The sequence below is a fragment of the Podarcis melisellensis genome, assembly GCF_964234715.1.
Source record: "Podarcis melisellensis genome assembly, chromosome: 14".
Taxonomy (NCBI): domain Eukaryota; kingdom Metazoa; phylum Chordata; class Lepidosauria; order Squamata; family Lacertidae; genus Podarcis; species Podarcis melisellensis.
The window spans coordinates 51,666,216-51,738,304 of record NC_138546.1 but is presented as its reverse complement, the minus strand read 5'-3'; the positions used below and the strand labels follow the sequence as shown (position 1 = coordinate 51,738,304).

General features: G+C 44.3%; 1 long non-coding RNA gene across 1 annotated transcript; it reads left to right on the top strand.

Moving 5' to 3' along the window:
• Positions 1-37,718: 37,718 nt before the first annotated feature.
• Positions 37,719-42,898, top strand: LOC309356396. Its single transcript, XR_014162759.1, has 3 exons — positions 37,719-38,626; positions 41,789-41,979; positions 42,432-42,898. It is a non-coding gene; the product is annotated as an uncharacterized lncRNA (long non-coding RNA).
• The last annotated feature ends 29,191 nt before the right edge of the window (positions 42,899-72,089 follow it).

The following is a 72,089-nucleotide window of genomic DNA, read 5'->3' as shown; positions in this document are numbered from 1 at the left end:
CCCACACAATTCTAGAGAGCCTGGATAGCTCAATTGGTTGAGCATAGTGCTGATAATGCCAAGGTCCCTGTGTGGGACCCCTGCATATCGAATGAGATATTATAATATGAAGTAGGAAGCATCATATATATATATATAAATAACACACGCACACACATACTAATTGGATAAACAATTGAACATTTAACCAAATACTTGGAAAATTTTTTATTTATTATAAGTAAATCAATCGTTAATTAATACATTTGTTTCAGAATCTATAACATGTGCCTGTACAACCGCTTGTAAACAGTCGCATGTGTTTGTGGCAGTAACTTTAGCGCGTTATCCATGGCTCCTAAGAGGAAGTGCTCTGCGGCGGAATCAGCTCACACCTCAGGCTGCATGGGTGCCACATGGACGGGATAATAACCCCAAACCTAGTTCACACTACCTAAATGCCTTTAGATCATTCATTGATGATTATGAGCAGCATTTTTTCGAGCAATCCCTAACCCCATGCCCTCCGCTGCTACCCCTGATATGATACTAGATTCCCAGGTGGTTCCGGAGAGCCCGCCTTTCACCCAGGTTGATGACCTCCCAGGCACCTCTGCCGCCCTCTTCAACGATTCTCAGTTCTCAGGCGCAGGCCCAAGCTCTCAGGCAGTAACTGCGGCAGTGCAAACTAGGCCTCTGGCCCTCAGAATCTGCACTGGGTCGCCTGTGCGGAGGCTGCCGGCCTGTGTCAATAACCCTGTTGCGTCCAGTTCTTCCAGTTCTTTGCAGAATAAGCAGCCCAGCAGCTGGAGGGGGAGCTTCAGACAGTTGAGGGGGGACAAACTGTCAGGTAAAAGACGCACCAAGAAGAAGCACGTGTGTAAGAAGAGCAAGTCAAAAACGGGCGACATGGATGAAGAGTCAGAACAGCCTGTGCGCTTTCTGGGGTGGCCGCCACCATTAGCTATGATAAAAGTCCGAAGGAAGGCTTCCAGGATCCCTCTAGCATGCTGGGATCAAATTGAAAATGGCACCTGGTCTGTGGCGGTCGTCCCATACGTTGAGAAGAAGCCATTAGATTCTTATCGCACAGGTAAGCCGGACCTGAGAAGGGAGCCAAAGCGCAAGGTATGTTGGGAATTCAATAAGGGGTCATGCCAAAGGCAGTCTTGTAAGTATCTGCATGAGTGCGAGAGGTGTGCAGGGGTACTCCCAGCTGTAGCGTGTTACAAAGGGAAGTAGCCCTTTCGGGAAGGCGGGGTTCCAGTTCCAGAGAAGCCCCCGCAGAAGGGAACAGACGATAGGGACCCTCTGGGTCTAGCAGGGTGGTGTCCCCTGGACGCCCCTTCTGTGCCCGCCTGGCCAGGCTGTCAGTTGGCCTTAGACTCCCGCACCACAGGGTCCGCCTCCCCAGATCGGTCAAGGCAGATCTGGAGGTGTGGACGACTTTTTTGGAATACTACAATGGGGCATCTCTATGGTAGGATGTCTTGAATTTGTCATCAGACTTCCAGGTCCAATCGGACGCGGCTGGGTCCTTAGGCTTTGGCTTGTACTTCAAGGGGCGCTGGTGTGCACAACGATGGCCGACGGCATGCAAGGTCAGGCCATCACGCGGGATCTCACCTTTCTTGAGTTCTTTCCAATAGTGGTGGCCGTTCACATCTGGACGGAAGATTTTCGTGATCACCGCGTGTGCTTCAGGACCGACAACCTGGTGGTGGTGAACATTCTAGCCAGGCAGTCATCTCGGTCTGAGAGGGTCTCCTCCCTTCTGCGGGCGTTCATCCTCCGGTGCCTTGAGTACAACATAATATTTTCAGCCAAATTCGTACCTGGAGCCAACGACATAGCCGATGCCTTGTCTCGATTTCAGATACCTCGCTTCCGGTCGCTTGCACCTGGAGCACAACTGTTGCCCGAACCCTTTCTGGAGTGCCTGTGGAACGTTGGAGACGCAAAGTGATACAGGGAGTATTAGCATCCGTGGCACCTTCCACTCTCAGGTCCTACAAGAAGGCCTGGTGTGATTTCCTTGGTTTCAGGTCTGGGTTATCTGGGCTCTCTCATAACATACCTCCTACCACTGACGATGTCTTGCAGTACCTTTCCCATCTCGATGATCTGGGACGTGCTCCTAAAACCTTAAAGATTCACGTAGCCGCCATCAGCTTCTTTTCAAAAGCTAGATTTGCTCATGACCCGTGTAGCGACTTCTTGATCCGTAGAGCCATTGAGGGTTGGGGCAGGTTACAACCTCCCAGGGCCGAGGGCCGTAAGCCGATTTCTTATGGGTTGTTATCTCAGATACGCATAAAACTCAGGTCAATTTGCTGGTCCAGGTTCGAGGCATGTCTCTTTTCCGCAGCATACGCTATCGCCTTTTTTGGTGCGCTTAGAGTTGGTGAGGTGGTGTTTGAAGTTAGTGCATGAGGTTCAACACGTGGCCTCCTGTGCGAGGACATGCAGTTGTCCAAAACTACCGTGACAGTGCGTATACGTCAGTCTAAGACTGATCATGCTGGTAAGGGTGTCCTAGTTAAGCTCACAGCGTCGGCACAGCAGGGCCCATGCCCGGTAAAGGACACTAGGCAGTACCTCTACCTCAGACCGCCCGGCCCGGGTCCGTTTCTGGTCCATGAGGATGGGTCACCCTTGTTGAGGCACCAGTTCACCAGAGTACTTCGCAAGGCTATTGAGGCTTGTGGTTTATCCTCCCAGGAGTACGCTGTGCACTCATTTAGGATTGGCGCCGCAACCACGGCCGCGCACCTGGGGCTACCGGCGGACAGGATCAAAGAAATGGGCCAGTGGAAATCCAATGCTTATAAGGCTTATATTCGCTAGTCTGTGACCTGCTGCTTTACCCTACTTACCTGCCTTTCTTTTCTGTCTTTTACCCCCAGCGATGCTCAGGAGAAGCGTGTGGATTTGCGGCCACAGTATAGTTCATTGGGCCCGCGTACGAGCGGTGAGCTGCGGCCTTGCACCCAATCTTGGCCTTCCACATGGTGTTCGAGTTTCCTGGTTTTCGAGAAGAGGCATGCGTTGGGAGGAGCTTATGCCATTGCTGCGGGAGGAAGTAGCCAAGTTCGGCCCTCCCGACATCCTTGTGATTCATTTGGGGGAGAATGACCTCACTAACAGAAGGAGTGTGGACTTGTTGTGGAGCATAAAAAGAGACTTGAATGCATTTGCAGCCTTGTGTCCCAGAACAATGGTGTTCTGGTCATCCTTCCTGAAAAGAACTGTTTGGCGCGGTGCACAAAGCTGTATGGCCATTGAAAGAAGCAGGAAACTCGTAAATCGGGCGGTAGCCCATTGGGTGCGCTTTATGTATGGCTGAGTCATTTATCATGACCGTATCCGGATCGGCGACGAAGCTTTATACCGGAATGACGGCGTCCACTTATCGGATCTGGGGAACGACATTTGGTTAGCTAGTGTCAGCAAAAGCATCTGGGATTGGTTGCAGCTTTGAAGGTATTGGCGGCGAGCCTTTGGCTCGGGTGGCGGTTAGGCATTGGAATAATGTGTTGTGGTGTGTCGAAGTGCTAGGTGTGGCCATCGCCTATGCATTCAATTTTTAGGGGTATTCCGTTAAAGGAATCTGGCGGTCGTGTATTCTGTCCGATGCCTGCTTGGCGGGAGGCCATGGCACGACCCGCGGTGACAGCAGGGGTGAACCTATAGTTGGATTAGCATCAACAGGTGATGAACCCCTGGTGAATAAACCCACTTGTTTTGATCCAATGCCTAAGCCAATACCTTTTCATTGCTGTAATCAATAAAGTTGTGGCCTTTTCTAGCCCATTAACCTTATATCACGTGTCCTTGTGTCTTCATTTCACTTCGCGGGGGTCGGGCCCTCGAACCACAAAGACTCTCCTCCCTGAAAGAGAGGGGAGTGGTTGTGGGCGGGAGCCCGAGCACCGCCCAGCAGGGGGCGTTGCCCCCTGCCTCCAGCTCACCTGGCTGGCACTCATGCCCCCCAGGTGGCCACCCAACCAGGTGCCGCAGTGGGGGCGTGTTCAGCAGCCTTTTGCTGCAGTGCCAGCCTTTTCCCTGGCCTCATTCCTCATCGTCATCCCGTCACGAGTCACCCACCCTCCACTCCCTTTTAGTTAGGGCTTAGGTCATTGGCCTTGCTATGGACCTTAGGTTGGTTGCCCTGGTTGCCCGGGGGCCCTGGTAGGAGTTTTTCCATTTGGCAATAGGCTTTTTGGTTTTTTCGCCTACCTCGTAGCAATCGTCACAACTTTTCGTGGTATTGGTGGGTAGGTTAGGCATTGGAATAATGTGTTGTGGTGTGTCGAAGTGCTAGGTGTGGCCATCACCTATGCCTTCAATTTTTAGGGGTATTCCGTTAAAGGAATCTGGCGGTCGTGTATTCTGTCCGATGCCTGCTTGGCGGGAGGCCATGGCACGACCCGCGGTGACAGCAGGGGTGAACCTATAGTTGGATTAGCATCAACAGGTGATGAACCCCTGGTGAATAAACCCACTTGTTTCGATCCAATGCCTAAGCCAATACCTTTTCATTGCTGTAATCAATAAAGTTGTGGCCTTTTCTAGCCCATTAACCTTATATCACGTGTCCTTGTGTCTTCATTTCACTTCGCGGGGGTCGGGCCCTCGAACCACAAACTCCATATTGGTTGTCGCCATTGGAGGCGATAAGTGTGAAGAAAGTCAATATGACAGGGGGTTGGGTGACATATGAGAAGTTAATGTGTAAAAGTGTAGGAAAATGGAAAGTGAGATCATTTGAAGAAGTTAAGGACTATGTGAATGACTGGCTGCATTATTTCCAAATTAATGAGATGTTTAGAAAAGATTTAAATCAGAGGGGTTTTGCTGACAAAGAATCAAAATTTCAGACAGAAATATTGAACAATGATTATAAGAATTTAGCAAAAATGTATACGATATTACTGGAATGGTGTACGAAGGATGAGGAGGTAATATCAGTTATGATCGACTGGGCCAAAGATATAGGGCATAATATTCAAATGGAGGATTGGGAAAGACTTTGGAAAGATGGTCTAAGATTCACTGCATGCACAGTTATAAAAGAAAATGTTATGAAAATGATGTACCGATGGTATGTAACACCTGTGAAGTTAACAAAAATGTATAAGATAAATGTTGGAAATGTATAAGACAAATGTTGGAAATGTAAAGAAAAAAACCTTTTTCATATGTGGTGGGAATGTAAGAAGGTAAAATGCTTTTGGGAAATGATTTATAATGAATTGAAGAAAATGTTGAAATATACATTTGTTAAGAAACCAGAAACATTTTTACTAGGCATTACAGGTAATGAGATAAATAAGAAAGAAAAGAAGTTATTTTTATATGCAGTGACAGCAGCAAGAATATTGATGGCCCAGAAATGGAAACAAGAGGAATTACCTACGATAGAAGAATGGAGAACTAAAATGATGGATTATGCAGAACTGGACAGAATGACAGGAAGGATCCGGAATCGGCGAGATCAAAGATTTACAGAAGATTGGGAAAAGTTTACCCAATATATGCAAAAACTGAGTGATAATAAAATTACGTTTGTAAGCTTTAAGGAAGCTCTGTGAGGGGAAAGGGTTAAAAGGGCAGAAATGTGTAAAAAGTAACAATAGGAAGGAATGGCAGACAAATTGAGGGAAGTCAAAAAAGAGAAGTAAGATGTAATTAAGATGTATGGAATGTATAAATTTGTTTTTGTATTTGAAAACTAATAAAAATATAATATAAAAAAAGAAAGAAATTCTCTCAATAAATTTATGTAATATTATCTTCCACCTTTATTCCCCACCCCCTTATGAGACTTTTGTGGTAGACTATCTCCTGCCAACTAGTCATTTTGTGAAGAAGAAGCCAAGCAGAACAGGTAAGGAAGTTGGTCAGCACAAAATGACTGTTGGCCATGCTGGTTAGGGCAGATGAGAGTTGGAGTGCAGAATGTGTGGATGACACCAGGCTGATGAAAGCTGCCACAACAGGACCAGAAACAGAGAACCAGCCAGGACAACTAGAAGCCCCATGGAGACATTTAGGAATCCCCAGGAATGGACCAACTGAATGGGTCCCCTGCCCATCACACGAAACACTTGGTTGTCTTTGCACAACAAACTAACATCACTTTCCAAAGTGTTCCTTTCTTGATATTCAAAGTGCTGCTGCTGATATATATTTTTAGAAAAGTAAGTTTGTTAAGTTCCTGCAATGATATCTTAGCCAATTTATTCTCTTCTATTGGCAAACCATTCAGGTTAATGATGTTTATTCTTTCCTTGCTTCTAGATAAGCCAAACTAACTGACTAAAGGTAAAGGTAAAGGTACCCCTGCCCGTACGGGCCAGTCTTGACAGACTCTGGGGTTGTGCGCTAACTGACTAAACAGCCTTTATTAGGTGAAGTAACAGAACTCTTCTTTGAGGTAAAATATCTATTGATTTCAAAATTAAGTGCAAAAGAAAGGTGATCCCACAAAAGCAAATTAATATAAAAGTTGCTAATAGCTATCTGACACTTGAGAAGTTGCACCATCCCTGACCCCCAGAAAAGGCAATGAGCAAACTCCCTCCCACATTTGAGCAAATGCGAAGGGGCTGTGCACCAGACTAATGGAGCCTCTGTGGAGGGTCAGGCTGAGACAGCCCCCACTTGCTAGGGTGAAGAATGAGGGCCCAAGGCCATCTGCAGCTGTCACAGGATGAAGCATCAAGCAGGAAGGAGAGGCAGGCATGACTGAAGATAAAAAAAACCATGAAAAGGAAAGCCCTGCCCACGGTTGCATCTTCACAGAACGTAAGGAAGGTGTATTTCCTGCCTCTTTCTTCCTGCCGGATGGAGAGACCTGAGAGTCTTCAGCCTTGCACTAGGAGATAATAGGGGGAAGCATTGCTTTTTGAAAGAGGAACCTTGCTAAAAAAGAGTGAGAGAAATATTGAAAGAGTGAATACCAGTAAACCAAATCACAATGAATATATGCTTGGAGGTGCTGAGGCAGCTTCCTTTAAGTGCAGGCTGTGGTGGAAAATGCATCACCTTTGGAAAACATCAGAAAATAGTCATCTAAAAACTCCCAACATGCTGCAAAAGGTAGGCCAACTAACCTGAAAGGGAATGAGCAGGAAGAGTCCCTTACAGCTGCAGTTTTTCTGGCTAATCAGATGATGGTGGCGACAAAAAGATGTGCCCTTACTGGCTCTGGGTGGTGTACGTGTCTCATCAAATGTGAGCAGGAGGACTTACACAGGCTCTTTTCAACCTAGCTAGCAAGGAGAAATGAGGCCTGCCAGCATTTGGTGCCGGAGGGGAGGGGCAAATGCCGCTTTCCAAGTCTCTCTGACTGGCCCTTCCCCAGCCCCCCCCCACTTTCCAGCCCCCCCCCCGGGGCTTTCCCCAAGTTCTTTTGCCTGGCAACATTGCTCACAAAATGGTACAAAATGCATATCTTAGGGGGAAGTCTGCATAAAAATCCACATGGTAGTGGAAGTAACATGCAAAAACGTGTATATTAGGTATATAGTGCAGGGATGTCAGAGAATGCTGACAAAAACAGATATGGAAATTGCTGGTGTTTGCTTATTCATCCTGTGCCCATAATGGAAATCAATCCAGCAAATATGATTGGTTTTCGCTTGTTGTTGCTCCTTTCTATTTACTTACCCCCCCACACACACACATTTCAGGAGGGCCAAGCAGGACACACTGACACCCGCACCATCCCAAGCTCCATGCTGCTTCACACCCCACCCCCACTGGATTTTGGGCTCCTTTTCCCTCCCCCCACCACCACCACTCCACACTCCTTAAGCACCCGGGAACAGTGAGTTTCAACCAAAAGAGAAACTGAGAGAAGATGGAATTGACAGACCCCTCCATTAAGGGGTATCTTAAGTGTATCCTAATCTTACATCCCAGTGTTCTGACCAATTGATATTGTGGTGGACTAGGACCTGGGAGACCAAGGATTGAATCCCTACTTCTCCATGAAACTCACTGGGTGACCTTGGCCCAGTCATTGCCTGTCAGCACAACCTACTTCACAGGGGTGTTGTGGGGATTTAATGAGGAGGCGGAGAACCATGAGCTCTTGGTGGAGGGGGATAAAGGTGGCATATAGATGCAATAAAGAAATAAAAATAAACAAGACCTGCAACATCCCCCCTTGCACACACATTCTGACCTGAGAGGTCAGGAGCAGCTTCTAAGAGGGGTCTCTGTGTGAGAACCCAATTCATAGCCAAAGGCTGTGGCGGATGCAGTTGAACAAAGACTTCATCTGGTGACTTAAAACTATTTCCAGAGCTGGCACTGACAAAACCTCCTTCATTTGAAGAAAAGCCTTCCAGGCATTGATTTGCTTCAAGCTTAAATTCAAATCGTTACCGATGAATAACTTGCCCTAATTAAAGCCATTCTGTCTGGAACTTGTTTCTTGTGCTCCCTCCCAAAGTGCTGCTTCAAAACAAACTATCTGGTGGGGGGGGGGGTTGATTTTGTTACAATGTGGTAAAAATACACCACCTGAGAGTCACAGAGCATCTCTTCAGCACCAGCAGATACTTCCGTGTTGAGTTCCAGTTTGAAATGGCAGCATCAAATCTCCTTCCTGCTTTGAAGCATCACCAAAGCTCGAGCTCGTCTTGCATGGAAATACAGTGCCATCTCAGAGGACTCACTGCTGACATCCATAAAAGGGAAGGGGGTCATTTTCAATAACTATCCACTTTCCAATATACTGAGTAAACTCTACTTGAGTCTTCTTTTAATTCTGTTGAAGCAGCTTAAGGAGCTTACTCTGTATGTCCCAAGCTGATCATCTGGGGGAGCCCTATTGGTGTCCCCATAAACCATAAGTAATACTCATTTCAATATGGAGCCAGTGTGCCCAACGCTATGGAAGTCCCTGCAGCTAGAAATCCGGCAGGCACTGTCCCTGATCACTGGCATCTGCTTTGAGACATATAGCAGGACCGGAACCATGAGAGAGAGGGAAATACCGGATATTGCGAACCTATCGTTTGGATTGACCCCGGCACCGACTGACGAAGAACAAGAACTTGGAGCAGTTGGTGGGAAAAATACCCAATAATAAAAATGTCCCTGCAACTTCTGAGCTGGAACTGCAATGGTCTAAACCATCCCCGAAAAAGAGATCAAGTTTTTCATGTATTAAAGAAAGAACAATTAGACATAATTTGTTTGCAAGAAACCCATATTGCCAGGATACATAGGAAACTCTTGATAAATAAGAGATTAGGACTGGAATTTGTTTCCTCAGACAAAGTTAAGAAAAGAGGGGTGGTGATTTATGCCAAGGAAAAATGGGAACCAAAAATGATCTTTAAAGATGATGAAGGAAGATACCTGGCAGTAGAAATCCAAATTCAAGGAGAAAAGATTTTAATTGTTGGAGTTTATGCACCTAATGAGGGGAAGGCAGAGTTTTTCAAGAAGTTGCATGAGACCTTAATGGACTTTATGGACTTTAAAATCATAATGATGGGAGATTTCAACGGAGTTGTCTCCACAAATATGGATAAGGCACAAAGACAAGTAATATCTAAGGATGGGAGACTACCAAAGACCTTTTTTGAACTGACTGACACCATGGACTTGATCGATATCTGGAGAACTAGGAACCCTCTGGAAAGAGAGGGAACCTTTTTCTCTGAAGCAAAAAAGACCTGGTCTAGAATTGATCAAATTTGGATTTCTAGCAACCTGGCACCAAAAGTTAAAAAAACAGAAATCTGCACAAAAACCTGTTCCGACCATAATCCAGTCAAGATGGAAATGAAATTAACAACGGCTGGAACCTTCAGATGGAGAATGAATGACGCCCTATTCAGAGATGAAGAAATTTATCAAAAGGCCCAAAAAATATTGAAGGATTATTTTGAGATAAATTTGAGAACGGAGGTGGAAAAAAGAATAGTATGGGACGCAAGTAAGGCCGTGATGCGCGGATTTCTAATTCAGCAAAATTCCATAAAGAGGAAGAAACAAAATGAGAGGAAGGAAAAGATCTTGAACCAGATAAAAGAAGGAGAAAAGAAATTGAGATCCAAACCGAAGTCTCATGAGATTCTAAGAGAAATAAAATATTACCAGACGCAATACATGGAATTGATGAATCAAGAAATAGAATGGAAGATAAAGCAAATGAGGCAAAAGACATTCGAATCGGCAGATAAATGTGGGAAACTGCTGTCATGGCAACTGAAAAAGAGACAAAAGTTAAATACTGTGACATCCCTGGAAATAGATGGGAAAACTATTAATAAACCAAATGAAATAAGTAACTGTTTTCAAAGCTTTTTCAAAAAACTGTATGCACAAGGGCCTACAAACGAACAAGAAATAGAGGAATTTGTTAAAAAATATGGACTATCAAAGATTTCAGAACAAAATAAAAGAATTTTGAATGAAAAAATTACAGAACAAGAAATAGAGGGTGCCATCCAGAACATGAAACTGGGGAAATCACCAGGACCAGACGGTTTGACTGCGAAATATTACAAAGCTCTTAAAGAATGGTTAATACAGCCATTGAAGGAAGTATGCAATCAGATACTAGAGGGGAAAAAGGCTCCCGAATCGTGGAGAGAAGCATTCATTTCACTTATACCGAAGACAGAGACTGAGAAACATCAAGTTAAAAACTATCGCCCTATATCACTCTTGAACGTGGATTATAAAATCTTTGCAGACGTTTTGGCAAAAAGATTTAAGAGAGTTTTGGTGGAGGAGATTCATAAGAACCAAACAGGCTTTCTCCCAGGGAGACACATGTCAGATAACGTAAGGAACATTATAGACATTTTGGAGTTGTTGGAGGTGGATATTAATAGGAAGGTAGTTTTGATTTTTGTGGATGCGGAGAAGGCCTTTGACAACATTTCTTGGAAATTTATGAAGAAGAATCTCCATGGGATGGGGGTAGGCCAAGGCTTTGAAAATGGTATAGGGGCAATATACTCTGAACAAAGAGCTAAGTTAATTGTGAACAATGTGGTAATGGATGAAATACCAATAGAGAAAGGTACACGACAGGGATGCCCTATATCCCCCCATCTTTTTATATCTGTCCTGGAGGTTTTATTAAATATGATTAGAAAGGACCAGCTGGTAAAAGGAATACAGGTCGGAACTAAACAATATAAGTTAAGGGCATTTGCAGATGATTTAGTGTTAACTTTGCAACAGCCAGAGGCTAGCACCAAAAGAGTTCTAGAACTAATGGAGATATTCGGCCAGGTCGCAGGATTTAAATTAAACAAACAGAAAACAAAGGTGCTGGGAAAAAATCTAACAAAAGAGGAGAAGGATAGGTTTCAAAGTGAAACTGGGTTGGAAATAGCAAAAAAGGTTAAGTACCTGGGGGTAAATTTAACATCTAAAAATGTGAATCTATTTAAAGATAACTATGAAAAATGCTGGACAGAAGTAAAAAAAGATCTAGACATATGGTCTAGGCTGAAACTTTCCTTGTTAGGCCGAATTGCTGTTATCAAGATGAATGTATTGCCAAGAATGTTGTTTTTATTTCAGACGTTGCAGATTCTAGACAAAATGGACTGCTTCAAGAAGTGGCAGAAAGATATATCTAAATTTGTCTGGCAGGGCAAAAAGCCCAGAATAAAATTTAAGATTTTAACTGATGCAAAAGATAGAGGGGGCTTCGCCCTGCCAGACTTAAGACTTTATTATGAATCAGCAGCATTTTGCTGGTTGAAGCAATGGCTACTTCTTGAAGATACAGACATTCTTGATCTGGAAGGATACGATAACAGTTTTGGTTGGCATGCATATCTGTGGTATGACAAGGTAAAGGTCTATAAAAGTTTTAAGAACCATATTGTCAGGAAAGCATTGTATAATGTTTGGAATAGATATAAGGATTTACTGGAAAGTAAGACCCCTAGGTGGTTGTCACCAATGGAAGCGAAAGCAGTGAAAAAACTTAATATGGACTCTAATTGGCCTAAATATTGCGAAATTTTAGAATATGATGGTGAAAAACTGAAGCTACAAAGTTTTGAGAAGCTAAAGGATAAAGTTCGAGATTGGTTACACTACCGTCAGATAAATGAGACATTTAAGCAGGACAGGAAACTTGGTTTTCAGAAGGAGAGGTCAAAGTTAGAAACAGAATTGTTAGAATCCAATACGAAGAATTTATCTAAAATGTATAATTTGCTGCTGAAATGGAATACACAGGACGAAACGGTGAAATCAGCCATGATTAAATGGGCACAGGATATTGGTCATGATATTATGTTTGATGACTGGGAACAGTTATGGACCACCGGTGTTAAATTTACGGCATGTAGTGCCTTGAAAGAGAACATAAAGAAAATGATCTATAGGTGGTACATGACCCCAGTCAAACTTGCAAAGATCTACCATTTGCCCAATAACAAATGTTGGAAATGTAATGAGGCTGAAGGTACTTTTTATCATCTTTGGTGGACCTGCCCAAAGATTAAAGCCTACTGGGAAATGATCTATAATGAAATTAAGAAAGTCCTTAAGTGGACATTTGTAAAGAAACCGGAGGCTTTTCTTTTGGGCATGGTCGGCCAATTGGTACCAAAGAAGGATAAGACATTTTTTATGTATGCAACCACAGCAGCAAGAATCTTGTTGGCAAAGTATTGGAAGATGCAAGAATTACCTACTCTGGAAGAATGGCAGTCGAAGGTGACGGAATATATGGGACTGGCAGAGATGACCGGCAGAATCCGTGACCAGAGGAAAGAGACAGTGGAAGAGGACTGGGGGAAATTTAAAACATATTTAAAAAACTATTGTAAAATTGTGGACTGATAAGATGTTAAGGGGTAAGAAACAAAGAATTACAGCTGTAAATCTTAAACTCCAAGAATATTCAAATGGGACTTGATTAAATATTGATTGATGAGTTGCTCGAAAAAATGGCAAAATAAGGATGTGGTGAAGGGAAGGCATGGGGAAGTCAATTTTTTGTTGTTTGTCTTTGATGTTTGTGTTTGTTTTGTATTGTTTTTAATATGTGTAAAAACCTAATAAAAATATTATAAAAAAAAGAGACATATAGCAGGACCTTGGGGTGAAGGGTGGGCTGGGAAGAAGGAGGAGGAGATACATCTCTTAAATAAAACCACTCATGCAGACACTGACCCCACTTCTCTCTTCCCTGGCAGCTCCACTTTCAGCCTTCCTGCCTCTAGGGGAAAGGTCTTAAGGGAGATTCCTTTCCCATTCTGCTGAACTGGCTTAGAATCCCCCACTATATGGAGCACCAGTAGCACAGTGTTCCTGATAATGGGGAGCAGAATATGTAGGTCTGGGGCTGATGTAATGCAGAAGGCAGCCTGCTGAGAGCAGGGCAGGGATATGGGCCAGAAGCTGTTCTTTCTGCAGCCGGCAGGGATCGGGTGGCTGGCTTGACAGCAGCTCTGAGTAGAGCTCCCAGCCTACATGCCTGCATGCACTAGCAATGTCATCTGAATAAGAGTCAGTGTGGTGTAGTGGTTAGAACACTGGACTAGGATTTGGGTGGTCAGGGTTCAAATTCCCACCTACTTGGGCCAGTCATTGTCTCAGTCTAATCCCCTGTTGGGGAATATTCTAGAAGAAACTTGAAAATGGCTGTGAACAAGTTGCTAGGCAATGGAAAATTTCCCCAGCAACAGGTGTCTTTATCAGGGCATGCGATCAACTCACTCTGGGTCTGTGTTGATGACTCTGTGAATGAGTCAGCATTAGGTCTCTGGCCGGATGACTAAAAAGAGGGGAAAAATGTTTCTTTGGTGTTTTTTTCCTTGATTAATGCACAGTGTGAAGTTTTGTAAATAATAAAGACTCTGAGAAACAGAACCAAATGGTGTTTATTCCTGTAATGGGAATTTCACTAAGAGAGAGCTGGAATGCTGCTGCTGTAAGGAAGTAGAAGATGCAGGAAAACTCTTCTGTAAAAGGAACTCTGCTGCAGAATGAAAAGAAAACCCAGAGTTGATGCTCCCCTCCATAGGGTGTTGTGAGGATAAAATGTATGATTTAGAAATACATATGATTTCTGTCAGTCAGTCAAGTTTATTGCTTATAGCCAAAGGCTGCTGCAATGTATACAATGTCATTCAATAAAATATATACTAGTTTGATACAAAAACTTAAAACATTTACATTGTCAAAACATGACCTAATCTGCACAAAACTATAGAAACTCCTTAATATACAAATTGAAACATTAGACAATAAAATTTATAAGCTAAAATCACTGCGGGGCCACTAATATATTAAAGGTAATATTAAATAATACAATAGACAATTATGTACAAAGTTTAGTGAGAAAGATACAGCTTGGTATAGATAGGGTAAAATAAATTCATCTCCTTTACAGTTGATGGCTATCTCGGCTATATAATTTTTTCTAATTTTCCTGGCGTCAGTTGCAAAAGGTGCTACACGCCAGGTCACATACTTATCTATGTCTGCGAGGAGATATAGACTCATGTCATAAGGATTCTGGGCAGGAGACCTTATCATTATAGGTGTCAAAAACCATTCTCTTGCTTCAATATATAAGGGACAGTGCAAGATATAATGCATGAGGTCCTCTAATTAAGGGCATCCCCTAATACAAACACGATCAATTACTGGTATGCCTCTATGTCTCCCACATCTATAAGCAGAGTTTATTGTCTGGCATAAATCAGTTGGCATCAGTTGTGTGGGCCCCCAGCCAACCCCAAGTTCCCATTCCTACCACCCCAACAGAGCAATATTGAACATGATGAGTCCTGCTGGGTCCCCAGAATTTGACCCTGGATGGCATGTTCTGATCCTAAAAGGTAGAGGTACCCCTGACTGTTAGGTTCAGTCGCAAATGACTCTGGGGTTGCGGCGCTCATCTCGCTTTACTGGCCGAGGGGGCCGGCGTACAGCTTCCAGGACACGTGGCCAGCATTACTAAGCCGCTTCTGGCAAACCAGAGCAGCGCACAGAAACACTGTTTACCTTCCCACCTATTTATCTAAAATAAAATGAAAATGAAACAGATTTCAGGAAGTTGAGTCCCAATATTGCATACAATTGTCAAATTGTTTTTTAAATAAACAAATGTGGTGGTGGCGGCTGCAGTTTTAATTTCTGATGGCATATATTGTGTGCTGTACCCTGCAAATTCATGTTTCATTAGAATATCTTATTTCTCCCATCTCCATCATCCCAGACATCATACAAATAAATAAATCCTGTTTGAGCCTTGGTTTAAAATCAGCTCTTTTCCCTTTGTTCACCTTGTTGCACTCTGCAGTATTGGATTCCTTCTTAATCAATGAGTGATGCAGCAACAAGCCTTTCATCATTAATGAGAAGCTTTTTTGTTTTGTTTTGTTTTTTTTTTTTGCTTTTTGCTTTTTCCTCTGTCTCTGTAGGTCAGCCTAGAAAAAAAGATGTTAAGGTTAGCCATCTTTGGCTCTGCTTGCCAAGGGGAAGGACTGTAGCTCCCTGGCAGAGAGAGGGTCCGCCTTGCATATGGCAAATCCTGGGTGAGACCTCTGGAGAATTGCTCTGGTCAGTGTGGACAATACAGAGCCAGATGGACCAAGGACCTGCCTCATATAGGGAAGCTTTCTATGTTCCTGCTCTCTGAGATGTCTTCTTCTGTCCTCCTAGTGGTACAGCGCTAAAACTGCTAGCACATTGGCAAAGCTAAGCAGGGTCTGGTCTGGTTTCAATTGGCTGGGGGGCATGTGTTGAACTTCCTGCATAGCAGGGGGTTGGGCTAGATGACCCTTGGGTATCTTCCAACTCCACAATTCTATGATGCTATAAAATATAACAGACACTCTGTCAGATAACTAATTGGTGGAGTTTAGGTTTAGGTTTATGGGAGAGAGGGAAATAGTGTGGTCCTTTCAGACACAGGTGGTACAGAGCCTAGGACCTGCCGATCAGAAGGTTGGTGGTTTGAATCCGCATGATGGGGTGAGCTCCCGTTGCTTGGTCCCTGCGCCTGCCAACCTAGCAGTTCGAAAGCACGTCAAAGTGCAAGTAGATAAATAGGTACAACTCCAGCGTGAAGGTAAACGGTGTTTCCGTGCGCTACTCTGATTTGCCAGAAGCAGCTTAATCATGCTGGCCACATGACCTGGAAGCTGTACACCGGCTCTCTCGGCCAATAAAGCGAGATGAGCGCCGCAACCACAGAGTCGGTCACGACTAGACCTAATGGTCAGGGGTCCCTTTACCTTTTTTTCATTTCACTGAGTTATATTCCCAATACCTTCAGATGCCTTCAGACATCTATGGAAAATCATGTTATTGTTGTTGTTGTTGTTTAGTCGTTTAGTCGTGTCCGACTCTTCGTGACCCCATGGACCAGAGAACGCCAGGCACCTCTGTCTTCCACTGCCTCCCGCAGTTTGGTCAAACTCCTGCTGGTAACCTCGAAAACACTATCCAACCATCTCGTCATCTGTCGCCCCCTTCTCCTTGTGCCCTCCATCTTTCCCAACATCAGGGTCTTTTCCAGGGAGTCTTCTCTTCTCATGAGGTGGCCAAAGTACTGGAGCCTCAGCTTCACGATCTGTCCTTCCAGTGAGCACTCAGGGCTGATTTCCTTCAGAATGGGGAGGTTTGATCTTCTTGCAGTCCATGGGATTCTCAAGAGTCTCCTCCAGCACCATAATTCAAAGGCATCAATTCTTCGGCGATCAGCCTTCTTTATAGTCCAGCTCTCATGGAAAATCATATAATTGTTTATCTCCTAGGCCCATTAATATCAGTGTTTCCACTATAAATTACTTGGGATACAACCCAAGTTGGCCCTACCCTGAGTAGAGGCATTGTCATTAATGGGCATGACTAACTTGGGCTCATTTTTCTCAATGGGTTTGCTTGAACTTAGTTCGATACAACCCATTGTCCCCAGTGAGACTTACTCGCTGGTTTCACTCATACAAAGGTTGGGCAGATCAAGCTACTTCCATTCTGGGTTACTTCTGCATGTGCTCAGTTGTAGGTCCAATTAATTTAGATAGATTTATTGGTGTGAATATTATTGTTGTTATTGTTGTTTTAATTTTTTCATCCGTTTTATTTGTTTCTTTTATGGTTCGGAACTTGAAGGCAAGTGGTGAGCTTGTGGGTGATGGGCATGGATGTAAGCCGGGTGAGGGTAGGGAACCTAGGGAGGAAGAAACCAGCATCCAGAGCGCTCTGGAGTATTCAAGGCTGAGGATAGTGAACTCAGTTGCAACCTTTTGAGCATCAGATGTTTTAGAGGTCCTGTTGTTAATGGTAACACTTCAAAAAACAACAACACAAACAATAAAAGTTTAAATTTAGAGTAAAAATAATGCAAAATATAAATATAAACATATAAATATAGTATGTATTCTACTCCTAAAATATGCGTTTTTGTATGCTTTTCAAGACCTTCTGTATGCAGAAATATATTTTTACATGCATTACAAAATTCAGAAAAATTGCGCAATCCAGTCGGTAGCTGTGTTCCAATTTGCATTTAAGTCTGGGACTGGCAGATTATGTTAGTTCCCTTCAATGTGCAGACTGAAGAGGTTTCTCCTCCGCCCCTAGTTCATCCGTACATATACAACAGCATGGGTGTAGCCAGGGGGGCAGCTGCCCCCAAATCAAATAAATCAATAAAAATAACTAATTGAGGTTCTTCCCCCCCCCCCACAGCATGAAGCTTGCCCTCCGCAACATAAATCCTGGCTATGCCCATGTACAACAGCCTTTCCGAACCTTGTACCCTCCAGGTACCACAACTCCCATCTTCCCTGAGCATTGGCCTATCGGTTGGGTCTAATGGGACCTGCAGTCCAACAGCATCTGGAGAGAACCAGGTTGGGGAGGCTCCTATAGAGCATCATTTCAGTACTTAGTGACTCTCAGCTGAATACATGAGTTCATTATAGAAAACACATGATGTTTCATCTATGGTGCTTCATGTACAATGGTGGATTCAAACATGCAAGCAAACCACTGGCTTAATGCAAATGTCATCAAACAACAATGTATGAATCAATCTGAAACCTAACTGTTCTGAAGCCCAATAATATGAAGTTCTTTACGCAAGCACGCACGCACACCCCACCCCAGAAGAACTGAATTTGCCTGCACAAAATCCAGATCTCACCATAGGTCCCATGACAAGTCAGAAGACCACTCCCCATCTTGAAATGGTTTTTAGACTCCATCCTGTGATAAAATCAGTATCACAGAAAGGTAAAGCATTCAGACAGCCATTCTGCTGAGACTGTTAAACCTGCAAGTTACGGGGAAACATCCCATTTTAATCAGACTTGCATGATTTTGCAGACCATGAAATAAGTTGGCTTATAAGTATCAAACTTCTTTATGGTGGAAATCAATTTGACATAGTCCCAGATGCAAAGACCTGTGCATGAGGGTTTTTTTATTTATTTAAAATACAGAAAAACCTTTATAGAATCATAGAATCATAGAGTTGGAAGAGACCACAAGGGCCATCGAGTCCAACCCCCTGCCAAGCAACCTTTCTCCCTCCTCTATGTGACATCCTTTTATATATTTGAACATGGCTATCATATCACCCCTTAACCTCCTCTTCTCCAGGCTAAACATGCCCAGCTCCCTTAGCCGTTCCTCATAAGGCATCGTTTCCAGGCCTTTGACCATTTTGGTTGCCCTCCTCTGGACACGTTCCAGTTTGTCAGTGTCCTTCTTGAACTGTGGTGCCCAGAACTGGACACAGTACTCCAGGTGAGGTCTGACCAGAGCAGAATACAGTGGCACTATTACTTCCCTTGATCTAGATGCTATACTCCTATTGATGCAGCCCAGAATTGCATTGGCTTTTTTAGCTGCCGCGTCACACTGTTGGCTCATGTCAAGTTTGTGGTCAACCAAGACTCCTAGATCCTTTTCACATGCACTGCTCTCAAGCCAGGTGTCACCCATCTTGTATTTGTGCCTCTCATTTTTTTTGCCCAAGTGCAATACTTTACATTTCTCCCTGTTAAAATTCATCTTGTTTGTTTTGGCCCAGTTCTCTAATCTGTCAAGGTCGTTTTGAAGTGTGATCCTGTCCTCTGGGGTGTTAGCCACCCCTCCCAGTTTGGTGTCATCTGCAAATTTGATCAGGATGCCCTTGAGTCCATCATCCAAGTCATTGATAAAGATGTTGAATAAGACCGGGCCCAAGACAGAACCCTGTGGCACCCCACTAGTCACTCTTCTCCAGGATGAAGAGGAACCATTGATGAGCACCCTTTGGGTTCGGTCAGTCAGCCAGTTACAAATCCACTGAGTAGTAGCAGAGTCAAGACCGCATTTTACCAGCTTCTTTACAAGAATATCATGGGGCACCTTGTCAAATGCCTTGCTGAAATCAAGGTAGGCTACATCCACTGCGTTCCCTTCATCTACCAGGCTTGTAATTCTGTCAAAAACCGAGATCAGGTTAGTCTGACATGACTTATTTCTCAGAAATCCATGCTGACTATTGGTGATCACAGCATTCCTTTCTAGGTGCTCACAGGCTGTTTGCTTAATGATCTGCTCCAGAATCTTCCCTGGTATTGATATCAGACTGACTGGGCAGTAATTATTTGTGTCCTCTCTTTTCCCCTTTTTGGAAATAGGGACAACATTTGCCCTCCTCCAGTCTGCCGGGACTTTGCCTGTTCTCCAGGAATTCTCAAATATGACTGCCAGTGGTTCTGAGATCACATCTGCCAGTTCTTTTAATACTCTTGGATGCAGTTCATCTTGCCCTGGAGACTTGAATACATCTAAACTAGCCAAGTATTCTTGTACTATCTCCTTAGTTATTCTGGGCTGTGTTTCCTCTGTAACCTATTGCAGAAGGAAGACTTAGCACCCTGTTTGCCTCAGTGCATATCTCAAGACCTCCTAGCACATTATTATCCTGAGCTGCTGTAAATTCTTAATAACCCTCAGAGGGTCCTCTGAGACATGCTTTCACATGCTGGAATAATGAAACTATATTGACAATCATTTAAAGATGCCTGCATTCACCTTCCAGAGATGTGTGAATTTTCAGAAGTTCCATCAGAATGATGCTATCTGTTTTAGGGTGTCTGGGAATGACAGAATATAAATGGCAGTAGGCTGCAACATCAACCCATATTAAGAGTTTGGAATAATAATAATAATAATAATAATAATAATAATAATAATAATAATATTATACCCTGTCATCCCGGGCCAGGGCCAGGCTCAGGGCGGCTAACACCAAATATGAATTACAATAAAACGTAATGGGGGGGGGGGAACCAACAACAAACAAACAATTAATTAAAATACAGCTTAAAATGCAGCCTCATTTTAATAGTAGCCCATAAATCAAGACCATAAAGGGAGGAAACATGAGATATTCACCCTAGCCAGCTATTCATGCTGGTCCTACATGGGCCAGCAAAAAAGCCAAGGGAAATTTTATATACCAAATCCCACATAAGGGGTCAGAGCAAGTCTAAGCCGAAGGCCAGGTGGAACAGCTCCATCTTGCAGGCCCTGTGGAAAGATGTCAAATCCTGCAGGGCCCCGATCTCTTGTGACAGAGCGTTCCACCACGTCGGGGCCAGTGCTGAGAAGGCCCTGGCCCTAGTTGAAACCAATCAAACCTCCTTGAGGCTCGGGACCTCCAAAGTGTTGTTATTTGCAAACCGGATGTCAGGGAACTGCCATCGGAGCGCAGGGTGGTGGAGAGGCTCTCGGATGCTGGGAGACCCTCGGATGCTGAGGAGGGAACCAGCAGGGGGAGAGGGAGAGTTTCCGCTGAAGAAGGAGGGGAGGAGGAGACAGTGTTGGAGGTGAGGCACAGAGACGCTTCAAGCGAGACCAGTGGTGAGAGCTCGGGGCCTCCCCTTGGGACGCCCACTCTGCGCAGAAAGCTGTCACGCAGGGAATCAAGGAGGAGACTTTCTGTCAGAGAACTTTTATGTTGGAAGAAATTCAGGAAACGCCCACTGACGGATTTTGCCAGTGATTAAAACAGCCATGCACTCATGGCTGTCCGGCTAGAGAGAGTTTAAAACTAACCACAAAACTGGGAGTGTTTTAGCGCTTACGCACAAGCAACCCCTTATGCCATTACACCGTAAGGTCCTCTGTGGGGCATACTAGGAGAGGCGGTCCCATAGGTACGAGGGTCCTAGGCTGCGTACGGCATTAAAGGCCGAAACCAGCACCTTAAACCTGACCCTGTACTCCACTATGAGCCAGTGCAGCTGTTAAAGCACTGGATGAACGTGATCCCATGGCAAGAACCCCGTAAGGAACCTCGTCGTGGCATTCTGCACCCGCTGGAGTTTCTGGGTCAGCTTCAAGGGCAGCCCCGCGTAGAGCGAGTTACAATAATTAAGCTTCTGGATTGACCAGGCCTGATGGAAATGCTAAGTCCTTGGCTTCTAACTCTTTTCTCTTCTGTCCTGAATATTCAGCTTCCCTGGATGTCCGCCTATTCCTGTGTTATAAGACATAATAGGCTCTGAGACTAAAGCATGAAACATCTGAATTACCCTATTTTTCTGTGTATAAGACTAGGTTTTCCCCCAAAAAAATAATGTCAAAGGTGGCGTCTTATACACGGATACATGCTTCCCCATTTTCTTAAATCTGAAAATACATGGGGGCGTCTTATAGACAGAAAAGTATGGTAAGTTGTCAAGACATTCAACTCCATCCCTGTGGCCTGAATAGCAATTTTATCCCACTAGTGGATGTTGGTGTTACCATCAACATTGCTTTGTGGATGAAGAAGAGCCTTACTGAATCAGGCCCATCTAGTTCTGAATTCTGTTCAGATCGTGGCCACCATCTTTCAACAGCTTTAGAAGGGATCAAACTATGCCGTTCCAACTTGGCATCAATACATTCAAGTTAGAAGCCTTTTGACAAAGCTGTTGGGGCCCAGTTTGATGTTAAGACAGGAGAGGGGCTGGGAAAAATCTGTAAAAGAATTATAAGATGTTGATGGATGTGAATAGGGTTGCCACCTTTGTTTGGGCAAAATACAGGGCAGGGCAGGCTGGGTTGGTGCTTTCCTTTTACCTTTCTGTAGTTTGATGTGTGTGTGTTGTCCTGAAAGGAGTGTGAGAATCTGACTTAAATTTAATTATTGTGGACGGAGATTGTAGTAGCAAATGCCATAGTTTATGCCCTGTGTATAGAAGGACTTGCTTTTCTCTGTCCTGTATTTCCCCACATTCAGTTAGTCTCCTGGCACGTGATCAGTCTTCAGCAGCAGCTGGCGGGAACCGTATTTAGTAAAATGAAATACTTAGCAAGATGGGTAATCATGCCCGTTAGGTCAGGCTGATCTGGGCTGTGGAACAATATGAAATGCATTGAGGATTTGTTCGCAAAGAGCTTCCTTCACATATTAGCACATGAAAGTAACCTTAATCTGAGTCTGATAAAAAAGTGCGGGAGAGATGGGGGGAGCTGTTCTTAAAAGGATGTTAGCAAATCAGATTAAAACCAGTCTACCTTAGTTGGAAGTAATGAAGGGGAAATTATCAGGGAAATACACCGCATTGGGAAGAGCTTGTCAAATAATTATTGCAAGATGGTAGGTGCCAAAAGCTCCTTTCATCATGCTTCAGCTTGCTGTGCACAAAGATTTGGGATTTAATTGGGGGGGGGGAAGAAAAATGGGGTAGAGGAGGATTTCTAGAAGTATATGGGGGTCAGGCAACAGCAGCTCAGAGGCAGAGCACTTTCTTTGCCTGCAGAAGGTCCCTGGTTCAATCCCTGGCATCTTCAGGTAGAGCTGGGATTCCTGGGAATGCCCCCTGCCTGGAACCCTGCAGAGCTGCTGCCAGTCAGTGTTGATGAGGCTGAACAAGATGATCTGACTCAGTTGGAAGCAAGTTCCTATGTTCCTGCATTAAGAAACCCACAATTCATATTCTGATCTTTTACAAAGAGCTACATATTCTGTTTCAGCAGGATGACATTCCCTCGTCTCCTACAGGGGCCGTGTGCAGGTTTGCCACACCTTGCAGGCAGCCACATGCAGCTAAAAGGAAGGTCCCTGCTGGTGCCACCCTCTTGCTCCAGTCCAGTGGCTCCTTATGAGGCATTCTGGCCAGTGTCCCCAACTCTGGAAACTTCCCATTCCATTTGCAGGAGAGGCTGAACAGGGAGCATCTGGTATCAGTGTTGAAAGAAATATGTGTGCAGACCTTTTGCATGTTAAGAAGGAGCAGTTGGGAAGCAGCATTTGAGCACCAGCAGGGCTATTCCCAAGGTGGTTGTTGCAGATGGCTTGAAGAATCCAAAAAGCTAAAAGCCATGGCCCTCCCTCCCCATCACCATCCGGCCGTCTTGCAGCTGCTCCTGCCGCCTCTGTGTGCAGAAGCCAAGCCAGGCAGTTTAAAACTACAAGCATTTCCCTGGCAGCTGTAGAGCGAGGATTGGGTTTTCTGGTCGTTCTGTGAAGTCCAAGGTGGTAGGCAGTCAAAGCCGGTGGGTGGGTGTAAAGCATCCCTGGCAGAAGGCCATCCAACCTCTGCCTTGAAACCCCCAAGAAAGGAGAGTCCCCTGCCTCCTGGGGAAGGCCTTCCACTGTGGGCTCCTGACAAAGTCCTTGGTCCTCTTGAAGGCCATGTCCACACCCAGCCTCCTGCCCGAGTCGCATCTGCAGGCCACATCTTCAGCCACAGGATATGCCGCCTCTGGATCCCAGTGGCATCCCACTTCCTGAGGCAGGTGCCTCAGGCTGCCTCAATGTAAGGGCAGGCCTGCCATTGAAGTATGGGAGTCCAATGGGGGGAAAGGTAGCATTAAGCACAATCCTTTCCAGGTGATTTGGGCCTCCAAAATCCAGAAAGAAATTCAGTTCAAAAGAAGATTGCGGGTATCTTTATTCCAGCATTATGGATGTCTCCCATTTCCACAGGGTCCATAGGCAATGCTAAAGTGGATGTAGCTGTCTTAGAACATTGAAACTCTTTGATGCCTGTGTCTCCCCACGAAGCAGATCCCACTCTTCATTCTTCCTGGCACCACACTTGAATATTCATGCACACCTGTGGAAAAAGGCAAGTAAATTTTTACCACTGTGCTGGAGTGGAGAGAACTGCACAGCATTTTAATCACCTCCTTCCCACAAACAGAAATGAATAAACAATGAGCGAGCCTGTGGGAAATCAACCCCATTCTTTTCAGCAGAGAATCTGTGGGATAAAGTAAGTACGGTTGTGCAATATGTTTGGCCAGGGAATCGTTATGTGACAAATAAGTCATGCAGAGTGCTTTGCTCAGCATCAGCCCAAGGCCAAGTACCATCTGCGCATGAAGGGAGATGCACAGCTTTAGTAAGGAGGCCACAACTCCAGCAACCAGGAATTCTGAAACTATAAGAGAGCATTTGTAGTGGGGCTGCAGCATTTCATGATGGAGATGTCATGATTCAAGTAAAATGGACATCTTAGGTGAAATTGCCAGGTACTTGGTAATGGGAAAGACTTTTCCCTGCTCGAAACCTCGGCACCCTCCAGATGTTGCTGGACTACAACTCCCATAAGGCCATTGGCCATGGTGGCTGGAATTGGAGTCCAAAGTCATATGGAGGGTGCCAAATTTCTTGTCTCTGTCACAGTTTTAGTCATAAAATCTGGAGAAAGCAGTGGAAAAAATTATGGCTCAGTCAAGTGAAACAAATAGACCTTTTTCTTTTTTCAAAAGTCTGGAGGGAAAGAAATTGTATATAATATCCCACATCTCTCCATTTCTAATTAATGGCTTAACCACTCACTCAATCAAAGCCTCAAAGACTGAAATGATGATGTTAAAGGGTTTAAAGCCATCAAAGTGACCTGCAGTAGTTGGAGGAAATCTGCAATTTTGTCAGCAACTTTTTAATTTAAAGCTTCACCTGCTCTACCATGTTAAGAAAAAATGATGGGAGAATTGATGGCTAGGTAGTAACAAGGGGGAAAACCCTAAAGGAATCATGAGGGAAGGGCAGAGAAAGATGCAGGTGCAAAAGGTAAGTTTGTGCCACAATAACAAACCCTCTACTTTACAGATTATTGGTGTCATGGGATATCAGCAATCTGGAACATGTCCAGAGGAGGGCAACTAAGGTGATGAGGAGTCTAGAGACCCAAGTCCTGTGGGGAACATATGAAGGAGTTGGGGATCTTTAGCTTGTAGAAGGGACAATTAAGAGTTGATAGAATAGCCATCTTCAACTGCTTTCATGTTGTTGATGATGATGGTGATGATATATATTTATTTATACCTTGCCTTGTCCCCTGACATGCAGCAAATTTGCTTTCTGTTGTTCCAGAGGGAAGGGCCTAGGCCAAAGGGTTCACATTACAAGAAAGCGGATTTAGACTAAACATTGAGAAGAACATCCGCAGTGTGAGTGGATTGACAGTGGAACAGAGTGCCAAGGAAGGCAATGGGCTCAACTTTGTTAAAGTTTTTTAAGCGAAGGTCAGACAGCTATTCTTTTCCCCCCTGTACCTTTTTTAACTTAGTTTTTTAGTTTCTAAAAATACATATAACAAACCATCCCCAATCCGTGGGAGGAAACTGGTTTTCTAGATCCATTTCAATTGGGGTTTAGGCCTGCTTTTGGCACCAAAACTGCCTTGGTCACCCTGCATGGTGATCTTGTTGGGAGAGAGACAGGGGAAATTCTCCTCGACCTCTCAGCAGCTTTTGGTACCATCGACCTTGGTATCCTTTGGAGGGGCTGTCTGAGTTAGTGGTTGGCAGCACTGCTTTGCAGTAGTTCTGGTCCTGCTTGGATAGTCGTTCCCAGAGGGTGATGCTTGGGGAGTGCTTTTCAGCCCTGTGGAGCCCTCAATGTGGGTTCCTCAGGGCTAAATTCTACCCCCTCTGCTATTTAACATCTATTTATTTAACATTTATTTATTTGGCACTTATGTCTATCCTTGTGCATGCTTCTCCATGTTGAATTTAGGGAGGGATCTGTAAAGTACAGTTCTTTTCGTTTCTCATTTTTTCAATCGTAAATTCAATTTTTCATGTTTCTGCAGCGATTTGTGAGGTGCCCCCCCCCCCGTGTATGTTATGTTCATTTTTGTAAACAATGTTTGGTTGGAGAGCCATGAAAGTTGCAGAGTGGTCCATATTACAGCATGGTGGTGTTTAAATGCAAACTGAATTGAATTTCTCTCCCCCACCCCCACCCCCGCATCAGTACCCCGATACATGACACATATTTTCCACCCAAGCTTTAGACACACCTTCCCCTTACCCAAGAATTCTCTGAGAATGCTCAAGCCCATGAAATTCATTGTGTGGAAAGCTGGGGGGGAGCTCACCATTTAAAAGAGGGGGTGCAGTTTAAAAGAGGGGTGATTTTGACAGTTTGTAAGTAAAGCTATCACTCATGGGATTTGCAGAGCTCTTGAGAAAGCAACTGATTTGTGTGTATATCCTGTTTATCAGAGAGACTGTTGCCTTTGATTCCATGGAAACTATCACTTTGGCAGCAAGGGAATTTGTCGGTTTCATGATGAGTACTGGAGGTGGAGGACTGGATGATTTCCTGAGCCCCCGCAGGGTGTGAGAGCTCAAAGCTAGCAGAGAGTGACAATGTGTTGCATACTCCACAGCGTTCACTCAGCTTGTCAGTTCCAAGAATCCAAGAATAGCATCCATTCTATGGAAAGAATGAAGGAATAATATGAGTGTGTTTTTCATGGGACAGAGAATATTAACTCTACTACATAGCTCTCTTGCCCTGCCTCTTAAATTCACATTTGAGGGAACCACCATTTGAAAACAGGAAAATGGTTTCTAAAAAAGTAGAACTCATTTAAGGCTAGGAACAGATGCATCTGATGATTTCAGTTTCTTATTTCTCTGTTGTTTTCCCTAAGGTATACACACACAATTATTGCCTAATATTTTGGAAACAATGAATTATGTAGATTCACATGGGAATGCAAATCAGGAAAAAGACCCTACACAGGGCTAAAAACCCCCTCCCTCTACTAAAGATGCTTTCCTTGGTAATGTCTCTACTTTATCCTGAACAGAATGCTACAATGGCAACACTGTTCCCAGGGGCCTTGGTGGGGGTGTGCAGGGCCAGCCTAGGACTTTTTGCCACTTCAGACGAAACAGAAAATGCTACCCCGCCTCTGTCTCCACCCGCAGGAGCTGGTGGTGGAAGGCAAGCAGGGAGGAGATGGATGGGCCAGCAGGAAGCTCCTCAGAGGCAAGATCTGGTGTGGGGGGGCATAGGTCACCATGGGGTTCTGTACTGCGGCACAGGAGCTGCTGTGCGTCGGGGGTTGTGATTCTGGGCAGCAGGGGAGCTTGAGGGTGCTAGGCACTTGGGTGCCGCTCAACAACTTTGATTTCCCAAAAAAAGCTCAAGAGTGTTGGGCGTGGGATTTCTGCCACTGTTAGCTATTGTTTTTCTCCCCAACTTGCACAGAATCTAAATGTATTTTGATGAAATTACCGGTATGCTGCAAATTTCTCCTGCTTTTTTGGAAAAATCCCGTTCTCCATCAATTAATGAGAAAAAGAAAATGCACGAATGACCAAGCTGGCCTCCCCCATCAACAAATGCCTAAAGGAGCAGCTCCTGTGATTGATTGCCTGCTTTGGTTTTTTTTAAAAAAATAAATTTTTATTAATTTACATCAAAAGAAAAAACAGACATCAAAATTTCACAACATATCTGTCAGGGTCTCAGGGAGAGAAGGGCAGATGGGGGAGGAGAGAGAGAGCGAGGGGGAAGAATCCCAGAGAGATGAGGAGGAGGAGGACGATGACCAAAGGTCGTCCATGAGTCTGTCCAGTGAGTCAGAGGACTCCCAAAAGGGAGCCCCCCTGGTCAGACCGAGGGGAGCCCAAGGGGGAAGCAATCAGGAGCAGGGGAGCGAAGGGAGAGCCCCCAGTGGGAGTTGGAAATCGGGGCCGGTTTCTCCGCCGGAACGGAGTGAAGGGGGTGGAGTTACCAGTGTGTCAGAGGGAGCAGAGCAAGAAGGAGACAGGGGGAGGAGATCGGAGCAGGACGTTCTGCCGGAAGGGGCGGAGAGTAGCACCGGGAGCAGTGTAGCGGTCGAGAGAAAGGTCAGAAGCAACGTACGCGCGCCAAGTTCAAATGTGGAGGCGCGCGGAAGTGAGGAGAGCCCTGGGGAGGAGCCGGGCCCCAAAGCACGAAGGAGGGGGGAAGAGGCATCAGAGGATTCAGCCTCGGGCGAGTCCCGGCGGGAGGGAACCCAGGGGGGCAGAAAGACCCTGCGGAAGAGGAAGGAGAGGAAGAGGTGGTCCAGCACAAACCTCTTAAACTGGTGCAGGGGCGGCACGGATTCAGAGGGGACTTCGGCGGTCTGATGTCACAGACGTAGAGCCACGGAGATGGAATGTAAAAGCAGCAATGCTCTTCAATAAAGACTTTTGTAAATAAACTGGTTTGGACTTAGGTCTCTTGTGAGCTGGGACCAACGGGTGGCTCTGACAGTATCCTTTTTGGACTTCCTCCAGCTTATCCGTAAATCATCCATAGTTATAATTTAAGTTACGCATTTCTTAATTTTATATTGACATTAATTATATCTTTCTTTCTATTCCCTTTAGACAATATTTCATAGTATTTCACAGTGCTTCTTTAAATCCCATTAGCGTTATCTGTCCCTCATTTATATGTTCCAGATATTCCACAAATTTTCCCCAGTCCTCGATAAACTTTTGGTCTCTTAAGTATCTAATCTTTCCTGTCAATTTGTCCAGCTCCATGTAATCCAACAACTTCGTTCTCCATTCTTCCACAGTCGGTATTTCTTGCTGTTTCCATTTCTGGGCCAGTAACACTCTTGCTGCTGTTACTGCATATTGGAAAAATTTACTATCTCTTCTTTTTGTCTCGTTTCCTAATATCCCTAACAGAAAGACCTCTGATTTCTTTATAAATGTGTGTTTTAGAATCTTCTTCAATTCATTATATATTTTTCCCCAGAAGTCTTTCACTTTCTTACATTCCCACCACATATGATAAAAAGAACCTTCTTTATCTTTGCACTTCCAACACTTATTACATGTCTTATACATTTTTGCTAATTTTACGGGTGTCATATACCACCTATAAAACATTTTCATAACATTTTCTTTTAATGTCATACATGCAGTAAATTTCAAGCCTTCCTTCCATAGTTTTTCCCAGTCCTCAAATGGTATGTTGTGACCCACATCTCTGGCCCAGTGAATCATTACCGACTTAACTTCTTCATCCTTTAAATTCCATTCTAACAACAACTTGTACATTTTAGATAGTATTTTCACATCATTATCTATTATTTCCCTCTGAAATTTAGAATCCTTATCCGCATAGCCATGTTCCTTACTGTCTTTCCTGAACATTTCATTTATTTGGAAATAATGCAACCAATCATATACATAACCTTTGACCTGTTCATGTGGTTTCATTTTCCATTTTCCTCCTTCTTTAAATAACAGTTGGCTATATGTTATCCATTCACTACTCATATTAATTTTCTTTACACTCAAAACTTCTGGAGGGGATAACCAGTGTGGCACTCTAGGTTCTAATAGGTTTTTATACCTATCCCATATTTCAATTAGAGGACCTCGGAAGATGTGGTTCTCGAAACCTTTATGGACTCTCTTCTTCTCATACCATAAATACGCATGCCATCCAAACCTATTGTCGAACCCCTCTAAGTCTCACTTTCCTGGGATGGGCAGTGTTGAGCCTGACTTTAAAAAAATAAAAAATAAAAATTTGTGGTGTGGCATTTCTATTTAAAATGGGGTGGAGAGAGATCCTCATAAGGAATATATTGCCATGCTGTAGAACACCACATAAGCTGTTACAAGCTTGGTAGATCAGGGGAATGCTATGGACATAGTGTATCTTGATTTCAGCAATGCTTTTGGCAAAGTCCCCCATGATATTCTTGTGGGAAAACTGGTCAAATGTGGGTTGAATGAGGAAACTGTTATGTGGATTTGTAGCTAGTTGACTGACTAAACCCAGAGTACTCATTAATGGTTCCTCATCATCCTGGGGAAAAGTGACAAGTGGGGTACCACATCATTCTGTCCTGGGCCTGCTGTTGTTCAACATCTTTATAAATGGCTTGGATGAAGGAACTGAGGGGATGATCATCTAATTTGCAGATGACACAAAACTGGGAGGAGTAGCTAATGCCACAGAGGACAGAATCACAATTCAAAATGACCATAAAATGAATTTCAGCAGGGACAAATGCAGGAAGAATCAGATGCACAAGTATAAGATGGGGGACACCTGGCTTACTAGCAGTACCTGTGGAAAGAAACTAGGGGCCTTGGTGGAACACAAGCTTAGCATTAACAGCATGGCGCAGCAGCAAAAAAGCTAATGATATTCTAGGCTGCATCAACAGAAGTATAGCATCCCAGATTAAGGGAAGTAATAGTCCCACTCTATTTTGCCTTGATCAGGTAAAGCTAACGGTAAAGGACCCCTGGATGGTTAAGTCCAGCCAAAGGCACCTATGGGATTGTGGCACTCATCTCGCTTTCAGGCCAAGGGAACTAGTGTTTGTCCACAGACAACTTTCTGGGTCACATGGTCAGCATGACTAAACTGCTTCTGGCGCAACAGGACACTGTGATGAAAGCCAGAGTGCACATAAATGGCATTTATTTTCCATCCACAGCAGTACCTATTTATCTACTTGCACTGGCATGTTTTCAAACTGCTAGGTTGGCAGGAGCTGGGACAGAGCAATGGGAGGTCAACCCATTGTGGGGATTTGAACCACTGACCTGATTGGCAAGCCCAAGAGGCTCAGTGGTTTAGACTACAGTGCCACCTGTGTCCCTGCCTTGGTCAGACCACACCTAGAAGACTGTGTCTAATTCTGGGCACCACAATTTACAGAGGATGTTGACAAGCTGGAACGTGTGTAGAGGAGACCAACCAAGATGATCAAAGGTCTGGAAACTAAGCCTTATGAGGAGCACTTGAAGGAGCTGGGTATGTTTAGCCTGGGGAAAAAGGAGTCTGAGAGGAGATATGATAGCCATCTTCAAATATCTCAAGGGCTGTCACATGGAAGATGGAACAAGCTTGTTTTCTCTGCTCTGTAGGACAGGACTCAAACCAACAGCTTCAAGTTACAAGAAAGGAGATTCCAACTAAACATACGGAAAAACTTTCTGACTGTAAGAGCTGTTCAGTCTCCCCCAGGAGGTTGCAGACTCTCCTTCCTTGGAGGTTTTTAAGCAGAGGTTGGATGGCCATCTGTCATGGGTGAGATTCCTGCATTGCATGGGGTTGGACTAGATGACCCTTGGAGTCTATTCCAACTCTACCATTCTATGATTTGATGGGTCAAATACAGAAAACAATCCATTTGCAATTATGAACTGCTGAAATACTACCCACGAAACCTGAAAAGCAGGTAGTATTAAATACATTACAGAGATAGATTACCAGAGACTGAACTTCTGCCCTATGGATTTGAAATGTAGAGTAAAAGCACTTACTCCCACAGTAGGTGTGACTCTGCTCCCACCTTGAATTACCATAAATGGGGTGGGGAGTCTCTTCAGCCATTGATTTGGTTGTGATTTATGCATCACAGCACTGTTTTCCATGGTAGTACAATTTATTTAGAATCATAGGCAGGGGTGCGGAGTAATAAATAACAGATAGATAACAGATAGGATAATTGATCCGTCCCTCTGTTGCCAATGCTCATTCTGTGAGTACAGATCTGCCAAAATGGTGCTACTCAGTAAAAACTCACTAGCTGGATCAACACCTTGTCGTGGTGAGTGAGCTTGCACATTCCTATGACCCTTGTGAGTGAAGCCATTGGGAATCTCGCACTCCCAGCAGGGTCACCCAAGGTGGTAAGGTCAAAGGGAAGAAGCTGGACAAAGAATGATCCAAAAAGTCATCAACGGCAGAACAGGCGGGAGATAACAAGCAGTATGTTACAATGGCTGAGAAGGCAGATGAAGGCTGCAGCAGATAGGAATCTATGGTTGATGTGATTGCTCATGCCATTGGAACAGAGCCCTACTGCGAAGACTGTGCTTTAGTCAGCGTGCACTGATCTACACACATAAAACAAATTCATGCACAGGCATCTTCCAAAAACCCATCCCAAACCCCCAAAGTCCCATGGCAATCGGCAAATGGTAACAGGGGCAGGACCGTGAAATCTGGAAGCCCCTAGTAATGGGCAGTAGATACAGATTCAGTTACTCTGACCCAAGGAATGAAGCCTCCCTTTTCCCCTGACTGGATTACCATGCCCAGTGGGGTCACAACCCAGCGATTGTAAAAGACTATTGAACTTTGAAACATGGAATATACAGACTTTGTTGGATAACACAGATAATGAGCATCTCAAATGCAGAATTGCCGTCATTGCAAGAGAGCTGTGACATTTTAAGATCGATATTGCAGCGCTTCAAGAAACTTGAAGAGCAGGTGAGGGACAACTGAAGGAAGAAAGGGGAGGCTACACATTCTTCTGGAAAAGGTGTACCTGAACAAGAATGTCAAATACATGGAGTAGGCTTTGCAATCAAAACGATCTTGTGAAGCTCTTGTACTACCAACCTTATAGGCCACTTATAAACGCTATGTCCAACACCTCAAAATATTCCATCAACGGTGTCTCTGGAAATTTTTACACATCACCTGGGAAGGCAAGCGAACTAATGCCAGTGTAGTGGAAGAATCAAAAATCACCAGTGTTGAAGCAATGATTCCTCAGCTTCAACTTTGTTGGACTGGTCATGTAGCTGCCTGATTATCATCTTCCAAAGCAACTACTCTATTCCCAACTTAAGAATGGAAAGTGAAAAACTGGTGGTCAACAAAAGAGGTTCAAAGACTCTCTCAAGGCAAATCTAAAAAAAATGTAGTATAAAAACCGACAAGTGGGAAACATTGGCCTCTAAGCTAGACCAGCCTTTGCCAACCTGGTGCCCTCCAGATGTTGGACTACAGCTCCCACAGCTCCAGACATAAAATCTGGAGGGCACCATGAGGCAGTAGCCTTAGGGCGGCAGGCTCCCCACAGCTGCGAGGAGCAACAGTTCCACCTCCTGCACTTGTTTGCTGCCTCCTCAGCTGCACACCCTTTCCCTTGCTTTCTGGCTTTCCTCTTTTTCCCTCCTCACCCCCATTATCCTTTCCAAAGGTGTCATGGGTTTTGAAGACATTCAAACTCAGGACGAAAGGGAGAAACGCACTAAGAGGAAGGCAAGCTTGGGAAATCCACACCATGATCAACTCCCACCCAGAAACCAATGTCCCCACCGTGGAAGGATGTGTGGATCCAGAATTGGCCTCCACAGTCACTTACAGATTCACTTTTAAAACTGTGTTTATAGAAAATAATCCTACTCGGCTACAAGGGATTGCCAAAGAAGAAGAAAGACTCAGTAAAAAGAGGAAGGAACCCCCAAGTTTTCCATATGTACAACTAATCTTCACAGGGAAGGAAGCTTCCAAGTTGGAGGGGGTAGTACTGCAAAACAGCCCAATGAGAACGGCAATTTTTCCTTTGCGGTTGAACAATAAAAGCCCCCAGCAATTCATACTGTTAACTGCAGTTAAATTAATATTCCAGTTGTTTTGCTGCAGGTTCATCTAACCTCTAGCATTTCCCAGCCTCATCACTCTTGCTCAGAGATTTGTTTGCCCTCTGTGACATCATCATGAAGCCGAATCTGATTGGCCGCATGAGGATATCATTGCTACAAAAAAGAAGGAAGGAACAAAATGGTGCTTGTGCTACAGCAAGCCAATAAAAAGGCTACCTTTGGGGGGATACTCTAGGAAATATTTCACACATGAACAACTGTTGATGCACCAAAAATGAACAGTCGTCTCCCCGCTAATATGGAAAAGGTCTAGGAGTACATTTGTTCTTCAGATACATCCCAAGCTAGCAATCAAGACATGTCACTGAATAGATGGTACAATAGGCCCTTCTCATTGCTTCTAAATTTATCCAAATGCCCCAAAGCCATCAGGATTTTCACTCATGTACAACGGTGCAGCTAGCCACTTGGGTACCAGGTGCAGCATGCGTGTCCTAAAATTGGAGGTGGGGCGAGCCACCCATGGGGGTGGGGCACACTGCATGGAGCCTCTCCACGACATCCCCCTCAGCTGTAGGGAGGCTGAGGGAGAGGTGGAGGGCAGACACAAGTCCCATGCTGCTGTTTCAGGCAGCGCAAAGCCGGCAGGCACCCAAGCCACTACATCACTCCCAGGAGAGACATGTGGCTTGGGCATGCTGCAGGCCCCACGGTAAGTGCCGGCCCATGTGGTGTGGGACCCAGTGCCAGCCGTGTTTCATTACATTTGATGACTGAACAAAAAAATTATGTGAGCCCAATTTATGTATGTATGTATGTATGTATGTATGTATGTATGTATGTATTTATTCATTTATTTATTTTTATTATTAAAAACTCATATTTTTGTTATTTGGTCACCCCCCTCAGTGATGACACCCGGGGCAGACAGCACCCCCCCCCCGCACCTCCTTCCTCTACCACTGCTCATGTATTGCTCTGTTCTAAGCCTAATGATCCAGTGCTTCCTACTGCTTGCTAGGATCAAGAGACCTTTCAATTCATTGGGTTATAAATAACGCAAGTGCTGATACTATTGGCCTCCACAAAAACACGAATAGAACATGTCATCCAAATTAGCACTTTAATTGGGAAGATATGGGTGGCTTTGTCATCAGCTTTCTGCAAACCCCTTTCTGATCAAGCTCTGTGCATTTAATTATTCACAGTTTAACCTCAGAGATAATGTCTGTGTCTCTTGCAAGACTCCCAAGTGCCGGGATGAGTCCAAAATCCATGAACTCAGGAGCAACTCTCTAATTTGAGAGTAACCATCTTTAAATTAAAAATGAATCCAGTCTTTGTTCTGCATCTGTCTGTCTGTCTATCTATCTATCTGTATCTCACTGTACAGTCAAACTCTGGAAAACATCAGTGATGTAATCTGGGATCTAATCTCCAACCTGAAAGCTACTCATCTTTTAGGACACTGATTTTTATGAGTGTGGCTTCTCTATGGTTTGGTTCCATGTCACACTAGTAATGATTGGATAAGAACATGAACATAGCAGCATAAGAAGAGCCTGCCAGAACAGCCAGTGGCTCATCTGCTCCAGCATCCTGACAGGAGTCAAGCAGATGCCTGTGAGAAACCCAAGCACAAGAGCCCTCTCCTGTCCAGTGGTTTCAACATCTGGAGGCAGAGCATTGACATTGTGGCTAATAGCCATGGATAGCCCTCTGCTTCATGAATCTATCCAATCCTCTTTTAAAACCATCCAAGTTGGCGGCCATCACTGCCTCCTGTGGGAGCAAGTTTCCTAGTTAACTGTGCACTATGGACTCACATGGGTTGGGGCAAGGGCTTAGATCCTTCCCACAAAAACACTGGCTGACACCAAGAGAGAAGGGTAGTGCTGGCATGGGAAAAGAACCTAGATGGGGCATGTGGGAACTCTGCTCATCCCTGTGGTTGTTCATCCAGAGGTTTCTCGGACGTCACTGGACCTCATTGTGGGAGATCAGCTCCTTTGCTCACAGTGAATGAACATATTCTCTCCTAAGTAGGGTTATGGCCTTGTGGCAGAGCACATATTTTTCCACCCAAAAACTTCCAGGCACAATAGCTGGCATTGCTAGGATTTTGTGTAACAGGGTTAGACAAAATCTTGTCCCTTAGACCTTCTAGAACTGCTGGCAGTGAGAGTAGTGAATATGTTCCAAACTCCATTATCATGGGTGGGGAACCTCTGGCCCTCTAGAGGTTGTTGGACCACGTCTCACCCTTCATGAGGATGGCTGTTTGGTGAAGGTTGGAGTCTGATAAGATCTGGAGGCTTCTTCATCCCCACAGCACAAGGGAGGGGGGCCATATGTCCTGCTTTACAGAGGACAGCCCTCTCTCCGAAGGAGTCTTGTCATGTCCAAGCCAGGCTTAAAGATTTCAAAGAATGAGAAGCGAAAGCAGAAGACCCTTGCAGTTGCTCATCAAGAACTGGTGACTGAGCAGCAGACCAAGGAAGTGTCATCTTGTCCACTAGGTTGACACATAGTACATTTCTATTTATATTTTTGTTTTAAGTATCCAACTTTATATAAAAATCAGCATGTTTTTCTCCACTATTTATTTATTTATTATGTCATAAAATTTACATGAAGCTTGATTGCAAAAAGGACTTTCAAAGCATTTTATAAAAATAACAGAACAATGCATGTATCTATACAAACTGTTAAAAACAGCAATTTTAAAAATTCAAAAAGATAAAATCAGCAATAAACTAAAAACAAATCAAAACACATATCAACATTCTAGATCTATGAGTAGGCTTGTCGAAACAAAAAATGTTTTGAGCCGGCACCAAAAAGTGTACCGTGAACCAATCAGCAGGGAGTTCCACAGGGTGAGGTGCCAGCCAAAGCGTGAGACACTTTCATGCTTCCTCACCAGATTCCTCGCCTGTCTCATTTGTGTTGATGCTCACATTCCAAGTCCCCCACCATCACAACAACAACAAAAACACCCCTCACCAAATCAATTCTTTCAATAACTGCAGGTTCCTATAGGTGACATCCCAGCTGTGAGGAAAGGCACAACAGCAGCAAAACTCAGGCCTGTGGGGACTTTTAAAGTGTGGGTTATTTGAAAAAGAATGACTCCATATGGCATATTTTAAAGGCAAATTGAGGATGATATGCTTGGTGGTTTCTGGAGTTCTTTATTTCCACTCTGGTGCCTCATTTAATCCAGATGACAAATGCGTTGAGCAATCCAAATAATAAAAGACCATCATCTCCTGTCCAGGGCAAAGAGAACCAGCTCCTCACACCAGAGCAAAAGAAACATTTCTGCGGCATGCTTCCCTGCAGCCTCCTCCACTGCTAGCCCAAGGGAGGAATTAGTAAATGATGTCTTCTCCTGGACTTTGATTGGCTACCTGGGAAAGTGGCAGAGTGCAGACCCCTGGTAAGATGATTGCAGAATGAAAGAAAGCAAGGAAACTCACAAACACCCACTTGGAAAGTAAGTCAAGCGCACCAAAAAGTCTGCACTGTGGTAGCTCCATGTGTTTGTGGCACAAACAGAGCTGAATGCAGATCGCCTGGCAACATTCAAGTACAGCAGGTGCCACTGGCCTGACTTTGGATGTCTCCGGGAAACACAGTGTTTTGCTTTGGTAGAGAAGTACATGTTCATGATGCAGAGGCTGCGATACAAGCCAGCTCAAGCAGCCTTTGTCCTTTCTCATTCATGCTGCTGATACCAAAGTGGGCTATGCAGATGTCCCACGTGTGATGATTTCCCTCAATTCTAGCACTGAAATCTCCCAACAGGAATAGGTGTTTGCAATCTGGGACCCTCCTGGCAGCCTGGTCTAGTTCCTCGTAGAACTGGTCCTTGCTTTATAGGCCAGAGTGCATAGTTGGAATGTAGATGCTCAAGATGTTAACTGGACAGGAGCTGGTTGAGAAGCAGAGGGAAAGCGACTTCCAGTACTTCCTGCCTTAAATGGATGCAGTTCCCACGCTAGCGGAGATCATTTGCGGAGGAAAACAAGGATGATTTGGGAGTAATTGTCCTTGCAAGCTCCCCTTAGGGCCGGGGGGGGGGGGAGTGAGCGTCACTCACAGATCATCTTGATAACCGGTTCTCACTCCAGCATGGAATCTGAGAGACAGAAGACACTGAGTGGAAAAGCATTCCACATATCAGTAACACCAGTAATGCAGCAGTTAAAGCAGAGGTTCTTCTGTATATTTGCATGAAATTGGCTCCAGTTTACAGGTGTGTGCAGGATGAAGGGGATAAGATTAGAAACTGCCAAGAGAATCAGCTGCTGGGTTGCAACGTTTCAAACTGGAATGAAGATCTCCTTCGCTGAAGAATATGGTATGTCAGGGGGGAGGGGAGCCTTTACCCTTTTTTATTAATACAATATTTGCTATATAAATGATTTGGCAAACCTCCCCCTAAACAATAACAACTGATAAAGAGCAAAAAGAGAAAAAGACAACAGAATTATATTTATGGATTAAAATGAAAATAGAACTGTGTGAGAACATTGGAATGATTTAAAGCATCTAACTTCCATCTGACGGTAATTTGGACTGTGGTCTTTGATCTGCAGTAGCTCTGGTGAGACTCCAGATCGTTAGAGATAAGAATCTGAGGAGAAGGAGAACTGGAATCTTGCCCGGATGGCAGGATGCCAGATTACTCCCATACTCAGATATAAACAACAAAGATGGAGTAATGATGCAGCTTGAATTTCAACAGAAGAAGAGAGACTGGAAAAGCGGAAGCAGAGATGCCGTGTAAGACATGATTAGAAAAACAAATAAACAAATGAGAAAATAAACATCTCACACAGGAAACAGAACTATTTCTATGGAAAAACTTTTGTTATTAAATATCTCAACACAAATGGAAGTCAAGAAATCAGTAGCTTTTGATAAGGGACTAAGATTGGGATGCAATTGGATTAACTAAGATCTCAGAAGCAGGAAGAAATAAGAACATTGCACCCCGACACGCAGCACATGGGAAGTCACTCAAAATGTATAATTGGCTGTATAATTGATTTATATTTGGATGGGAATTGTAATTTGATATTGATAAAATGTGGTTGTCATTGGATTTTAATAATTGAAAATTAATAAAAGTTATGTGCAAAAAAAAAAAAAGACAAGCAGAGGGAAAGCAAGCATTCTAAGCATTGCAGACAGAAGGGAGTTTCTCACTGCAAAGCCTATGCTATGAGTACATGGTTTTTCTGGATGCCCTACTTGCCAGAAAAAGGTGTAGTTCTTCTCTTGGAAGCAGCCACTTGAAGTGAGTGTGGTCTCCTGGAGAGTGGCAACATCAGTGTCGAGTGTTTTCAATTATGTCCGTCTTCTGTGAGTCACTGGCACATGCATACATGCTCCTGATGTTTCAGCTTGATAGGTGCAAGAGGGTTTGTTTCGTTTCTTTTTTGCCTGGTGCAGAAGTTCAGTCCACTTGTTGAGTGATACTCTGAGCTCCAAGCACCCATTAAAGCAGGCAGACTGTGGTGGGTCAGCACTTTATTGACTTGGGGCAGCCCAGCTTAAGGGAGGCAGTAGCTGACCAGCGAAATACAATTATCTCTCCCACTGAGGAAGGCAATTTGTAGCCCTTGTACCTTATGCCAATCAGATTATAACTTGTAACTGATGCCTCCTAGAATCATAGAATCTTAGAGTACACCAAGGGTCATCTAGTCCAACCCCCTGAAATTCAGGAATCTCAGCTAAAGCATCCATGACAGATGGCCATCCAACCTCTGCTTAAAAACCTCCAAGGAAGGAAAGTCTACTACCTCTCATGGGAGTCTGTTCCACCTCAAACAGCTCTTTCTGTCAGAAAGTTCTTCCTGATGTTTAGTTGGAATCTCCATTGAAGCCATTGGTTCAAATACTACCCTTCAGAGCAGGGAAAACAAGCTTGCTCTATCCTACATTTGACAGCCCTTGAGATATTTGAAAATGGCTATCATATCTCCTCTCAGTCTCCTTTTTTCCAGGCTAAACATACCCAGCTCCTTCAAGTGCTCCTAAGATAATGAAGGGTCTGGAAAGCCTTAGGAGGAATGGTTGAGGGAGCTGGGTATGTTTAGTCTGGAAAAGAGGAGACCAAGCTGGAATGTGTGTAGAGGAGAGCAACCAAGATGATCAAGGCTTAGCCTAGGCAGAACGTATTGAAGTCCTGGGCTGCACAGACAACAAGATCCCCCTCTCCCCCTCACAGACATGGTCCAAAGGAAAGGAAAGCAATACATTTGGCACCAGCTTGGCTGCAGGAGCTGCTAGAAGGAGGCACTCAGAGTGCCATCCAACAGTATTAGGGACTCCACTCTGGATTTTTGTTGAGTTTACTCCTTAGCTTTTTCTTCTCCCAAAGATGTCCTGCAAGGCAGCAGGTACTGATTTTCCCTTGGGGTTTACTCCCGAAGCCTTTTTCATGAATGAGTGTAGCTGCAAGGCAGCAGAGGTTTAGAATCAGAGTTTTCCTTCTCCTTGATGGGCTCCCTTCCGGGTTGATCTATCCCTCGTTTCCCTCTGCATCCTGTGCAGAAACTGCCTTCTTGACCACTGGACTCACTGTTGGTCTCATCCGCTGAGTCCGCTGGAGCCTGTCTCTGCATTCAGGGCACGAGACACAGCCAATAAATAGACTGCTTCATCCACCCATTACTACTTGTGTCAGCTGGAGGAGAGACAGAAATAATTTAGGGTTATGGTAAAAATGTACAGAACTTAGTGAAGTTAGGTAAAAGTTAGAGAAGCATCTCTAGGTAAAAGTTGGATAGGACCAACAGTTTTAACCTCCATTCGCCTCCAGCGTTATTTAGCCTATAAAATCTGTCCTCAGCCTTGTGCATTTCACTGCATTCCACTGAGATTACTTCATTGGCAGCAGAACCAGCATCTGCTGAACAACTAGCCAGATTAGGGAGAATTAAGGCACAAAGAAATAAAAAAAGGAACAAAAGAGCAATGCTAGCCAAAAAGCACAGTGGGAGAAGAGATGAATACTTCAGGATCTGCAAAATTACAGCTACAGAGAAATCCAGCGCCATTCCACAAAGCCTCATAGGGTTCAACAAATTGTTCCAGGAGAATCGAATCCAAAAGAAAAAAGGAAAAAGTTTTATGCTAACCGTACATTAGACCTTGTTCCACTGTAGATAAATGCTAGTTTATTCACACTGAATAGTCCCAGTTCCTTTCTTTTGGCAGAATCTGTACCCAGGCAATTCTCAACATCCTCTCCTTTCTTGACATGCTCTTACTTACTTATCATGGACATGATTCGGTTGTGTGTAAGATACAGCTATGAACTGTGAACAAATCCTGAAACTGGATGATTCCTCCATACAAACACAAAAAATGCCACACTGGAGAAATCTACATGAAGCAAACCTTATCATAGTGATACCCAGAAGAATGGTACATAGCATTTACGGAGAAATTAACATACAAACTTTGAGTCTTAAACTTCTTAAGGTTTGGTTTAGCTTTGTTGCATATATTTACATTAAGCAAAGCTTAATGGAATAGGAAAGGGGGAGGGGTTAAAATGAGGATTTGTGGCTATTGAAGCTCATTTGGAGACTTGTGTTTGTTGAGCATAAGAACATAAAAAGAGCTCAGCGGGATCAGGCCAATGGCCCATCTAGTTCAACATCCTGTTCTCACAGTAGCCAACCAATGTGGGAAACCTGCAAAGAGCCTTTGAGTGCAAAAGCCTCTCTCCTCCTCTGGCTGCCAGCAAATGATATCCAGAAGCATTGCTACCCCCAACCGTGAAGAGCCATCTTGGCTAGTAGCCACTGACTGTCCTCTCCTTCATGGATTTGTCTAATCCTCTTTTAAAGCCTTCTTGGTTGGTGGCAATTGCTGCCTCCAAATAGAAAAAGATCATTAAAAGAAGATTCAACATGCAGTTCCCACAGCCCATTGCAGAAAGCCATAATCATTGATATAAAAGTTGTAGGTTGTATAGATGCACAATTTGTGGGCAACATCCAGACACAAGGAAATTGCCTGGGGGAGGAGACAAAAAAGTAGCACTATCCTGCCAGTGGGCCTAGTAGTACAAATGCTCCTCTTGTGTGACTTGGAAAGTTTGGGTGTGTGTGGATCTCTTCTGTTACCAGCCCTGGTTTAATTCAGTGCTATAACCTCTTTTCTTAAACAGGTTACAGAGCTCCAGAGAGATTTAAGGGTCGGGAAGATGAATTGCTCCAAGGACGAAGGTTAATTCAATCCATGAATAGAATAATTGCTGGAGTCTTCAAGGGAGATTATGACGGGGATATTTGTCATGGTATTTCAGAGATCAGATCCCTGCTGAGGAAAAGATATTGCCATTAGAAGAACAATAAAAAGGTACTTTCAAAAGCAAAGCAATTGCTACTTGTCATACAAGCTGCAGGACAGGGCATTCTGCCAAGGGAAATGAGAGCTCTTTTTTCAATAGCTATGTTATGTTAGAAGAATTTTGAAAGCTTATTTTTTTAAAAAATAGAGGACTAGTATAGGGTGTATTTTGTAAAGGATTGGTGAGTGAATGGAACTGAATGACCTTGGGTTTCCTTGGCTACCAAGAAGCTGAGTTCACCTTGAACCCTGCATTTGCCCTAGAACTGTGTGTCTACATTGCCTTTTCTCTGTGCAATGAACAGTGTGCAACTGCAAATGAAATTTGCACCAGGTGATTGCCGTGGTTGCAGATGCACCTGTCACAAGCAGGAATAACAGCATTTGGATGTCAGGCTTCTCAGTCTCTGGAACCTTTACCACATCTAATGCAAATATCTGGTCTTCCATGTGTTCTGCAGGCTTCCTCCAGCAAGTAGCTTCCATCCTTAAAAGACCTGCTGCCTCCCCCCACATGGGCATGGTTGGCACTGGAAAGCACATTGTGGTTGGCTCAGGAGACCCTTTTCACCACCCTGCTACTCCGTGGTTGGAAACTGGCAAGGTCTGCTGACCTCTCACTACCTGTGTTCTTTGACATGTTCTCTGGCCCTTCTGTCCAGCCCATTTCTTGTAGCTTCAGCTTTCTGGATACACCAGGACAGTCCCTGCCTAATCTGGAATGTGAAACTGAAATTATTCCGACCACAATGTCTGCTTCTGATTCTGCTGGGCACTAGAGGTAGGATGATGGACAGGTACGAACAGACAAATCTTTCTAGCCTGCTTTCTCCTTGTTTCTCGTATCTTAAGGTTGTTGCTTTTTAAAATTTCTGCAACATTTTGCTATTATTATTACTATTATTGTTAGTCCTCTGAAAATTTGCCAGCATCCTGGTGCAAATTTTGAAGGATATCTTTGTTTCAGCTTGTGCATTATCTCAGAAAATGTGAATTAGTTTGTGTTTAAAACCTCCATCCCTATAACTTCCCAGCAACCACTGGGGGGGGGATCACGCCATCACTTAAGGCAGCACCCTCAAATTTCAGGTGGGTTTCCTCAAGTTCACTGATATTAGTGGACATAATTTAAAAATGCAGTGACAGAGCAAAAGTATTACCTTGTTTTGAATAGCTGCTTGCTCATTTTCAATTTTCTGTTGAGCAAATCAGCATTTAGAAACCAATAAACAACACATCCCAGTTTGAAAAGGGAGAGAGGGACACCCAAAGCAAGATAAATGAGAATCAGAAATGTTTTATTTGATAGTTAATAACATAATTCAGAAGTTTGCATCACACTTTATCATGCTTCTGTTCCACACACACCCATAGAAAATTTGAAACAGCCTGCATTTCATTTTTAAAAGAAAAAGAAATATATTGCTGTAGTAAGTTTGCAAAACAATTGATCAGCAAATTTTAAATATGAGATTCTACCTCATTTTCCTCAGAATAGATACAACTATATACAACTTTTAAAAGTTTTTATTGATAAACCAGCCTTCTCCAAATTGTTACCCTCTAGACGTTGCTGTCCTAAAACTCCCAGCCTGCCTGGCCAGTGGTCAGGAATGATGGGGGCTGTAGTCCAGTGCCAGACTGTGGAAGGCTGAGATAAATTAACAGCAGTGAGAAAAGCTCATCCCAACAAATCTATATTACACACTCTCCCTGTGCTTCACAGCTGAAAATAAACGTCATCACAAACCAAATACAAAAGCAGTACTTCCTGCCCACCACATGGGGGTGCCCTGGGGCATGGCTTGCAGGTGGGACACCCCAGCAAGGGTGGAGCTCTTCTGATGGCAGAGGCTGGTGCAGCCAGTCAGGCCTGGCATCAAAACCCACTTCAGCACAATGGCACAGGGGCTTTGATTGCTCTGCCACCTCACTTCCTGCCTGCACCATTTCCTCCTCCTTTCTGCTACTTTCTCCACTTGGAGCCTATATTTTTGAGAGGATGCTCAGTTAAATGAAGTGGTGTCTCCTTGTCCTTTGAGACTCTCTGGCCTATTCCTGTACAACGGCTTGAGCAATTTTTCCTTACAGTCATGTAGTAGAGATAGATGGCTAGATCAGGGTTGTTTTTGCAAATGGTTATTGTTGCTGCGCTATGGCAAGATGTGCAATCTTTTCACACTTCAACTCCCTGCATTCAGTTTCCACAGCTAACTTTCCTGACATCTCTGTCCTTCATCCAGAAGACTGGGGCTGATTCAAGATAAATTGTTGCTCACTGTTAATTAACAGTACTTGGAGGTGCATGGTTGAGACAGAATGGATGACAAATATCAAACCATTTGTCAATGAGGAGCAAAATATTGGAAGGGCCCAGCCAGGCTGTGCATTGCAGGTTGGCCTTTGGTCTAATCCATCAGAGCTCTTCTTATGTTCTTTCTGAAATAGCTTCATAGGAGCCAGGCTGGATCAGACCGAGTCCAACTAGTTCAGCATCCTCTTTCCAACGTGACCATTCAGATGCCCCTGGGGAGCCCACAGGCAGCTTCTAAGCTCAACAACACTCTTCCCATTTGTGATTCCTGGAAACTGATGTTCACAACCACCTCTGGCCCTGGCTAATAGCCACTGGTGATCAAATCTTCTTTTACAGCTGTCTCAGTTGATGGCCATCACCATGTCTGGTGGCAGCAAACGCTGTGGTTTTGCCACATGCGGTGCAAGTAAGTTCTTCCTTTTGTCTGTTCTGACCCTTCCAATGTTCAGCTTCATCGGATGGTCCCAGGTTCTAGCATTATGTAAACTTCTTTTACAATATATTTTTATTGCTTTTTAAATAGTAAACATCAAGAAGACAGAGTTTACTTCTCCCTAGGGCTGCCACCTTTGTTCTGGCAAAATACAGGACAGGACAGCGGGTGGCAGGTGGCAGGAGGGTACATGACCCCCCATCCCCAGTGCTGAAATGACTTCAGAGCAATCCATTACAATCCATTGAAGCCTAACCGGATGTCCCTTCTGGAATTGGTTACACACACACGCCTGCACATGAATTTGATAATTTGTCTGTGCTTTGCTACTCAGAGCTGAAATGCATGACCTTTCACACACATTTGATACTGTACAACGATACAGGCAAGCTGGGGCAAAATATATATATATGGGGGGCATATTCTGATGAGAGGATGAGCTTTGTTCCACGTTACATTTCTGAAAGAGAGAGGTAATATTAGGGAGCTACTTCTCCCCCACCCTCCTCTCTCAAATATCATGCAGATATACCGGGCTACGTTGACACAAAGCCGCTCGTTTCTAGAGCATCCTGTATACCTGAAGGAGCATCTTCGCCCCCATCATTCAGCCCGGACACTGAGATCCAGCCCTGAGGGCCTTCTGGCAGTTCCCTCATTGCGAGAACTGAGGTTACAGGGAACCAGGCAGAAAGCCTTCTCGGTAGTAGTGCCTGCCCTGTGGAAATGCAGGGCAGCAGCTGAAGAAGGAGCAAAAAGGGTTTTCTTGTGTGTGTTTCTTGTGGCTGATTAACTGCTCTCCCTGTGCAAAGGTCAGAGGGGGCAGGGTTTCCGTTGAGGTAGGTGATTAGCTGTGGGAGGAGCTTATCAGAGCTTGCAGGGCAGCAGCTGAAGAAGGAGCAAAAAGGGTTCACAAATGGTGTAAACAGGAACGGTTTGGATTCTTAGATCATGGACTGCAGTTTCTTGAAGATGAACTTCTGGCAAGCGATGGGCTGCACCTCACAACGGTTGGGAGGAATGTTTTTGCCAAAAATCTCAGAAACCTCATCAGGAGGGCTTTAAACTGACTAATGTGGGGGAGGGAGACAGTGCTCCTGAAGGTAGGAGTCTATCAATCCAAATGATCATCCAAATGTCATAGACCAAATGGAGCAAACAGCACGCAGATCTAGTGGTGGGAGGAAAAAATCCTTAAATAAGAGACACGGGGGAATGATTAATGGACTTCAATGTCTGTACACTAATGCGCAAAGCATGGGAAATAAACAAGATGAGCTTGAGCTCTTGGTACAGCAAACTAAATATGACATAATAGGCATCACTGAAACCTGGTGGGATAAGTCCCACGATTGGAATGTAATAATGGAGGGATAGAATCCATTTCAGAGAAACAGACCAGACAAAAAGGAGGAGGAGTGGCGTTATATGTCAGGGATGTGTATACCTGTGAAGAGATCCAAGATTTAGAACCGCAAAGCCAAAGTGAGAGCATTTGGGTCAAAGTTAAGGGAGAGAAGAATAACAGGGACCTCATTGTGGGAGTTTACTATAGATCCCCAAGCCAAACGGAGGACATAGATGATGCCTTCCTGGAACAGATGGCCAAGCATGCAAAAGGAAGGGAAATAGTAGTAATGGGGGACTTCAATTACCTGGATATTTGTTGGATGTCAAACTCAGCCAAGAGCACAAGGTCAAACAGATTCCTCACTGGCCTTGCAGACAACTTCATTGTCCAGAAAGTGGGAGAAGCAACAAGAGGAACAGCCATTTTAGATCTGGTCCTAACCAATGTTGATGACCTGGTTAGTGGGGTAGAAGTGGAAGGATCATTAGGCGCGAGTGATCATGCTCTTCTGAAGTTTACTATACAGCGGAAAGGAGCAGCCAAGCATACTAGGACTCAATTTCTTGACTTTAAGAAAGCCGACTTCATAAAACTTAGGGAACTGCTGGGTGAGATCCCATGGACAGTATTACTAAAAGGAAAGGGAGTTCATGATGGCTGGGAGTTTGTTAAGAGGGAGATAGTAAAAGCACAACTTCAGGCAATACCAATGAGATGGAAACATGGAAGGTGCCTAAAGAAGCCCGGGTGGCTATCTAAAGAACTTTTAACCGACTTAAGATTTTAAAAGGATGTGTACAAAAAATGGAAAAGGGGGGAAACCACCAAAGAGGAATTCAAACAAATAGCCAGCACGTGTAGACACAAAGTCAGAAAAGCTAAAGCACAGAATGAACTCAGGCTTGCTAGAGAGGTTAAAAGCAACATAAAAGGCTTTTATGGGTATGTTCATAGCAAAAGGAAGAACAAAGAAACAGTGGGGTCACTCAGAGGAGAAGATGGTGAAATGCAAACAGGGGACACAGAAAGGGCTGAACTCCTCAATGCCTTCTTTGCCTCAGTCTTCTCCGATAAAGAAAACAATGCCCGACCTGAAGAATTTAGTGCAAATGATTCAGCAGAGGAAACACAGCCCAGAATAACTAAGGAGATAGTACAAGAATACTTGGCTAGTTTAGATGTATTCAAGTCTCCAGGGCCAGATGAACTGCATCCAAGAGTATTAAAAGAACTGGCAGATGTGATCTCAGAACCACTGGCAGTCATCTTTGAGAATTCCTGGAGAACAGGCAAAGTCCCGGCAGACTGGAGGAGGGCAAATGTTGTCCCTATTTTCAAAAAGGGGAAAAGAGAGGACCCAAATAATTACCACCCAGTCAGTCTGACATCAATACCAGGGAAGATTCTGGAGCAGATCATTAAGCAAACAGTCTGTGAGCACCTAGAAAGGAATGCTGTGATCACCAATAGTCACCATGGATTTCTGAAAAATAAGTGATGTCAGACTAACCTGATCTCGTTTTTTGACAGAATTACAAGCCTGGTAGATGAAGGGAACACAGTGGATGTAGCCTACCTTGATTTCAGCAAGGCATTTGACAAGGTGCCCCATGATATTCTTGTAAAGAAGCTGGTAACATGCGGTCTTGACTATGCTACCACTCAGTGGATTTGTAACTGGCTGACTGACCAAACCCAAAGGGTGCTCATCAATGGTTCCTCTTCATCCTGGAGAAGAGTGACTAGTGGGGTGCCACAGGGTTCTGTCTTGGGCCCGGTCTTATTCAACATCTTTATCAACGACTTGGATGATGGACTCAAGGGCATCCTGATCAAATTTGCAGATGACACCAAACTGGGAGGGGTGGCTAACACCCCAGAGGACAGGATCACACTTCAAAATGACCTTGACAGATTAGAGAACTGGGCCAAAACAAACAAGATGAATTTTAACAGGGAGAAATGTAAAGTATTGCACTTGGGCAAAAAAAATGAGAGGCACAAATACAAGATGGGGGACACCTGGCTTGAGAGCAGTACATGTGAAAAGCATCTAGGAGTCTTGGTTGACCACAAACTTGACATGAGCCAACAGTGTGACGCGGCAGCTAAAAAAGCCAATGTAATTCTGGGCTGCATCAATAGGAGTATAGCATCTAGTTCAAGGGAAGTAATAGTGCCACTGTATTCTGCTCTGGTCAGACCTCACCTGGAGTACTGTGTCCAGTTCTGGGCACCACAGTTCAAGAAGGACACGGACAAACTGGAACGTGTCCAGAGGAGGGCAACCAAAATGGTCAAAGGCCTGGAAACGATGCCTTATGAGGAATGGCAAAGGGAGCTGGGCATGTTTAGCCAGGAGAATAGCATTGTTTTTTCCCTGACCTTGCAGCTCCCAAACCACACACATAGACCATAAGTTAATACACTCTCCACAGTACAATGGTAAAATGCCACCAACAGGTCCTTTGAGAGATTGTTTTTCCGGAGGATTCTCAGAAAATATAACCTCTGCTGTGCTCTCTTCACCAGGTCTTTGCTGTTCTCTCCCCAGGTTAGGTTGTCTTTCAACTCCATTCCCAGAAAACGAAACACTGAGACCTGTTCCACGCACTTCCCCTCAATAATAAGTGGCTGAATATTCAATTTACATTTCCTAAAGTCCACAATAATATTTTTTGTTTTCTTTAAGTTAAGGAGTAAGTTGTTTTTCCTGCACCACTCCCCCAACTGCTCAACTTCCTTCCTATAGGCCGCCTCCCCCTCTCCGGCCGTGATTAAACTAACCACCGTTGTATCATCAGGAATAGTTTGCCTCAGTCTGAGCTCTTTTGGACCTTTTGGACTCTTTTGGACTCTTTTGCTTTATGCTTTTTGGATGCTGTGGGTTCACTTTCCCTACAGCCTATTGGTCTCAACTTGAATGTCACAATTATTTTCTATGCCCCCCCCCTGCACCCCATTCCTGAGTTAGCATGTGGTACTCAAGAGCACCACTTATTTGAATTCCGATCCTGAGGTGAAACTGGCTCAAAATTCAGCTACTTCAATTTGACTTGGTTATGAATTAAGCTACAAAAGTGCTGGTGGCTAGATTAGGGCAACTTGGCTATTATTGGCTCCATGGATTTTATAAACCATGAAGTAAAAAATCTGTCACAGTTGACAGTTTCATTCCTGGTGTCTCCACATGATAAGTGCTTGGCCTATGAGGTGACGTTTCCTCCACTACCACTTCTACTTAGAAGTCTTGAGCCAGAAGAGAGGCTGCAGTGACGTCATGGGGGATTTTTGAATCCATACACCAGCCTTCTTCAACCTGATGCCCTCCAGGTTTTGTTGGCCTCCAGTTCCCATCAACCCCACCCAGAATGGCCAGTGATCAAGGATGTTGTGAGTTGTAGTCCAAAACAAGTGAACGACTACAAGCTCTACATCACTGCGTCTGATTCTCTACTGAGGGCTTATTATATAATCAACCATTTTAATTGGTTACAAGTTCCTTAGACTTTACTAGTTCAGGCTGCTGGGGTGGCATGTCTGAATGGTCCTCTGATCTTTGAAATCTCCTGACTGTTAGGTCTTCAAATGGTTTCTTCTTCTTCCTTTTGTCCAGTGCGGCACCAGATCTGCTGAAGATGCTGTGCAGCCCAGCTTCATGCATATTCATTGAACCATGTGTGTGTGTGTGTGTGTGTGTGTGTGAGAGAGAGAGAGAGAGAGAGAGAGAGAGTTTGTGGGGTCTGTCTGCATGATCCCCTGAATCCCTTCCCATTTGTGGGGTCCTGTACCTAGTAAAGGTTAAAAGTGGGTGGAAGATTCCCTTGCTAACTTTGTAACTTTGCTAACCTTGTAAGTTAATGGCCATAGCTCAAAGGCATGAACTTGCACCCCACATTTTTTGGGGGGCACATTACGTGACACATCACGTCCACCCCAGTGGGAGGTGCAGCAAAGAGAAGGAGGCGGAGCGCAGAGCCAGTGGCACAGTCCACCTCCTCCTCCCTGCCAGATGTTGCACGGGCAGGAGAAAACTAAGTGGCAGAGCATGGCGCCGGGTCTGCCACTCCGCCTCCTTCTCCCCATGGCATGCACCAGGGAGGGCAGGATGCATGGAGGGCAACCTTGCGCTTGCTCTTCCCATTCCCCTCCCGGCTCCTGGGTGGAGCCTCTCGGCCCTATACCTGACCTCGGTGCCAACCTAAGCTCCATTATGGTCTAGGTCTAGGCAATGACTATTGGCCCAGGCTGATCAGCATCCAAAAACAATGAGCCGGATTGCAAGGGCTACAACTAAATGATGATGGTAAAATATAGTTATTTAGAGTGCAATTTAATTTAGTTTCAAGTTTCAAGTTTTATTGCGGCAAAAGCCAGTGACACTGAACACCACAAGATCAAACAAAAAGAAATCAACAACAACATCAGGAGAAAAAAAAAAGATTACACAAGGGAACTTTGCAGTGTGCCATTCAACAGAAGAGATTTACGCTTCCTGATTACTAAAGTGCAAAATTTGGACTTCCGGCTTCCGGTATGATGGCGACCAGCACTCTACTAATGTGAGCCCATTGATTTTAGCTTTTTATTTTCTCTTACTCCTTTTAAAGACTATTTTAATGAACACTGAGCTCAGATAAATCTAAGCACCTCACCGCATTCTATCCCATGCTTTGTATTCCTGACTCTTCTTGGAAGTTTAAAGCTGAATTGACTATCTTATCACATTGCGAAGAGTTTACAGGAAGATTCATGGGCTGTTTCCACCACAAGTTTGGAGGCACAGACGGAGCATAATTTAGTGTTATGCCAATAACCTTTGGCACACTCCTCCTCCTTGAATAGGATACTTTCAAGGAAAATACTCCCTCGACTCTTTGAAAAACCTAGGGAAGATAGAAGAGCGAGGTAAAGGGAGAGATGACTCAGCAATTAGACAGCCCTGCTGATGCGAGGAGGGGGATTGGAAAACGCTGCAGAGAATCTGAAGACTTAGAGGAAATGGCATGTTTGCCCCTCACCAAGCAAACCAAAATCAGCGAATTCTTTTATGGAAAAACAAAGGATACTTTTAATATTCCGACCTCGAATAGCTTCTCTCCATTAGCAGAGATAATAGATAAGGAAACTACACCGAAGGAACTATCCGCTAAACAACCCACTAATCCCACTAACCCACTAACCCCTTAAACAACACCATCACGAGACCAAAAGGTCCAAAAAAGGTTCCAACTATGCCCATTCAGGCGGAAGACTGCATCAGAGAACAAGAAAACCATCTCTCTGAATTACTACTTGAACACTCTACCACGTTGGACCTAGTGGCTAAAACCGTGGACTATATCTTTAAACACATAGTTGGACAGAGACCCCCATGCCCCTCCTATCAAAGGCTACTCATCTAGAGAATTCGATGGAGCAGGAGTTACTTGTTTCCTTCTCCCATCTGCCAAAAGCCGAACAAACAGAGATAACGGACAGACTAGATGAGTTATTACTCTACAGTGGTGCCTCGCAAGACGAAATTAATTCGTTCCGCAAGTTTTTTCGTCTTGCGAGTTTTTTGTCTTGCGAAGCACGGTTTCCCATAGGAATGCATTGAAAATCAATCAATGCGTTCCTATGGAAACCACCTTCAGACCAGGTCCGGAGACAGTCTGTCCCCCAACCTCTTCTGAAGGCTGGGGGGGGGGACAAGGGCTTTTCTTCCCACCCGCAGCATTTTTAAAAACCCCGGGACAGCAGAGGACTTCTCCGCTGTCCCGGGGTTTTTTAAAATGCTGGCGGGCGGCAGCGAAGGCTTCGCTGCCGCCCGCCAGCATTTTAAAATCGCGCCGGGACAGCGGAGGACTCCGCTGTCCCGGGGCGATTTTAAAGCCCACGGGAAGACAGGCGTGGGGGGAGCAAAGACTTTTGCCCCCCGCCGGCCTTCAGAAGAGGTCCTGGACCTCTTCTGAAGGCCGGCAGGGGGCGAAAGTCTTTGCTCCCCCCCCCCGCCTGCCTTCAAAAGCCGTCCAGGATAGCGGGAAGTGCTTCCCTGCTGTCCTGGACCGCTTTTAAAATGCTGGTGGTGGGGAGCAAAGCCTTTCGGCCCCCGCCAGCCTTCCTGGACCTCTTCTGAAGGCCGGAGGGGGGGGAAAGGCTTTGCTCCCCACCGCCAGCATTTAAAAGAGGTCCCCGGAGATTTCCCTATGGGCTTTCTTCTTGCGAAGCAAGCCCATAGGAAATTCATTTTGCGAAGCAACTCGCAAACGGAAAACCCTTTCGTCTTGCGGGTTTTCCATCTTGCGAGGCATTCGTCTTGCGGGGCACCACTGTATCTCCGCAACTCTGAAGACCTAGCGCCCACAAAAGAGGCAAATACTCCACCTAACTTGGAGGTAAAGGGAGAGATGGGATATGAATCTCCTCAGGTCACGTCAGAACACACACCCCTACTCTGCCCAATTGAAACCCATGCCGAAATCTCTGTGGCGCCCCTAATCACATTACCGGAGACTTCACCATCCAATGGATGCATCTTCCATGACTCTGGGAAAGCCCTAGATGCTATTGAAGAGAATTTAATTTCTTAAAAAGAAAACGTTCCCAACAAGAAAAGCATGAGTATTCACACTAGAAAAGGACACCATGAAATATTGATGCTACACTGGAATTGCTGTTTGCAGCCCAGTATCAAAACAATTGCTATTCAGAACAATGCAAATTAAGAATGAATAACACAACTCACAACATTCTCTGATAAGATCCATGGCATAATCTATGCAGTACACAGGGGAATACATATATTTTATTTACATTTGCAGCCACATGAGCTGATATACAATAGAAAACCAATTCCCCAATAAGCAGATTGCCACAAATCTGTTATTACACCATCCGTCATCAAGGAATTTCATATTTAAAATTTGTCAGAGACCTAAATCTGTTCTGCTCTGTTTCAGTTACACAAATGAGCTTTCAAATGAACATGCCATCAACAATGGGAAAGAATAAAAGAAAATGAAGCAAAACACTTTTATTTTAAAGTCAGCTTTTTTAAACTCTAACATATAACTCTATATAAATTATATGAAGGATACCTATTAGAGGGAATTGGATTCATTTGTGTGGCTCTCAGCAAATAGCAACTACCAAATGGGAGCCAGGGGGCACAAATCAAAATAAAATATTTAGCAGCAAATCTCCTGACCATTTCCCTTCTGAGCTGGGGTTGCTAATGTCTAATTTCAATGCTTACATTGAGGAGAAGCCTTGTTTTTTTGTTTTTTTAAATTGCATTTATATTCCACCCTTTTCTCCAAGGATCTCAAGGTGACTGTACAGGGTTCTCCCCCTCCCTCACTTAATCCCCACAACAACCCTGTCAGGTAGGTTAGGCCGTGAGACAGCCAATGTCTGGCTGAATGGGGACCCTGGTCTCCCAGGTCCTAGTCCAGTACAGTGGTACCTCGGGTTAAGTACTTAATTTGTTTTGGAGGTCTGTTCTTAACCTGAAACTGTTCTTAACCTGAAGCACCACTTTAACTAATGGGGCCTCCCGCTGCTGCCACGCCGCCGGGGCACAATTTCTGTTCTCATCCTGAAGCAAAGTTCTTAACCCGAGGTACTATTTCTGGCTTAGCAGAGTCTGTAACCTGAAGCGTATGTAACCCGAGGTACCACTGTACTCTAACCACTACATCAAACTAACCCAACCTAGTGCCTTTCAGATCTTTTGGGCTGCAACATGTGTTGACTGGGGCTGGTGGAAGCTGAAGTGTCTTATGCTGCCGAGATCCCCCCAGGCCCCCATCGGTCCCATGCAGAGATTGGGCAGGCCCCCTGGCTTCTGGCGTTCAGGAAGACCTTTTTACCCGGACAGGCCCAGGGCCAGATTAAGATGAAGAGAGGTCCACGGCTACTCCACTTGTGAGGCCCCTCCCAATCCCTCACCCTCAAGACTAAAAGAAAATGAAAGAGTATACACAAAATTGAGTGTAGCTAAGGATGATGACAGGTATTTAAAATTCTGCAATTCTCAATTTCTCCTCTAAAGGACATAAGATGTTATTGTTAAACACCATGGTGATTTTTAAAAATGCATAAAATTAACACTGAAAAACTTTTGCAATAACTGAACTTCGTAACCCTTTTGTGGAATAAGCATTATTGTTTAGGAAAATGAAGTGCAGTGTTATTCTTAAAAAAACAACACCTTGAGTTTACAAATTATATTGCCTGGGAAGTGTAAATAATATGATCAAGATTACCTGACAGTGTGGCACTTAGAGAATTTACTTTATGTTGTCATTAAAAAGTCAGTATTAAAATTCATATTAAGAAGTAAACTACAACCATCAAATACAGTAAGGCTAAAATGGCCCCTCCCCCAGCCTTCCTCATAGCAAAATCACCCAAAACTTCATCAAAACTTGTTTGTCTAAGTTTGTCACCTTCAATGTACAGAATGCTCAGTGTGGACATTGTGGCCCTTAATTCATTTTTAATTCTTTTGAGTCTTGAAAAACTCTTCTCTCCTGAGCAGTTAGTGACCATAAGGCTAAGATATAGCCGCAAGATTGCTTCCACATTAGGAAAGGCCATCTGATTTTTTTTCCTTGTACAGTCATACCTTGGGTTAAATACCCGTTTTCAGGTTGAGCGTTTTCAGGTTGCGGTCCGTGGTGGCGAACTCTTCGTCATCTTTTCCAAAGACAACTCCTTGCTTGATTTTCTTAAAAGGCATATGTGATCTCCAGTTTTGATAAATATATAATATTGTTACAATAAACCTACTTAATATAAGCCAGTGGAGCTAAAACCTTCAGCCACTCCAAAACTCTAGCTGAGATTTCTGCATTACAGGGTGTTGGGTTAGATGACCCTTGGCATCCCTTCTAACTCTACAATTCTATGATTCTATTGATCACACTAAATGATGTTTTCAGATAGCTTTCAAATGAGGTTCCACTACAGACAACATCTTCAACCTTGGGGTCCCAGAGGTTGTTGGAATAGCCATTGGCTAAGCTGACTGGGGCTGATGGAAGAGGACTGATTAGTCACCTAATCTTGAGGACATCGGGGCACATGTGACCAAAGCAAGATGTTGCAAGACTTGCCCAATTGTGAAGCAGCAATATATTCGGATTGCCTCTTTGGATTGATCCAATGCTTGAAATAAACTTGTTTAGTTTAATGAAGTTCACTGAAATAGTTCCAAAATCCCATAAATTCCTATAATTTCAGGATGAACCAAACATGAATTAAGTTGGTTTTGGAAGAATGTTGAACTGATTCATCTTCAATTTCATTCTCTCTCTCTCTTTTAAAAAAACATTTTATACTTTTTGGGGCCTTGAAGCATAAATATAATAACTGCTGAACAGAATAAATTAATCAATGCACATTCCACAGTGTGTGTTTTGATGGTTCCTTAGCCTTCTTAAGTCTATTTATACTTCAGCACAGCAGCTTCTAACATTATAAAGGCTGACATTTCTTTTGTCAAGGATCATTTGAAGGAACTTGAACCATGAACTGAACTAGATCATTTTGCAATGGGACAAAAGTGAACTGGAATTTGTTCATTTGCTGACATGTTGAATTTGAATCAGTTCCTTTTCAAAAGGAACATTCTGGGTTAGTCCAAAGTAGCCCCATTCTGATATTACTTTTGTCTTTCTCCCTTTTTAGGAAGGTGTGCATGGGGTTAAAATACGCAGGGAATTGCGAAGCAGCAGTGAGGAAAATGTCCTGACAAGGTGGATGTCTTGCGCTGTGCAATGCTCTCCCAAGACAAATAGACCAAAATAATGTTGCTTGTAGCATTTTTAAAAGGCCAATGGAATAAGGCAATCCTGTAGAGCCAGGAAAAGCAGAGCAAATGTATATTAATGCTTTCATGGTGTTTAGCATTCTTTTAAAAATCTGAGTAACATGCACACCATTTACAACATTGTGTCAAGCAGCGTAACATCTAAATAAGCTTAGCTCAATATAATGCCCATGAGCAGGCTTTCAAATTGTACATTTCTGTTTCTGCTTAAAAGTGTACTAAAGGTTCTTATATGGTAGGCAAGGAAATCAGGTATTGTAATGCACAAATCACTGTCTTCGATGATAGCTTCCGCCTGAACCCTACGGAGCCTTTTATTCTCTACCCACAATGTTCAGGGCTGTATATTTTTAGCAGAGCTCTCTTTAGCAGACAGGGAAGTTGGAAAGGCATTAGTCATATATTTGGGGAGGAAAATGTTTTATCTGGTAAGCTGCTTTGGGAAGGCCTTAGTCCTTAAAGGCAGTGTAAAAATATTTTAAACAAATACACAGCATTCACTCTGAGATCCAGCAAACTTGGATTTCCGTATCCAGGTTACATTCAGTTTCAAGATGCCAGAAGCTACAGAAATTCCCTCCTCATCCCAATGTTCAGTGTTTCCACCAAAGAGACCTACTTTCTCCCACAGGAGACAACCTGAAGAAAAGATCAGCAGGAAAAGTCACTTGCAAGTTGTGAATACGGTACTTGCAGTCAGCAAACTTGCAAGCTGGAAAATCACAGACCGTGAACATTTAAATTTAGCAGCTCACATACTTTCTCAGCCCCCAGGAAGATAAATTACTTGAGCTGGTAATCCAATCTGAAAACATTTTTCTCTGGATATAAATTGAACCATGGAAAGGTTTTTGTTTACAAGATCCATTCTGAAAATGGCAGGTCATTTCATTTAGCATGCAAGGCCTCGGCTATGGTTCACAGCAAATTATAACTAATATTTGAGAGATTGAGAAAGAGCAAAGTATCAAAAGGACACCTCCAGGCAGTAAGGAATTCAAACTCCAGGAAAGAATAGATGAGATCTCATCCTTTTGTGCATCTGTTTGACTTCTCATAGATCAAGCAGCTTTGTCTGAATTCTACACCTCCAGCATATCATCATTTTTACCAGGGGCGGAACTAAGCCTTATTTCACCAGGTTACAGGCTGGGAGCCTCAATGGCACTCCAATGGAGGTTTCCCCCGGGGCAAAAAAACAACAACAACCTGTATAGCGCCCCCGCCTCCAGTACCTATGGCTCTGTTTTTGTTTTTTACAGTTTGGCCTGTAACAGCAAAAACTTGATGGTGCTGGAGAATATGATACCGTCATCCTGAATCCACTCCCATCTCTCATTAGGCTTGAAAAGTGTTATTGGAAATATTCCCTTACTCTCTCCACTTTTCTGACTTCAAAAGTTACCCTGAGCAGGAACCAATGGGAAAATAACAGCTTTGTATGTCTTCTGAAATAATAACAGGAAGGTGCCTTGCCTAACCTCCACCAGGAGCTCATCTCTCAACTGATGGCTCAAGCTGGAGCAAAAAATGTATTTGCATAGGGATTTCATGTAGTCTGATTATTGACTTAGGTATGATTGCCCCATGATGTGGGTCATCTTCTCTCGGTGAAAGCATTTTGTGCATGCCCTGTGGTGTTTAATTAATGAACACAAGTACATAAGAGGAGCCTGCTGGATCAGGCCAATGGCCCATCTAGCCCAGCATCTCATTCTCACAGTGGCCAAGCAGATCCTTCTAGAAAACACATAAGCAGGACCCAAGCGCAAGAGCACTCCCCCAACGTATGCTTTCCAGCAACTTCTATTCAGAAGCATTGCTGCCTTTGACTAAATGGACAGAACTGACGTGGCTGCTGTGAGCAGGCCAAGGGGGTGAACAACCAGGGTGTGAATGCTGAATGCAAATGACCAAGGGGTGTCCACATGGCAAATCCATGCCATGCCTGTGTTTGTGGGCAACAACCAAGGTTTAATTGACTCCGGACTACACTCATGACTTCTATCCCATCCAGATTTTGAGCTGCAATCTGGCAGATGCATTATTTCGCCATCCACTGGCACATCTGTGTAGTAGATCAATAGTTGACATTTTTTGACAGCAGACAGGAACTAATTAGAAAAGTTCGTTGCCAAAGCAATGCTGTGATTCTTCAAAGCCTCTACAATGTGCCATGCTATGCACAGGAAATAATTAATAACAAGCACTGTGGTTTCAATGTACCTTAGACAAGCCCACAAGCAGGACCTGGAGGTAACAGTCTTCTTCTGTTCATGATCCCCAGCAACTTGCAGTTCAGAAGCATACTGCCTCTGCAGCAGAGATGCTAACTAGCTTCCCATCAGGTAAGTCACTGTTGCTTACTGGGAACAAGAAAGGGAGGGGTGAGGTGGGGTGAGGCAGTGAGGTCAGCACAGTGCAAACAGACAGGCAGAGCCAATCTGGTGATTCCCCCCACTCCTTGTAACTTTGCACTGAGCTGACCACCATGTCAGCTGACTGAGATGGAAATGAGGAAGAGTAAAAAAAAAGTATTGAGCTGCTCAGCTGATGTAAAGGTAAAGGTAAAGGTACCCCTGCTCGTACGGGCCAGTCGTGTCCGACTCTGGGGTTGCGCGCCCGTCCCGCTTAAGAGGCCGGGGGCCAGCGCTGTCCGAAGACACTTCCAAGTCACATGGCCAGGGTGACAAGCTGCATCTGGCGAGCCAGCACAGCACACGGAAATGCCGTTTACCTTCCTGCTAGTAAGCGGTACCTATTTATCTACTTGCACCCAGGGGTGCTTTCGAACTGCTAGGTTGGCAGGCGCTGGGACCGAGCAACAGGAGTGCACCCCGCCACGGGGATTCGAACCACCGACCTGATGATCGGCAAGTCCTAGGCACTGAGGTTTTACCCACAGCGCCACCTGCGTCCCTTCAGCTGATGTACTTTCCTGCAATTGCTCCCTCCCTGCCTAGATCGCCTTTGGGGCCTGGATCCTTTAATTAGTTAATTATGTTTCTTTCACTTATTGTTTTCTAGAGGTTAGCTATTTGTTGAGCAGACACAGTCTGGCAACCCATTTCCCATTGCTTATACTTAGGAGGACTTTCAAGGCCAGTGGCCACCTGCCTTATCTATTCAGATTAGCCTCAGTCATGGAAGTGCTCATGGCTGCCTGGGGAAGATCTCAGAGCTGCTTCTATTGCCCAGTGACCAGGCAGCTCTTGGCAGAACTCTTGGGTCAGCCACCTCTTGGAGGAGCACATCATCTCTGGGGAAACATATGTTTACTCAGAATCACATGCAGCATCAATGTGTTATCTTTTCTCCCCTTTTGGTCTGGTTATTGCTCACAGACACAGTAAAAGACTGACCCACCTGCCAGTAAGCTCCATTGCACCTAGTGAGTTTCTTCAGCCTCCTTGCTCACTGTAAAGGTGCAGTCCAGGTAAAGAGGCTATGACTGCCAAAATACAACATAATGTTGACAATGTAGTTGCAATGTAAGAAGAAGAAAGGCAGTGAGAAGAGCTGATTTTAACACTTCATCATTTCTTCCTCCCTGCCCCCGTGCCCCCCAGCACACTAACTGGAGAGAGACCCTTGGGTGAGATTCTAGCGCTGGACTGAAAGCTAGAGCTGTCAGTGAGAAAGGTCCCCTGCCTCTCCCCACCCTGGCTTTCTCCTTATACGGTGATGTTTCACATTTTAGCAGTACTTTGGCGAAAGGCTGTTTGGGTTTCTTAGAGAGCTTTCAGTTCTGGGTCAGTGCAAATCAGTGCAGATTGATTCAGGCTGTTTCAGACTGATTTGGAGCTACCTCAGCCTGCTTTGGACCAGGTCCAAACCAGCCCAATTTGGTTTAGAATTCAGAATTCATCTAAAGGGGTTGTACAACTGTATTAACTCCCATCTTGGCTACAGAGTTCTTTGATTCACACCAGGGCAGCTGAAAAAGGTGAAAGCTGAATCATTTTGACTTCAGACCTTGATGAAAGGTATGGGGTAGGAGAACTAAAGGCAGATGAACTGCTCTTACTTATGTCTTGATGGGCTTGCTCCAAAAGGATACAAGAAAGGGACACAGATACTTTCTGCCCTGCAACTCACGGTCCCTTCCAATAGAAAAGAAATTGCATCTGCTCAAAGCCAGCATAGTCCCCTTGGCTTTCAGAGGGGGTGTCTCGGGGAAATGGGAAGCTTTGAATCCTGTGGCTGCACAGAATCTCCCAGTATGCCCCAACATGCCCACCTCAGAATACCTCTTATTTGCCTTCTCTGATGTCAGAAGGGCACGGGCTGTGGACCTTTCTGCAGCCCCACAAAGGAGCCCGACAAAGTCAGCTTTCCAAGGCTGGAGCTCTCAGATTAACACCATACATTTAAAGCACATGCAATACACATTTAAAGCACAAAAACATATGCAAAGAATCATGGGAATTGTAGTTTCCCACTCAAAGAGCTACGATTTCCAGCACCTACATTTCCCTGGATTCTTGGGGACATGTGCATTGAACGAACTTCCTGGCCCTGCTCTACCTCTCCATCTTTGGTGAGGGATATCCAAAGCATCCTTATGGCCTCTGGAACATAGGCTGCCAGTGATCAAAGGACTGCAGTCAAAATATCCCTGCTACGTCAGTCACTGTAAAAAGGGGGGGGGGGTTGGCACAATATCTTTCTGCCTCCCTATCTCAGATTTATCTATTGCTCTATCACCATACTCCCAAAGCAGTTAACCATAAAACCATAAAATAATACTATAAAGCTATCATAACATGGCACTTATAACTAAGGGAAGATTTAAAATGACAATTTTCCAGTTAAAGAAAAACAAAATGCGGCAGCAATTTCTTAAGACCAATTAGGTTTCAGCAAGGCAAGAGCCGTGTCTTTCAGGCCCCTGGAGGCAGAGAGGGAGCTGGGAAGGCAGGCCTTTCTGTGAATGGAATCCAGCAAGTGAGCCTTTCCAGGGACTCTGTTCCCATCCATGCTACCCATATAAAGCACTCTGAGGCTTCTTTTAACAGCCATGGCTTCTCACCAAAGAATCCTGGGAACTGTAATTTGCCAAGGATGCCGAGTACTGTCAGAAGCGCCTTAACAAGCGCTACAGTTCCCAATATTCCTTGGAGGAAGCCACGACTGTCAAAGTGATAGATGAGTGCTTTGAATGCATAATGTGGATGTGACTTGCAGGGAAAGTGATGGGAACACTGATCAGCCATGCCCTCTTCCGAAATACTCTATTCCAGGCATGTCCAACTCCCAAGAGACTGCGATCTACTCCCACTTACAGTGGTACCTCCAGTTGCGAACAGGATCCGTTCTGGAGGTCCGGCCGGATCCTGAGGTTTTTGCAACCTGAGAAACACTGTTATACGCATGCGCGCACGGTGATGAAACACTTCCAGGTTTGCCACTTTCACAACCTGAAGTTTACGTTACCCAAGGGCAACGTAACCCAAGGTCCTACTGTACAAAAAAAAAATGGCAGTGGTGTATGATGTATTTTTGATAAAGTGTTATGTTGAAATGCCTTATAAAAAAAACTTTTTTAAAAAACTGGCAGTGATCTACCCATTGGATTGACCAAAGTTGCTCAGCTTTTTTGGGGGGAGGCTTCAGCAAAGTTGTATTGCTTTTTTTAAAAAAATGTTTTATTTTTTTATTTGGGGAGGCGATCAATCAGGATCACACAATCAACCAGGATCAACCAGGGATGACCTGCGATCGACCGGTCAGTCGTGGTCAACTGGTCCGACATTCCTGCTCTATTCCTTCCCTTCTCCCACCTTGCTTTCCATACCCCCCACCCCAGTCAGTCACATTCTGTGGTCACAGAGCATTCACAGAGCATGCACATCATAAATAGGAAGAGTGGGCACCGCACGGACCATTATTTGGCTGGTCTCCACAGAATCTTCTAAAGGTGTCTTCTAAAGGTGCAAAAATAAGAGCTGATGGATTTTATTTCCCCCAAGGAATACATTTGTTAGTTTTTAAGGGCCACAAAACCTTTAGAATCATAGAATTGTCGAATTGGAAGTGACGCCAAGGATCATCTAGCCCAACCCCCTGCAATGCTATGAGCCCTGGAAAATCTACCCAATCAGAGCACACCTTCTTCCCCTGCACACACAGCACACCTGCACCATCACTTTTATTCCCTTCATTGGATTTGAGCTAACACGGAAAATTAAGCTTGCAATCAGTGTTTTTCAGCTAGGAAAGAGGTGAAAAATGTCCTAGCATTCATTACTCTCATATCACTGCACTCATCATCAGGAAGCAAAGTACAAAAACAGGCAAACACACCTCTATTGTTATCTGTAAGAATCATGTTTTTGTTGTTGCTGTGCTAGAAAAGTCATTTTTGAATTAAACGGAAAAGTCATTTCCAGACCATTCTGTTGATCCATTTTCCTCTTTTGTGCCCAAACAATGCTACCTAACTATGTCAGTGATTATTTCGTGCAGATTATCCCTCTTTCTTTTTTTATTCTCCCAGGAAACTTTTCAGAGGAGGAAGAAAATTCCAAACAGCCATGAGTCAATGTCAAAACATGTTTGGCGCCCACTGTGTTGTAAACACGGGTTTTTAGTATATCCTGCAATGAACCAAGACATAAAGGTTAACCATATTATCAAAAGTAAACACACAAAGGTGAGGAAACCCATCATTCAGTGGTGTCATCCTCCCCCCACCCAAAATCCAAACAATGTGTGCTGATGGGGGTCAAGACTGTGAGTCATTCAGTTTCTGCGATGGGGCTAAATTCCTGAGAAGCACTGGAGCTAAACACTTCTATCTGTGTGTATCACCACTTTGTAAAAAAGCTGAATTTTTTTGCCTGTGCAGCTTTCTGAAGCACATGAATCTGACCTTAACTTGCAAAACATGTCGTCTTTTCCTATACGGGGGAAAGAGGAAAACTTTGGAAAGAAACTTTTTAAGGAGACATTTTAGAACTCGCTTGGAAGGGTACATTTTAAAGGTTTTACTGTCTATATTTCCATGCTTTGCTTTGCTTTGGTGCTAGGGTTGCCATATTTCAAAAAGTGAAAATCTGGACCCAAAAGTTTTTTGTCAACTACAAAAATTGCATGACCTTTTTAACCTATGAAAACCGAGATTCTTTTGTTGTTTTAAAAGGCTACTCTTTTTAAAGCTAAACTAGCTGTCACATTAGCTGCCCATGATAGCAAAGGTGAATCCAGCCATGACCATCCAGATTAAGGAAGGCTAATGTTAATTAATGAGGAAAGAAACAAGTGAAGAAGATTAAGGAAACTGACTGACAGGTATCAGTGTGATAAGAAGGGAAAGTTGTCTTGAATTGTTCTGACAATGATGAAAAGATGAAGGAAGATACTGCACTGATTCCTTATATGTTCCATGCCTTCAGGGTGCACACCCTGGGAGTCATTTTGGACTCACAACTGTCCATGGAGGCGCAGGTCAATTCTGTGTCCAGGGCAGCTCCATCTGGTACGTAGGCTGAGACCCTACTTGCCCACAGAGTGTCTTGCCAGAGTGGTGCATGCTCTAGTTATCTCTCGCTTGGACTACTGCAATGCGCTCTACGTGGGGCTACCTTTGAAGGTGACCCGGAAACTACAACTAATCCAGAATGTGGCAGCTAGGCTGTTGACTGGGAGCAGTCGCCGAGACCATATAACACCGGTCTTGAAAGACCTACCTTGGCTCCCAGTACGTTTCCGAGCACAAGTCAAAGTGTTGGTGCTTACCTTTAAAGCCCTAAATGGCCTTGGACCAGTATACCTGAAGGAGCGTCTCCACCCCCATCGTTCTGCCCGGACACTGAGGTCCAGCGTCGAGGGCTTTCTGGCAGTTCCCTCCCTGCGAGAAGCCTAGTTACAGGGAACCAGGCAGAGGGCCTTCTTGGCATCGGCACCCACCCTGTGGAACACCCTCCCACCAGATGTCAAAAAGAAAAACAACTACCAGACTTTTAGAAGACATCTGAAGGCAGCCCTCTTTAGGGAAGCTTTTAATGTTTAAGAGACTATTGTATTTTAATATTCTGTTGGAAGCTGCCCAGAGTGGCTGGGGAAACCCAGCCAGATGGGCAGGGTATAAATAATAAATTATTATTATTATTATTATTTTATATATATATAAATGTTTATTGAGATTTTTTAAATACAAATGCATAAATAATAAACGACTTTACTTATATAACATAGTTTCTTCACTTTTTTGGACTCCCTCACGTCTCCTGCTCCCACTTACATCGTTAAAAAGATTTTTTCATGTAAATTATCATCTTGTTTACAATCTTATGTCCCTTCATTTGAATACATCTAACATTTCTCCAAAAGGTTTATGTTTTCCTTAATCTCACTTATCGTCAAGTTCGGATCTAATTTGGTGGTGGGCAATTATTTATGATCTAGCATCCTTCTTAACATTCAGCCAAATCACAATATTTTTGTAAATAAATCTTAAATTTCTTCCAGTCTTCTTCAACCCTCTCTTCTCCCAGGTCTCGGATTCTGCCAGTCATCTCGGCCAGTTGCATGTAGTCCATCAGCTGCATCTGCCACTCTTCCAGTGTGGGTAGATCTTGGGTTTTCCAATTCTTAGCGATAAGTATCCTTGCTGCCGTTGTTGCATACATAAAAAATGTTCGGTCCTTCTTTAACACCTTCTGACCGACCATGCCCAGAAGGAAGGCCTCTGGTTTCTTGGTAAAGGTATACTTAAATACCTTTTTCAACTCATTATATATCATTTCCCAGAAGGCCTTCACTTTGGGGCAAGTCCACCAGAGGTGAAAGAATGTTCCTTCACCTTCTTTACATTTCCAACATTTATTGTCAGACAAATGGTATATTTTGGCAAGTTTAACTGGGGTCATGTACCATCTATATATCATTTTCATTACATTTTCCTTCAGAGCATTACATGCAGTGAAGTTCAGCCCAGTGGTCCACAACCTTTCCCAGTCCTCAAACATCATGTTATGCCCAATATCCTGTGCCCATTTTATCATAGCCGAATAAATTATTATTATTATTCATGTCAATCCCTTGAGTCAGTTTGCCACTCAATATATGTGCCATTTAGTTAGTCAACTTCAATCTCTAATTTGGAATACCGAGTGGCAAAATGTGTGTAGTTTCAATCTCTAACGCGCCTTAGATCAGGAGTTTTGCCTTTGGCTTCCATATATATATATATATATATATATATATATATATATATATATATATATATGCAGGTTTTGGTGTCCTCGGGTGTCTTCCCGTGTAAAAGTTGGGGTGTCTAGGCGACGTTTCGACGAGGTCTCACTCGTCATCTTCAGGCTGGTGCTTTCGGCTTCTTGTTACTGGAACAGAGCAGGATCTCAGTGTTTGAGTTCCTATAAATACTGTTGAGGGGGTGTGGTGTATAGCCTCCAATGTTCTTCCTTATATCAAGGGCACTACAGATAAAATTAGCAAAATCCTCCATAAACACAATATCAAAACAGCCTTTTGCACCAACCAAAAAATAGCCAATATCCTCAGAAACCCCAAGGATAAAATCCAGTTGGAAAACCAAGGGGTCTATGAAATACCCTGCAAAGTCTGCCCAGCCACGTACATTGGACAAACAAACAGACGAATAAATGCACGTATCGCAGAACACAAGAATGCCGTCAAAAAAGAAGAAAAAACTTCCTCTCTTTTCCAACACATGAAAGAAACAGGACACGAAATTAATTTTGCAGATTCCAAATTGCTCTTTAACATGGAACATCACCACAAGAGAATAATCATGGAAGCCATCGAGATAGAGAAACACCCTCACAACATGAACAAGCGTGACGACACATCCCGCTTGCCAGACATCTGGAAATTAGCCCTCCCCACAAAAACTGACACCAGATCCAGAGGCACACAGAACGCTATCACCAATCAACCACACCAGACCCAAACCCAGACCCTCTCCACAGATAAATTACAGACACCATCCAGTAGCCAAACCATGGTGGCACCTCCGGATGCTGCACCCCCCTGCAATCCCTACACAGATCTGGCTGACACAGGCCACAAAACCACAGCTCGCCCCTATACACGAAGCCAAGCCAGAGCACAACTAAGTGCAGTACAGCCATCTTCTCAGAAAAACTCTTCACAAAGTTCAAGAGGTCAAGACACAAAGACTTTAGCAACTAATCCACACCTAATGACCCACCTAAGTGGTACTCAGGATATCACTCAAGAAATCACTCAAGATATCCCTCAAGTAATTAAGGAACAAAAGAAGAAAAGGCACACTAGCCTGGGAACTTCCTCTCTGCCCAGAACATTGGAGGCTATACACCACACCCCCTCAACAGTATTTATAGGAACTCAAACACTGAGATCCTGCTCTGTTCCAGTAACAAGAAGCCGAAAGCACCAGCCTGAAGATGACGAGTGAAACCTCGTCGAAACGTCGCCTAGACACCCCAACTTTTACACGGGAAGACACCCGAGGACACCAAAACCTGCATTCCTGTACCCGTGAAAATCTACGAAAGCATATATATATATATATATATATATATATATATATATATATATATATATATATATATATATATGCCTGTACAGACAATCTTGGATCAGTACATGGTCCAGAAGGCAAATAAGATTCCCATGCATTTGACTGCACTCTTCCCAATGTAAAGTTACAAGAGAACTCTCACATGATGCACTGCTATCCCCCTGTGTCAGAGCTGCCCCTGACACCCTGTTATCAAAATGAACATGAGGATGCCTGAGACTAAATGAGAACTCTTTGGGAAGCAATGCAAATTAATCCAATAATGCAAAACCAGTTTGGTGTATATGCAAATAAATTGGCTATTCTGTTGGAAATTGGTTTCTCAGGATTGAGCTGCAGCAAACTCTCCATATCAAATCAGGTTTTAATTAGCAGCTTTCAAGGTTAAGAGATTACTGACAGCTGGTTTCTTGTGCCCGTCCTGGAAAGATTCCACCCCCACCACCACCACCACCACCGAAAGGACTTTCATAGCTGCTTCCCATAACACTTTCTAAGTTTGTTCTGGATTTTAATTTAAATATGAGGAGGGAAACTCTTAAAGATCTTCCCTGTTGCTTTGCCAATTCCAAAGTCTTTCAGTAATGAGGCATTAGGCGTGTGATCCTTCATTAGTGGGCCTCTAATTAACGAGGAGGCCAAGTGTGTCAGAAAGATAGCATTTAGTCCTATCTCTGCTCATGAGAAAGTGTGATTTGATTAAAGCAGAGGCAGAGAAGCAGTGGCCATCTGGACATTGGTGGACTCCAATTCCCATAATCCCTGACCATTAACCATACTTGCTGGGGCTGATGGGAGCTGGAGGGCAGGCTCCACAATCCTGGGTTAAGGGATAAGTCGATTACAATTTTTCTAAATTGCACTTCTTTAAGTTCTCACTGCTGCAAACTTAATCCAAGGAGGTCACAGGAGAATCTTTGTATCTCAGACTTTAATACTATGCACTATGCAGTTCTCACTACAAGCTCAGCACTGCCACATGGCAAAGTTGGGTAAATTCCAGTGTCAGGGCTGGATTCAGATGCCGGTCAGCACAAAGAAGTAGAGACAATTATCTTTTATTCAAGGCAACAACATACATGCAGCAACACTTCCCTGTGGGTCTTGCCCTATGGAGCAGTTGCCAGGACTGACAGTCCCTATCTTCTGCCCCCTCCACAGTGTGGGATGTAATCCACTGGTGCAGTCAAATGCAACATTCCTTATTTCCCTAGAGTCGGCACAGGCAGGGGGACATCCAGGCAGGGGAACTTCCTGTTCCTCTGGTCTGGAGCATCCTCCCCCTGCAGGTGACCTGGGAGATGGGCATGGCTCTGGCTGACTCCACAGAAGAGCTGAGTCACACAGCCATTTTCTCAGTCTGGTTTCGTCTTTCTGTTGTCTTGCTTCTCTCTTTTGCTGTCATGCTGGTCTCCTGCAGCCATTTTGTTCTCTTAACGTAATTTTGCTGTCTGCTGGCTCTCAGCCAGCAGCACATGAGTTCAGTCTCCATATGAGATGAACTCACACTTTCTTTGTGTAACTATTAAGAAAAGTCTGCCTTTCAGGGATCAAATCGTGAACTGAAATGGGACTAAACTTTTTGTTACTTTACTGAGAAAGACTCCTGTGTCAGGGGGGGCGCATTGGAAGATGGCCGACAATACCATCTCTCCGTCTCACACGAGGTAATTAAGAGGCTGATATGGGAGTATGCAGCCTCCCTTGTTACCCCAAGGGAATGAGGAACACTGCCTCGCCTGCGGTTGCCATAAATCACCCTCTGATTTGAAAGAAGGGGGTGAGGGCACTAGGCGCACAGCCCTTGTGTGGGATGGCTCTCCCTGACGCTGTCTCTGATCGTGCGGCCTGGTTGCAGGAGCTCAAAATAAACAATTAGAGAGAAGCAAATGCACATATTTCGAGTGAAGATCGGGAGATAAGACTGCTAATTGAAGTGATCTCTGTGAAGTGGAGCGATGGGCTGGATTAAACAATAAATCAAGAAGAAGATATATCAAAGGACCTGTATGTTGGAATGGGACTGAAAAGAGGGGGGGGGACTTTTCTTTTTTTATCTTATCTGAGTACCTAACAATCCTTCCCCCAAGAAGAATCATTGCAATTACTGATTACAAGCAGGAAGATTAAGAACTGTGTGGAAATAAATTACTAATCAAAGACATGGCTTGTGGGAATATTTGGAAAGGAACGAAAAGTCTCTGTGACGCAGTTATAAAAAGAGACTTGTTACGGCAGGCCTGGCTACAGGATGATCGAGGGGGAGGGGGACCATGGCTTGTTATTATATCGGACTGTGTGTTTGACCTGGCAGGCCCCCCTGAGATGATTGAGGAGAGACTGGCAGGCCTGTGGGAATTAATGGACAGACTTTGGGAATGTTTTGTACGGAGGTGCAGAAATGGCGTCTGTCTTGATATGGGCTCTTGGAGGAGTGCAAAATCCACACAGGATAAAATAACGTTTGTTTTCAACCTGCTTGGGGATACTACCAGAGGTCACAAAGAAAGGAATATATGACAACAATAAGAAGATGAGGAAAATAACAAAGAAGATTGAACAGAACTGTGAATACTATTTGGACAGAACTGTGAAGATCAAAGGATCCCTTTCTGAGCTCGAAGCATGGGTACCCCCAACAAAAATTTAAAAATTTGGCTGCGTAATTTGGAATTAATGTGATGTGATTTGATTGGCTTCTTAATAAAAAATATATTTTTTAAAAAAGAGAAAGACTTATGTGTTTTTATTTATTTAAGAGGGATAAAAGAGGACACCAGGAATAATCTATCTGGGCAAGCCAGATTGGATTACTTAACTAAAGAGATTCAAATAAATCTGCAAACTAGCTTTCTGCTATACTGAGGGGAATCTGCTCTGCTACATCACTCACTAGTGAAGGAAGGATAATACTTTTTCAATATATCCTTTCCTACTATCCTTAACATTCCCACATACAGCTCCTCCTCTGCTGGATGTTTCCCAAGTAGTCTCAAACTGCACTTGCACACCACTGTTCTGCTATTTCATTGCTCTACGTGCCCTTGGAGACAAGTGGAGAAGGGAGCGTGTTGCAGTAGAAGAGGCAGACCCCCTGTATTCTTCTGCAGCCTCTGCCCCCTCTCCTCTGCTTCAGCCTCAGAGTCTGAACTGCTCCCTGTCACAGGCTCTCCCTGCTCACTAAAGCCTGTTGCCCCTTCAGCCTCCAACCACTCCTCTCCCTCTGACCTCTCCTCAGTGTCCCACCACCAATCCCCAGGCTCTGAGCCTTCCTCCTCTGGGGTTTCCCTGGCTGGTGCCTCCCAGCACTCCTTGTCATCCAGCCAGTCCCTGATAGCTGGAAACCCCTAAGCACCCACAGTTGCAGCCACCACTTTTATTTTACTGAAATGCAAAGCACCAGCCCATGGCTGGGGATGTGATGGGTGCCACACAGCTTCAGCCCCACAGTGACACATCACACTGGCCCAGGGAAGAATGGGTTCAGGATGGCACCTTTGCAAGTCCCCAAATCCTCTGAATTTGTCACTGCTTACCATAACTGATGTTTCAATGACTGTTGTCCTCAGTGTTAGATCTCTGCCTATGTTAACAGGACTTATTCCCTCTTTGCACACACATGTTGCCTCCTACAAAACCTAATCATTACAAAACTTAGCCTCTGAGAGTGCCACCTGCCACTCCTCAAGACACAGGCCTACCTAGGCCCCCCCCCCCCGAGGCTGCTGCCGGAAGTTCTATGGCTCACCTGCCCTCATGCTTGGCTTCTCACTAGACCCCTCTAACAGGGTAGTCTACAATCGCACCTGTTTGGGTTAGGGGTGATGCACCACTTCTCCCTGGTGAAGGAGCTAGCGGGCTCTCCCACCCTCCTATGTGGCCTGCTGGGGGGATTCCCTAAATGCCAGCGACACTTTAGGAAGGACTTTTGCTCTGTGGAGCGGAGGGCTGGCCATGACGGGCCACAACTGCCACCCACCCAGAGACTGGGTAAGTGGCCATTCTTCTCTGGATAGGACAATTGACACCCATCTTTGTGTGGGCTCCAAGTATTTATGCATTGTGGGCTCAAGGCCCCAGTGCACACACCGCCAAAATTTTTGCTGTGTGCCTATGGGTCTAAACCAGACCCAATCTTGGTACTCCACATTATTTTCAAACTGGATATCTCTACTCTGATGTAGGGACATCACCCAGTACACCAGCAGCTTCCAGAACATATTTCCATAGACTCAGTGGCGCCACACATACCAATAGTACACATGTATTCTGCAGGTATTGTCTGGAGAGTATGTGTTGGTCTTTGCTCTACATCCATATTTTCTCCAAAACAGATTTTACAAGTGCAAAGAAGCAAAAATGATGCCAGATAATGTGTCCATGCATTTTACAGGTAACGTGAGAGCTTTCTTGACTTCTGCTGCCTTGGTTGAAATCATATCGAGGTCACTTTCCTCATGCAGCATTTGTAGAAAAGTTGATTTCTGAGTGACATGCAGGCAGTGCAATATAAAACTGCATCAATTCAGACAAAGCATGAAATAATAATGCTTCCCATCTGTGAGCGCTGAACTTAAGTAGGTAAGTGCACCCACAAGAGACTAAGAAGCTGTTCATTAATTTGGTTTAATGTGTTCTTTCATTCTTTGCAAGAGAGAGTCTAGATTGTGCTGGGACTTGGCTGGCTTGTCATTTATCACTGCTTTTCCCCACAGTTTGGGCAACATTCCAGGGAAGACAGGAGTCCTTTGTTGTTGTTCAGACAATTTCATACGACCTACACAGGAGTGATAAAATCTCACAATTCTCTGAATTTTACATCCAATTGGGTATTCCTTTTATCCAAAAATAACTTCTATTAATTTGTCTCCTTGATGTTCTGAGGAATGCACCTGTGTTTTGATCAGGTCTGGGGATATCATCACCGAGTTATGGTAAGCTAGACATCAACCATGTGCCAATGGGGTCTGACCAGGGCCTGGGAGATTTGTATCTTCACTTAGCCATGAAGCTCACTGGGTGGCCTTGGGCCAGTCACTGCCTCTCAGGGTTGTTGTGGGGATGAGAAGAATTATGTATGCCCCTGGAGTGCCGAGGAGGGAAAGGTGGTATATAAATGTAATAAATGAGTGAAAACCCCCGGCCTAGTATTAAGGATGGGTGAATCTGTTGGTTTTGGTTTCTCTCCACTTCTCATTATTCCAACTTTAAGGAATAGTTGGAATACACAGGGAGAAGCAGCTCCTGGGTGGGAGATGCAAAGTAGGCTTGCATGAAAAGTTATCAAGACACCTTAAAGGTAAAGGGACCCCTGACCATTAGGTCCAGTCATGACCGACTCTGGGGTTGCGGCATTCATCTCACTTTACTGGCCAAGGGAGCCAGCGTACAGCTTCCGGGTCATGTGGCCAGCATGACTAAGCCACTTCTGGCAAGATCCTACTAATCACAAAACAGGAAGTGGAACAGGCAATAAACTCAGTGCAACTTGGCAAGGCCGGGACCAGATGATCTATCAGTGAAATTTTATAAGATATTGAAAGACTGGCTTATCCAACCACTGGTAGGCGACTAAGTGGTCAGGTGCTGGACTAGCATCCCCGACAGAAGGCACAAAAGACAGAAACATTAAAAAGTCCTTTTTCCAGA